This window comes from Manis pentadactyla, chromosome 13 (assembly GCF_030020395.1).
Source record: "Manis pentadactyla isolate mManPen7 chromosome 13, mManPen7.hap1, whole genome shotgun sequence".
In the NCBI taxonomy this organism is placed as follows: domain Eukaryota; kingdom Metazoa; phylum Chordata; class Mammalia; order Pholidota; family Manidae; genus Manis; species Manis pentadactyla.
Window position 1 is genome coordinate 29,883,402 of NC_080031.1, and position 60,948 is coordinate 29,944,349.

Consider the following 60,948-nt stretch of genomic DNA (forward strand, 5'->3'; position numbering starts at 1 on the left):
TCCCAAATCACCAGACTCTCAGCAGCAGAAAGGACCAGGTGGTTGCTACGGCTTCCGGGAAGGTGGGGATGCAGAGGTGCTGTTTAATGGCTACAGTTTCAGTCATTCAAGATGAAAGAGTTCTAGAGCTCTGCTGTACAGCAGTGTGGATATAGTTAATAATACTGTACTATACACTTAAAATTTGTTAAAAGGGTAGATTGCAAGTTATATGTTTTTTGCTGCAATAAAAAAAGGGGGGGAATTCCTCCAATTATAGGACATTCTTTTCTTTAGAAATGTTAATTGCCACAGTAATATTTTTTGCCTTTCTATATGAGACAGAATCAATCCATTCTATCCAGAGTATTTCAACTTCTCACTCCTCACATGAACTACAGTCCAAATCCTGATATCAAAACTTGATGTGACAGCCAAGCATTGCTTCAAAAGTCTGGGCCATATTGTCCTCTAATAAACATAATGGACTAGAAAAAAGACAGAAGCCATTTCCATTACCTCAAAAAGTTCCTTTGCTGTTTTGCATTAGTCCCCCTCTCCCACTCTCAGTCCCTGCAACCATCAATCAATCTGATTTTTTTGTGTGTGCTTTTGTCTTTTCTAGAATGTTATAGAAATGAGTCATGCAGAATGCCACATTTTGTATCTATCTGCCTTATTTCACTTTGTATTCTTAAGAGTTATCCATATTTTTCAAGTGTCAGAAGTGGTTTGGTTTTCTTTTTACTGCTGAGCATTATTCCAATTTGTTTTGAGTTTTTCAAAAATCTGGTTGCAATCCAACTCGAAACAGTGCGCCAAAGGGCCCTGGTATTGATTCTCTTCCAAAGAAAACTCAACCCTTGAGAAACACAGGGAGAGTTGGAGGGAAGTGAATATCTAAAGTCAGGTGGACTTCTGTTCTGGAAGATCATGCTCTGATCATTCTTCTCACATTTCTTTTAAGGTCTGCGGTGGACTGAGGATACTCTAGGAACCCAACTTTTCTCTTCCCAATGCAGGAATAGCACCATTTGTGCAGTCTATCATTTAGTGAAATGAAGCTCTTGCTTGTTGGTGGAGAGGGAAAGAAAAGCAAGTCGTAAACTCATCCAAATCTCTGGTTTTGATGCTTGAGCATTAAAACAACAATAAGAAACTTTAAACACATACAACATGCCGATCTCCACCCCTGGCCTCGACTAGACTTTGATTAGGATCTTCAGGTTGGTGCTAGAGTCTGAGCATTTTAAATGGTGATTAGTTTCAATAAATAAGCAGAGTTGAGAATCCCATGTGTGTATGTCTCCTAGATTCTGAGAACTGAATTCTATAGTACAGAAGAGACTGAAGTTTTATCTTTTCTCATCTGTGTTCTCCTCTTTTCCCAAGACGAGACAAAGACTTTGGGCTGGGTCACCTGAGGAGATGCCTGTGATGTGCACATTCACATTCTGGAGGACTGGGTGCAGGGAGCCTTGGGCCACGACACCGAAGGGTCCTGGGAGAGCCCCCTAGCCAACCCTGCTGCATCTGGCGGGAGCGAAGGCCAGGAGGCAGCCGTGGTCAGGCATGAAGAGAGACTCAGATCAACTTGCTGGTTTACTTCTAAGCGCAGCAGAACACTCAGAGCAGTGGGAGCCAGGGGACATCAGGAGGGGTGTTTGGGTCTATGTGAGCAAACCGCCCGACTGAACACTGGCCACCCGGGTGTTTGAGCCAGCTTACTGAGTGGACTGTGTAAGCTCTGTAACTAATCTCTTGTATAAATTATGTGAGAATAGTTACTAAAATTGCCCCACATTATTGTGTAAGGAAGAGGAATGCATTTGTTGTCTCTACATAGACATGCGGTTTTTTTCCCATTGTCTTAATTTCATGGTGTCTGTCACTGACCATTGTAGGGGAAGCGAAACCATTTCCAAACATATGAGGCCTTGCTGAAACCAGAATAAATTTATAGTGCAATAGCTGGCTACATTTCCTAAATAATCTGAAATGCCCTAAATTGTCCATTGAAGTTTGAAGAGTACTTATTTTCTCTTCCCCTTTGCAGAAGAGTCAGAATGATTTAACTTAGATTCTAACACTTTTTTTTTTTGGCTGGCGTGGTTAAGTGGGAAGGAGAATTGCAAAAATTACAAAAAAAAAAAGGATACGCAAGCAGACCTGGGTGGCAGTATGGGATGGGGAAAGAGTGTGTGCTGGGCATGGAGCTCTGAACTCTTGCTCTGTTTACAACCTCTTGAGAGCTGATGCCCAGAGGGGTTTTCTCAGCCAAAAGTCACCATGCTTCTGTGGACAGTATAGCCATTGTTTTGTGGCCACAGACGATCACCTCAGAGAAGGATGCCTCGCCCAAGGGCTGGCAGAGACATAGGCATGAAAGTCCTGCCTACTCCAGGGGCTCCCTGCTGAGCAGTGACTGGCCAGCCAATTGCATCCTTTCTCAGAGGGAGTTTGAAGGTGAGCAGGCCAGTTCAGCAGAGGCAGAGGTAGGATCAACGTAAGTGCACAATAAAGGTGAGTTACTCCTTGGATAGAAATTTCAAGTAGGGAGTGGCGATACCCACTTCCAAGGAGCCAGTTAGCACTGAGTCTTTGACTGTGATGCGGAAATGTGCAGGATTGCCCCCAAACAGTGGGGGGGGGGGCGGAATAAAGGATTAGAATCCAAGTGGAGACCCACTTAGCAGCCGATGCTCATGGCTCAGCTCCTGTTCCCTCCCAAACCCTGCAGCAGATGCGGCCCCCACACACTGGTGACTGGGGGAGGGGTGGACACCCACCTCTCGGCCCCCCCCACCTCCACCACCCACACCTCCCAGCAGCCTGTAAGCCTGAACCAGAGTGGGGATCTGCTAGGGAAGGGTGGAAGCATGGCTGGCCCTGTCCAAGGCTGAGATCAGGACTCACCAGGTTAAGCACCCTATATTGCATAGGTGATCTTCCCCATACCTCATTTTAATGGTTCAAGGTTTCTGGGTAGTTCTAAGCACCTCCCCAAACTACATGACACCAGCAGAGAGGAAGAAAGGAAAAAAATTGTCTGGGGAGCCTGGTCTGCAGAGACACCCACATCATGCAGTTCGGGGAAGACACGCTCCTTGTCTGACCCTCTCACTTCTCACACGCATGGCCACACCCTCTGCCTAGCCTCTGCTGCTTTGGAGAGCCAGTTCAACTTGCGCATTCTTCTCCCATAAAGCCATTCCCTTAATGGGGTAGCAGATTTTCAAAACACCTTCCTAAGATATTAATAGATAAGAGAGGCTTTGTATTTCTTTGTTTTTGATATGCAAGCCACTCTGAGTAGGGGACCCATCTCGCCCTGCTTCAGAGGCAGCACTGGTGGCACTGCCTGCAGAGCCCCGGCCTGTCTTCCCCCTGCCTGGAGGCGTCACAGCATGAGTCCCCACGAAGGGGTTTCCCAGAGTGTCCTGTGGCCAGTTCGGCCTGTCTTCCCCCTGCCTGGAGGCGTCACAGCATGAGTCCCCACGAAGGGGTTTCCCAGAGTGTCCTGTGGCCAGTTCGTGAAGGAACATGACTGCAGGGCACTGGATCATAAGAAGTGAGACAAGTCACTTTACCTTTTTCCTGCTCAATTTTTCTATACATAACAGATACATATGTGTGAGTGTGTGTGAGTGTGTGTGTGTGTGTGTGTGTGTGTGTGTGTGTGTGTGTGAGTAAGCTCAATAAGGCTTTCATTCCTCTGCCATACACCCATTGTGGAGCACACAGAACAGAAAACAGTCAGTGAGAAAGACACAAGGGAGTGACACATTGTTAAACAAGGGGGAAATGACCAAGCCCTTTTCTCCCCTCCCTGAATAAGTGTCTAAAATTGGGTGACTTTGGCCTCTGGTGAAGTTTGCAGTCTGGACTAATTTGGAACTAATTTGAAATTTGCTCTTCTATGAATTATTAATAAAAGAAAACAGTGGTTATGTCCTAACTATAGAGTGGAAGGGAGCAATATTTTGACCACTTTAGATAATTTTTCTAAGTAAAATTTACTGATTAAAAATACCTCTGAGAAAACAAAAAGGTTTTTAAATTCTGTATTCCTTTTTTTCCAAGTGCATTTTGACCCTTCTATATAAACTTGTACTGGAAAAACTTGTATATTTCTGATCTGATTGATTCTTTCAAGCTAGAAGATAATTCTTTCCTGTTTGAGAATAGCCTTGACATTTGCGCACTGGATGGCCATGGAAGAACAGTTTCTGCCAACTTCGATGGGTCAGCAACTCCATGTATATCGTAAACATGAGGTATACCTTCAAGGGTATTAGAGTAAGAAAAGATTCATCTTCTGACCTTAAAGGTTATGATCTAATCAAGGGGAAGACCAGATAAAAAAGGAATGAGAAGCTCAAGCCACGAGAACGACATTCAAGCAGGTGTGAAACAACATCTCAAACCAACTGAGAAAGGGAATTAGTATGTCTCAGTGGGTGGGCTGTCGGGATCTACCAAATCAGCATCTCCAGAGGCGTCACCTAAAATCGTCAGTTTTAAGAAGGACCCTGTGCAAGACACGAAATTTGAAAGCTGCTAATAAGTGTTGCAGGGAATGAAAAGAAAAGGATCAGGATTTTTCCTATCATTCAAAGAACAGCCCAAAGACCGCATGGAAGTTAAGGCAGGACATGGCTGGATGAGTCAACATGGAGGAAACCACTGGCTTCCACGGAACCCAATCCCTTCCTTCCGAATGTCAATTTTTCTTGACGTAGGTTACCCTGCCATGGCATCACCCTCAGCAAAGATACCCTCAGTGGGACACAGAAAGGGTAAGACCATGACTCTGTTGTGAAGCCCAGTGCACAGGACATGCCACCTGGATCCTCAGAAGTGTTTGAATTCCATTCATTTCAAATTGGTTTTGCCCGTGATGTCTTCCTGTCCCTCCCCAGACCTGCATTCTAGGAATACAGATGATTCACTTGAAGAACCCTTTAAGCAAACTTTTCCCTACAGTGGAAGCGACCAGCAGGAGCTTGAAAAGCCTGGTAGTTTCACTTCCGTGGAAAGGAGTCACCTTCTGAAAGTCTGAGGATTGCCCAGTGAAGGAGGTAGGCTCCAGTTCCCCCTTCAGCCCAGTCAGCAGGGTCAGGGGCAGGCGGGGAGAGCACCCCGACCTCAGCTGCAAGAGTCAGGCAGCCCCACAGGGCCTTGGCCTTCAACTGTAAATTTATCTAAAACTTGTTGGTTTTACATTTACATTTCTTACATTTGCATTTCAATCTATTCTATTTGTTAGAGTAAAAATAACCATGTCTTCTGTTTACACAGAACCTTACAGTCCATAGGAAGTCCTCACAGACAGGTTTTTCCCAGCCTAGGTTGTCCCTCGTCCATGGACACTGGGGTTGCCTGACTTGGCACTTTGGGGTCTTCACATGAGGGTAATCATTTTTTTCCAGACTTTCTTTTCTCAGAAGATTTTTTTCCTAACTTTCTGACTCTTGGGAGTTTTTCTCAAAGTCTTTCCCACCTCTCTTAAGTCTTAGCTGTTTTCAGGCCTGTAAAAATATTAAAATATATTTTATATAAGCATGGAAAATTACTTTTATTAAAATTATGTATCGATCATCTCAAACACTGTGGAGTCAATATATCAAAGTGGTTAAGTGCCAGAACTTTGGGGTTACACAAAGTTGAAGACCTGGTTCTTTCCCTTACTGACTTTTTTTTTAAAGAAAACCCTTAACCTGTTCAAGTTATGGTTTTCGTATCTGTAATGTTGTAAAGAAGTGCAAAGAGCATCAAAAGTCAGGAAAAAGAACTAATAAAACCTAGCTAAACCCTAGAGCAAGAGCCACCCAGTTTTCATAGAAACTACCCGAAGCTAACACGCCTGCCCTAAGTTAGATAACCAGAGGTGGGCAGTAGCCTCAGGACATAACCCGTGATAAGTCACGAAGACATGCTTGTGTGAGCTAGAGATTACGGGGAGCGGTTAGGTAACCGGGGCGTTCTCGTTTCAACTCCATTGGTTAAAATATAGAATGTGTTTTAAAATTATTGGTTGTAGAAATGCGCGGACTTTGGTGCAACGGCTGTGAAAACCCTATATAATCCCTACCTAAAATTGCCTGGGGGTCGGCAGCTTGGACTCGGCCTGCGTGTCAGGGGAAGTGCTGTCGGCCCCAGCTAGCTGGCTGAATAAAGACTTTGCTTGGATTTACATCTCCATGTCCATGTGGTTTGTTCTCTGGGGAAACCCCAGAGTCCTGGACCCTAACACTTTGGGGGCTCGTCCGGGATCCGAGCGGCTTCCCTGAGAACAAAGGACAGCTGGAGGCAAGGTCTAATTGTCCGGACAGGGCAGTGTAATTCGAGGGTCGCCCCCTCGTGTCTGCATAAATCCACTGTAAAGCGGGAGTCGCCATCCCGTGTCTGGTCTCAGGTTAGTGATCCCGAGTGAGGAAGTCCGGGTTGGTAGTCCCAGCCCCCAGGTTAGCGACCCTGGGTGAAGCCCAGGTAACCAATCCTGGCCTTAGGGTCCAAGCGACTCAGCCTTAGAAAGGCAAGTCTGATTGGCAGGAACCTGGTGCCCGAGGAGGAAAAGATTGAGCTCGTCACCCTGCGGCAGTCCGAGTGGACGCCTTTCAGGAGAGTCACGAGAGTTTTTGAGGATCTTGAAAGTGGTGGGTGTGGTGCGCACCAGAGTGAGAGAAGGACCGGTCCGAGCGAGTGCGATCTGATGTGGTGTGTGTGTTTAGTGTTATCATTGATTGTTTTATTGTGTTTTGGTTTCGGTTTATATTTCTTTCTGCGTTTTTCATTTTAAGTTTCCCCTATTCTGAGGTTCTCCTATTCTTTCCGTTCTTCCTTTCTGCCACTAAATCATTCCCCGCGGGCACGGGTCAGGCAACTAAGAGCCATTAGGGCGCCCGCCGCTAGAAGACTCCTGTGACAGTATAAGGGGGTCACAGCCGCGAATCCCAGATAAATTCGCGTCCCCTGGAGAAGAAAAAAACTGTGCAACGACAGGCACCCATTCACAAGCACATACACCAGTCATCTTGTTTTAAGTGGCATCTCTATCCTTCGCCTTTGTCTTCCTCATATTTTTCACTATGGGCCAGACTCAGGCTACTCCTAAAGGTCTGATCCTTTCCCATTTCCTGAAGGTCAAGGAACAGGCCATAAATATGGGCCTTGGCATCAAGAAAGGCAAGCTCGACACCTTTTGCTCGGCCAAGTGGCCTTCCTTTGGAGTAGGCTGGCCAACCCAGGGGTCTCTTTCCCTGGATCTTATCAGCAAAGTCAAGGCCATTATCTCCCAGCCAGACCCTGAGGGCCACCCTGACCAATTTCCCTATATCCTTGTCTGGAAAAACCTGGCTGAGAATCCTCCTCTCTGGCTGAGGCCCCTCATGGTGGGGAAACCTCACACCGACCCACTAAAGACCTCCGTCCTAGTTGCCCAGGAAGAATTAAAACCCTCTGATCGCAGGGCCATAAACCCTGTGTGCCCGAGTGCGACACCTGTTCTCCCTGACAGTTCTCCCCTCTACCCCCCTCTGTCGATTGAGCGACCACCCTTGTATGCGGCTCCATGGGAGGGAGGGGTGAAGCTGCTGAGGGGGTAGAATACGAGGTTGAGGAGCCCAGCAGGGACCAGGAGGCCACAGCTTCTCCAGATTCTTCAGCAAGAGAAGACAGGAGGCCAGGGAGAGCGGGAGGAATGGCCGCAGCTTTTCCAGGCTCTCCAGCAAGAGAGGGCAGGAGGCCAGGGATAGCAGGAGGAATGCAGTTAAGGCCTCGGGGGGCCAGGGAACAAGAAGGGGAGGCTCCCTCCTCCACCTCAGAAGGAGCAGTGCTGGTCCTGCCTGTGCATGCCATCAGTGCAGGCAGTCCGGACGGAGCTCAACAATATCAGTACTGGCCCTTTTCATCTAGTGACCTCTATAATTGGAGGACTCAGAACCCTCCCTTCTTGGAGGACCCCAAGTGTCTTATATGTCTGGTGGAGTCCATTACGTTTACCCATTGTCCCACATGGGTGACTGCCAGCAATTGCTCCGCACCCTCTTCACAACGGAAGAGCGAGAGCATATCCTCAATGAGGCCAGGAAAAATGTCCTCGGAGAAAATGGAAGACCCACTACCCTCCATCCCATTATCGACGAGGCGTTCCCACTTGCGTGCCCGAATTGGGACTTCAGGACTGCACAAGGTAGGGAGCGTCTCCGGGTCTACCGTCAGACTCTGATGACCAGTCTCCAGGCAGCCGCCAGGGGGCCCACTAACCTGACTAAGGTAAAAACTATTGTTCAGGGAGAAACGGAAAGCCCGGCCGCGTATCTGGAAAGACTGTTTGAAGCTTACAGGCAATATACCCCCATAAACCCAGAAGCAGAGGAACATAGATCAGCTGTAGTCCTCTCATTCATCAACCAGGCAGCCCCCGATATCCGGAGGAAACTCCACAAGCAGGATGACCTGGGGGAAATATCTATTAGAGAAATGCTGCAGCAAGCGGAGAAGGTCTTCAATGCTAGGGAAACTCCAGAAGACAGAGAGGAAAGGCTGAGGAAAAAGAAATGGGTAAGCAGGAGAAAAACAGGAAAGAAGACAGAGAATTTCAGAGTAGGGAGAATAAGAAGCAGAGGGAGGAGATGGCCAGGATATTCCTGGCTGGGGTGAAGGAGAGCCCTAGATCACCTCGAAGAACGGAGCCCCGCCAATCCCGACTAGGACGAGATCAATGCACCCTGTGTAAGAGATATGGGCATTGGAAGAGGGAGTGCCCCAAAAGGAGGGAACAAGGCGGAGGGAACCCCATTAAGACCTTACACCTAGGAGAGGAGAATTGACGGGGATGGGGCTCGGCACCCCTCCCCAAGTCCTGGGTAACTCTGTGCATGGAGGGGGCTCCCACTGGGTTCATGGTAGATACTGGGACACAATATTCAGTTCTCAACCAAGCCCACAGTCCCCTGAACCCAGGATACACAAGTATAGTCCAGGGAGCGACAGGGTCCAAAAGATGTGCCTGGACTACTACCCGAAAAGTGGAACTAGGAAGGCATCAGGTCACTCACTCATTTCTGGTTGTACCCGAGAGCCCCGCACCGTTGCTGGGCAAAGACTTACTAACCAAGGTCGGGGCGCGCATCCATTTTGAACCCGAGGGGATAAATATCATGGACAAAGAAGGGCAGCCCCTACAACCGGTACATGTGTTGACTCTATCCCTGGCTGATGAACATCGTCTGTTTCAAGCGGATCAAGAAGAGGGGGGCCAGGGAGAACAGGGAGAAATTGACTTTTATTTGCAGAGGTTCCCTTTCCGCATGGGCCGAAACTGGAGGAATCGGTCTCGCCAAACATCTGCCCCCGGCTGTTGTTCAACTCAAAGCCGCGGCCCTACCCATCCGGGTCCAGCAGTATCCAATACCGGAAGAGGCTAGGAAAGGGATAGCACCCCATATCCACAGACTGATGGAGACAGGAATTCTTAAGCCCTGCCGATCTGCATGGAATACGCCCCTGCTTCCAGTAAGAAAGCCTGGCAGTGGGGATTACAGACTGGTGCAGGACTTGCGAAAGGTCAATGAGAGAATAGAAGACATCCACCCTACAGTGCCCAACCCTTACACCCTACTCAGCCACCTGCCACCCTCACATGTGTGGTATACTACTCTGGACCTGAAAGATGCCTTCTTCAGTATCCCACTCTCTGAAGTTAGTCAGCCTTTGTTTGCCTTTGAGTGGCAGAAGCCAGGGGGAGGAAGAAATGGGCATCTTACCTGGACTAGACTGCCACAGGGCTTCAAGAAGTCTCCCACCTTATTCAATGAAGCCCTAAGCCAGGACCTGGAGCCCTTTCACATGAGCCACCCCGACGTGACACTGCTGCAGTATGTGGATGACCTGTTGCTGGCCATAGACACCCGTGAGGAGTGCAAAGAAGCCATGGGTAACTTGCTGGCTGAACTAGGTGAACTGGGATATCGAGCCAGCGCCAAGAAAGCCCACATCTGTCAGAGGTCAGTGGTCTACCTGGGGTACAAAATATCTAATGGAGCCAGGTGGCTCATGCAGACCATGAAACAAGCTATCCTGACTATCCCTGTCCCTTCCTCACCCCGGGAAGTGAGGGAATTTCTTGGCTCAGCCGGGTTCTGCAGGCTCTGGATTCCAGGGTACGCAGAAATAGCCCAACCGCTGTATGAGGCGACCAAAGAAGGGCCGGGCTGGCAGTGGAATCAGGAACAACAAGAGGATTTTGACAGGCTAAAAAAAGCCCTCCTCCAGGCCCCCGCCCTATCTCTGCCAGACCCAGAAAAACTCTTCATCCTGTTTGTAGATGAAAAGAAGGGAGTGGCTAAAGGAGTCCTGGCTCAGCAGCTGGGCTCGTGGAAAAGACCTGTGGCCTATTTGTCCAAGCGGCTAGACCCAGTGGCCTCTGGGTGGCCACCTTGTCTGCGTATCCTAGCAGCCATCGCTCTACTAGTAAAAGAGGCAGAGAAGCTGACTTTTGGCCAGAACCTGAGGGTAACAGCCCCACATACTGTAGAGGGGATCCTCAGGCACCCTCCAGGAAAATGGATGACGAATGCAAGACTCACCCACTACCAAGGGCTCCTACTAGATTCTCCACGAATTGCCTTCTCTGACCCGGTGGCCCTAAATCCTGCCACCCTTCTGCCGGACCCAGATCTATTGACCCCCATCCATGACTGTAGAAACATCCTTTCCAGAATTATCCAGGTGCGAGCAGACCTGAAAGACACACCGTTACCAAACTGTGAGCTAAATTGGTACACAGATGGGAGCAGCTTTGTGCAGGAAGGGGTCAGGAGAGCAGGGGCAGCGGTAGTGACCCACGAAGGGGAAGTTGTCTGGAGCGCAGCTCTGCCCCCTGGCACCTCAGCCCAGAAGGCGGAACTTATTGCTCTCGCTGAGGCCCTGGAAAGAGCAGAAGGCAAGCGGGCCAACATCTACACAGATAGCAGGTATGCCTTTGGATAACTGTCCATGTCCACGGTGCCATCTACCGAGAAAGAGGATTCCGTTGCGCGGAAGGAAAGGAACTGAGGAATCTACAAGAAGTCCAAAGACTACTAGCCGCTATCAAAAAACCAAAGGTGGTAGCAGTTATACATGTACCGGGCCACCAACCAAAGAAGACACCTGAAGCCATCGGCAACAACCATGCTGATGCAGAAGCTAGGAGGGCGGCCCTCTCGGACTCCCTTGTACTTGCAGCCCTCGAGATACCCATACCTGAACTGCCTGCCCCGTCACCCAAACCTGAGTATTCCCCTCAGGACCTCGAGTGGATTAGGAAACAAGTCTCGGGGAAAGTGTTTGGGGAAGGGAATTGGGGTAGGGACCAAGAAGGTAGATTGATTCTGCCAGAAGCATTAGGACAGTACATGCTTGCTAACCTGCATAAGTCCACCCATCTAGGCTGGAAAAAGCTGCTCAGCCTTTTCCAGTCTGCGCAGTTGGTGTTTCCCCACCAGAATGAGGCAGCTCGTCAGATCACGAAAGAATGTAGTAGCTGTGCAATGCTAAGACCAGCCCCAACAGGGCTGCACCCAGCAGGTACTCGGGAAAGGGGGAGGGCTCCAGGGAGGAATTGGGAAATAGACTTCACCGAAGTAAAACCAGGGAAGTATGGATATAAGTATTTGCTGGTTATGGTGGATACCTTCTCAGCGTGGGTGGAGGCTTTCCCAACCAAGCATGAGACCAGCCAGGTAGTAGCAAAAAAAATAATTGAAGAGATCGTCCCCAGATATGGGGTCCCTGAAGCCATAGGTTCCGATAACGGCCCGGCTTTCGTTAGCAAAGTCCTGCAGGGACTAGCCCTGGCTTTGGGGGTGGATTGGAAGTTACATTGTGCTTACAACCCACAAAGCTCTGGGCAGATAGAGAGAATGAATCGGACCTTGAAGGAGACCCTTTCTAAATTGGTATTGGCGACTGGCGGGACTGGATGACCCTCCTTCCCTTAGCCATCTTCCGCGCTCGGAACTCCCCCTATGTACATGGTTTAACTCCATTTGAGATAATGTATGGGGCCCCTCCACCCATAACTCGGCGAGTGCAGCTTCCCGGTGCAGAGGACCCGGCCCCTGACTATCTGAATGTGTTGCAAGCTCTTGCTAAAGTGCAGCAGAAAATCTGGCCCCTGATCAGAGCATATTACAAGGGGGAAGAATTCCGAGCCCGGAACATGGCATAGTCCCAGGGGATATGGTATGGGTCAAGAGACACTAAGTAAGGACTCTCAAACCCAGGTGGAAGGGACCTTATGTTGTATTGTTTACCACCCCCACTGCTCTCAAGGTTGATGGTATCGCTCCATGGGTGCACTACACCCACGTTCGGAAGGCTCTACCTCAGAGTACCTCAGAGTGGAAGGTGCAGCAGCATCCTGTGAATCCCCTAAAACTACACCTAAGCTGAAGATGAAGGGGATCCTGCTGATAAGTGCCTTAATGTGGACCTTCAAGGGAACCACATCTGTGGAGCTGGGGGCAGGCATCATTCCCCAGCTCGAAGGCACCAACCCCCATCAGCCATGGGACCTGACCTGGATGCTGGTTAATGGCGGAACAGGGGAGGTCATCAACACCAGAGAACACACTGCACCACTCGGAACCTGGTGGCCTGACCTGTTTTTCTGCCTTCGACAGATCAACCATGGTTACTGAACCGTCCCTCCAAACTTGGCTCGCTCCCACAGATTTTATGCTTGCCCAGAAACAGGTAAAGGAAAGTCATGTGGGTGGGAGAGAGACTTCTGGTGTGCCAAATGGGACTATGTAACCTCGAATGATGGGGATTGGAGATGGCCAGTTACAAAAAAGGATGCTGTCAAATTTTCTTATGTCAACCAGGGCATCCCTTGTCACGTGCCTATGGCCCTTTACAAGGAAAAGGCTTGTGACAGAAGGGACCAGGATTGGGTAAGAGTTCAATTCACCGAGACGGGCAAAAAGACTGAGGTATCACGCTGGGTAAATGGACTAACATGGGGGTTAGAGTACTATAAATATGGGGGGCATGAAGGCCCAACCCTCACCATCAAATTAGCCATGTCAACTCCCAGCAGTGTCTTCATAGGGCCCAACCTGGTTGTACGTCTCCAGCAACCAGTTATACATCCCCAGAAACCTTCAAATCAGAACAAGGACCTGGGCCAAAGGGACGAGAAAATGTCGACTGGACATACGCCTGCGCCTCACGCCCGGCTCAGCTCCCCGAGGGGTGCCCTGGCGGGCACCAACGACCACATCTGCCAGCCAACCGCCAGAACGCATGCCCCGGACCCACCTGTAGAGGTAGCCGGGGCCATAGCCATAATAGCCATGGGGCGAGCATCGGAGCCACCATAGCCTGGCCCGTAGCCCTGCTGGTAGCCGTAGCCCTGGTTCCAGTAGGTGCTGTAGCCCTGATTCCAGAGCCCACAAGAGGACCGGGTCTGGGTCCCTCCGGGTCAGATAACCCCATGTGGGAAATGGTGCAGGCAGTAGCAGAGACTCTTAACCACACCACTCCCTCCCTCACTGATCCCTGTTGGCTATGCTACCCAGGTTCACCCCCCTTCTATGAGGCAATCGAGATAAATGGCTCCTACACTATCAGCAACTCCCATCCCACTTACTGGGACGGGAAAACGTGGGGACTTATGATCGCTCAGGTTTCAGTCACTGGTACGTGTGTAGGCACAGTCTCGATGGCCCAGAGCCAGTTATGCTCTTCCTACACTTACACCACGTGGGAGCAGGAAAAGTGGATTATACCCTCCTCGGGCTGGTGGCTCTGCTCAAAGACAGGCCTCACTCTGCCCTATCCACCTCTGTGTTCAATGCTAACAGTGAGTTTTGTGTGCTGGTGGCCATTCTACCTCGCCTAATGTATCATTCTCATGAATCTCTCCTTTCTTATTGGGAAGAAAGGCCGAGCCCCCACTGGAGCAAGAGGGAGGTTGTTACCGCCCTGACCATTGGGACCCTCTTCTCCCTAGGGATAGCAGGGGCAGGCACTGGGGTGGCAGCCCTTGTAACTCGGGAAAAAGAGCTCACAGCCCTGAGGCTGGCAGTCAACAGGGACCTAGAACAACTCCGACAGTCAATATCAGACCTGGAGCAATCCCTCACCTCCTTGTCAGAGGTGGTCCTACAAAACTGAAGGGGTCTGGACCTCTTGTTCTTAAAGGAAGGTGGACTGTGTGCAGCCCTAAAGGAAGAGTGCTGTTTCTATGTAGATAAGACAGGTGCAGTCAGAGATTCCTTAGCCAAACTAAAAACGGATCTAGAGAAAAGGCGTAAAGAATATGAAAGTAACGAAAGCTGGTTTGAGTCTTGGTTCAAATACAAGCCTTGGTTCGCTACCCTCCTCTCCACCGTTGCGGGGCCATTAGTCATCCTGTTGTTGTTGCTTACAATCGGTCCGTGCATAATAAACAGGCTGCTTAGGTTTGTACGGGAGAGGGTTAACACCGTCCAACTTCTGGTCCTTCGTCAAAAGTATCAGGCCCTAAGTGCCGCTGTGGAAGATTCCTCAGTCTGATCAAGAAAAGGGGGGAATGTAAAGAAGTGCAAAGAGCATCAAAAGTCAGGAAAAAGAATTAATAAAACCTAGCTAAACCCTAGAGCAAGAGCCACCCAGTTTTCGTAGAAACTGCCCGAAGCTAACACGCCTGCCATAAGTTAGATAACCAGAGGTGGGCAGTAGCCTCGGGACATAACCCATGATAAGTCACATAGACACGCTTGTGTGAGCTAGAGATTACGGGGAGCGGTTAGGTAACCGGGCGTTCTCGTTTCAGCTCCATTGGTTAAAATATAGAATATATAGAATATGTTTTAAAATTATTGGTTGTAGAAATGCACGGACTTCGGTGCAACGGCTGTGAAAACCCTATATAATCCCTACCTAAAGTTGCCTAGGGGTCGGCAGCTCGGACTCGGCCTGCGTGTCAGGGGAGGTGCTGTTGGCCCCAGCTAGCTGGCTGAATAAAGACTTTGCTTGGATTTACATCTCCGTGTCCGTGTGGTTTGCTCTCTGGGGAAACCCCGGAGTCCTGGACCCTAACAGTCCTCACCATAGTCAGGGCTACAAGGACCACCACCCAGGGGACCACCACCTGGGGACCACCACCCTGGGGGACCACCACCCAGGGGGACCACCACCCAGGGACCACTTCCCATGGGACATTGAGGGCACACTGAGTTGTCCTTTGTTTCAGGTTAAGACTAAAACTGCTGAGTGCCACATAGATAAAATGAGCCCCTGTCTTCACATTTCTTAACTCAGTGGTTATCTGGGCATTATAATAGAACTGGTACTTTTTAGTTAAATTTCTTGCGTGGGTAGCTTGGCCTAGTTTCACATCTAAACTTGATTTCAGTTCCTCCCTAAGAAACATACCAACAACTCAATAAGCAGAATTAGTCTGCTGTATATACAGAATTACTATGTTCAGTGAAGAGGAAGCAATGAACAAGCACCAAAAGTTAAATTTTGTTCTAAGAGGTTTGGGAGACAATCTTGTCAATGGTAGCTTGCAAGTCCCTTTGAGAGCCTCAACTATGGGAATTTGTCTGGAGGGCACATTCCAAGAGCCATCTCAGGCTTGACTCAGTTCTGATTATCATGACTCCATGTTCAGTAACAGGCATTCAGCATATAAAACCTGCTTCCACAGGGTGTGTTTTTGCCCTCCAGGTCCAAAGTCTTAATTCATCTTCACTAAGCAAAGAATCACCAATGATTATACTGCCACAGGAAACACCTTAAACTATCTTCTTTCTTCTCCTAAGGAGGAGGAATTGGGGGTTGATAGCATCAGCTGGCATTTGGAGTTGGAGGTTGGCAAAGAGGTCAGCATATCCTTCAGATAGTGTGAGACACTTCTAATGCTGTAATCTAAAGGTGTGGCCATGTGTATGTACTGTCTATGGGATGACTACATGTACTCTGTATGGTTTTAAAACAATAGGTTTAGACTCAGAAGATTTGGTGTTTTCAGCTGTGATGTGCATGCTCAGAGCTGATTCAATTACTGGTGCAGAAATAAAGTCAGGCACATGGTTGGGAAATAGGACTGCCTTGTGCTTCAGCTGACTGGGTCATGTGGCATGGTTGTGTAAGTATGGAAAGAAAAGGATTTAGGAAAGGCTGGACATCAAACTTTCTGTCCGTGTCCACATTGAAGATCCAGCCAGATGTTAATCTCAGATGGGTTACACCCCAGAGTCCAGTGTCTCGTCAGCCCACCTAGTCCTTACCTTTCCTTGGGAAAACTCCCTGATGGCTGGTTCATCTTCCTTAGAATTTAGAGGCCACTGGGTCTTCCCTTAGAACTTGTGTATCTCAGAAAATATAGATAAAATGCAGAACTATACCTAGTAAAGAAAAACTATTTCCTCCATTAAGTCTTAAAATATATTCCATGGACAAATTATAATATCCTTATTAGGTACTCTTCCCTTTTTCTCAACTACTGTATTACCATGTAAATACCCACCATTAGTATGAACAGTGCAATAGTTGACTAGATGGTCTCCACTAAGGTCTAGAAGGCCTTTGATGCCACTATGGAGGAAGAACCCTCTGCAAAGAACCAAACAAAAGGGGGCAGGACTTATTAGCTGTAAAGAAGTAGACAATTGATGTCTTTATCTTTAATGTCTGAAAATTCATTCTTGGAATTTTTAAAACAGAATTGCATATCCTCAATAAGCACAGCAGATATACAAGCACTTAGTCATCTGACTAAACTGAAAAGAAGTAGCCTTTAGTTGTGTCAACAGAGGAAGTATTTAAGGATTACAGCTGTTAATCTGAAAGAATGACTTTAACCACTGGTTTTGAGGATGTGTTTGATGTCTGATTTAGTTACACCCACACCTCTCACTCCTACGATCTACCCTTACCACCGCCTTCGTTGTTGAAGTAGCAGCTGTTATTTATTGAGCACTTGAAATGTGCCCAGGAGTATACCAAGTGCTGCATGTACAGTTTCAGTTTAGAGCATAACTCCAGGGACAGAATATCTGGGTTCAAATCCTGTGTCTTTCACATACCAGTTTTGTGACTTAGACAAGGCTCTTAAGCTCTCCATACTCGGTTGTTCAATCATAAAACTGGGGAAAAAATAGGACTGTGGTGTGAAATTAATACATATGAAGCACTCAAATAGCTCTGGCACATAAATAAGGGTAAATGTCCTTTACCATTACCCTGAGCCTCTCTGAGGGTTTCACACCAGTATCCCAGAAGCAGGTTCAGTACTGTTTTGTAGATGGTTACTTGTCCATGTTATAATATCAGCTCTGATTTCTTCCCTACAGCCTCCCATTGTAGCCTCCCAAACTACTCCTGAGGGTAAAGAGCCACATATGCAGGTGGCTGTGTGGTTTCCATCAGTGGTCTCTCCATATTCTGCACCTTCAAAGGAAATAGAAAAGGCTTGGTAGGCTGGAGTGAAGAAAAGGCCAAAGGGCCAGGGAGCTGATGCTCTCAAGGGGTCTAGGTTAGATGTGGAATAATGTGCAGACGCAAGGAGGCTAACAGATGGAGGACAAGGGAGGGGATCCGATGACGCCCCTCGTCAGGGGTCCACTCTGCTCTCCTCAGGCTGAGGCCACCTGGTGGCCAGGGGATGCGCCCCGCCGGCTCCGGTGCTCGTTCTCTTCCTGCTTGGGCTCCTTCTGCAGCTGCCACAGGCCTCCGAGCACCGGAGGTGCGGCTGGTCAGACCTGAGGGTGTGCTGAACTATAAAGCTCTGGGTTCCGAAGACTTCGTAGGAGAGACAGAATGCAAAATACCACAACATTAATTTTTAGAAGTATTAATTATATTTGAGATACTGTTATGTGGGATATATTGAGTTAAATAAAATACATGATTAAAGTTTGTTTTACCTGTTTCTTGTAATTTTTTTAATGTGGCTACTAGAAAATAAAAAATTACATGTGTGGTAATTCTATGGGGCAAGTCTCTTTAGACCAGGGGTCTCCTGAATTCCTCACTACTGAGGCCTGATGGACGTCTTCCACTTGTCTGTCCTACCAAAGGTGGACGCCACAGTGGTGTCATACCACCTGGTGACGGCTGAGGGGCTACTGGATACAGGGGGTGTGCCTGGGCCTAAAGGCTGCGGTCCACACCCCTGGGTGTGAGGTCCCTCACGGTGCCGGACCGAGCCAGAGACAGGGAGAGAAGAAGACCCACTGGGAAAAGGGGCCTCCTGAGCATCAGGGGCAGGTCTAGGCTCCTGGTAAAGGAGATCGAGGGAGTCAGAGAACAGGTATAGTTCTAGCAGATAATAACTGGAAGGAGCAGAGGCTGACATTGGCTTTTGTGCCAATAATGGCCAGTCGGGCTGTTGGGCAGGTGCTCACATGCTGTGACTGCTGTTGTCTTTCGGATGAAGCCGATGTGATGGCTGACAGCAAGAGGGGGAGAAAAATTTAAGGTGTTTGGTATGGACTGAATAAAACTGAGATAGTTGTTTATATATATTTGCCTCAGTAGTTATGTTTTCACTGACGGAAGAAGCCAGCCACTCATTTATTTATTGCCAGTGGGATCCAGTGTCTGGGATGAGATAAGGACCAGAACTTGAGCCCCTCAGATCTGACAAAGAAAGCAGTACCTGCTGGGCACAGAGTATTAAAAAGCAGGGACTCCAGCCCAGGGGATGGTGGAGGGGTATGGTTTGTAGCAAAAGTATGGACTCAGTTTTGAGAAAAACACAGAAAATTGGTTGCCAAAACTGGATGCAAAGCCAAAGGTGTCCTGACATGGAAAATTTTCCCCTGAGTCCCAGTTTTACAGGAGCTCCCTCAATTTCCCCCTGGCTAAAGTCAGCCAGGGTCAAGTGACCTCAGCTGTGGGAAAAGGATGGCCAGCCATCGCTGCAAACCTGGTGGGGCCTGGCAATTATCCACTGACTCAGCACCCCTCACACTGTAAGTGGTATCCTCATGGTAGAATTGAATATATTTCATGACCCTATAAGGAATGGGTGTTAAACACATAGTGTCCTGGCCTGTGGAAGGGAGTAGAAAATTAACAAGTTGGAAGGAGAAAAGGGGGGTGATTTCTATGCTCCAGTCGCTAAGATTCTTGTATGATCTTGGAGAAATCATTTCCTGTCTCTTGGCCTCTATCTCTTATTTGTAAAATGAAAGACTTGATTCAGATGATCCAATTGGTTCCTGTAATTGTTTGCATCGTAAGTGAACAGAGTACATACAACGCTGTCATATCCCCCCACCCCCACATTTGTTCCACTGAAAGATTTCAGGAAATGTTTTCAACTTATGTGTAAATATCAAGGAGAAGCATGTATATGAAGTACATAATGAAATTCTAGTAAAACAGCTCTGAGTTCTTAAATCATCTCGCAGTTAATCCCACATAGTTCCTGAGTAAATTTTTGTTCAAATATTCTGCTTCCATTACCATGGCTGCAAAATATTGCCCATTATCACTTCCTCATTATCCTGCTTCCTTGACCTTTATTTTATTTGCTGTTTTTCAAAACCATAAATCAGGTTATATGTTTCCTGTGGAATTCGTGATATAACTCCTTCACAAGGATCTTATTTACTAAGGGATAAAGCCTGATAAGCGGATTCAGAAAAATGGGCATGGCTGGAGGCATAGCTGGTGCTGTGTCTCAACCCTTCGCTCAGCTCAAAATGATCCACACCCAAATTTTCCAGAAACAGAGCCAGCATAAGCACACATACAGTACTCCCTGTGCCCAGAGGTCTCAGAATCCTTTTTCCTTCATGCTGCTTTGGAAGCAAAGTCACAAGCCACTGGGCACTCTTTTTGCTGAGGCACAGGCTGGCTCAAGTACACAACCCAGAAAGAAACCCTTAACCACAGAAAGAAACACCCCTTTTCAGATAGAACGGGAAGGGTCACGCAAACTGCTTTGCCTCTGACCCGTCATACTATCTTTTAGCACCCAATCCGTTAAAGGAAAGGAAGGTTGTCAACAATAGGAAGGTTACCTGGATATGTGAATATTATAAAACAAATGAGCCAAAACACTTTAAGCTACGAATTTTTAATCTTTTTGGTGCAGCAGATGGGAGACATAGCTAAGGATGCTTGGATGATGTCTTTTAACCCAGCATAAAGCTAGAAAAATGAGAACAGCAATTTCTTTGCTTACAAAGAACTGCAAGATATAGCAGTGGATTTTGAATAATATGTGTCCAGTTCCACTACAACTGAGACTTTGTAGTCTCACAGATTTGCTCAGTATCGTGTACTTATAATTGTTTCCTGTTCAGCTTATGTGTGGCAACATTCTTGAATGAGTGATTCTGGAGTGGGTTATAATGAATTTTAAATATGTGGAAGATAAGTCTTCCTACTTTCAGTATCTAAATGTAAGGCATAATTTTGACCATTTAGGTCAAAAAAGACACCATCATAAACTCTTCCAAAAATGGCCAAGAATAAACCAAGGATATTTTTGATTTTCCAGAAGACCTTAGTAGTTATAGCCCATTTTGAGTGCCTTTTTAGCAGTGAGATACAGCAAAGCCAAGTTCTAAATCAGCATTTCATACTCTCTAGAATATCAGATATAGAAGTCCAAAAAAAATTTAGAAAAACTAAACCATGTAAGAAACAGATTTTGGAAACCATAATCATTCTCTTCCCCTCAACCTGACTTTGTCCCCAGGTAATAGGTCCAGTAATTTGGGGTTTTCTTCTTTTCTGTTGCTGGCTAGTTTGGTTTCTTTCTAGAGTGAAATTCCATTCTCTGTGTATGTTGTGCGTGTTGCGGTTCACGTCGAATTCTGCTACCCAGAGGCGTATGATGATTCACAAGCCCCAGATGCAAGGGGCACGCCAGAGGTCTTGGCGACTTGCCATGGCACCCCACTCTGGGTCTCACCTCCGTGAAGGAAGCTTTATAGTTGAAGAGGTAAGTGACAGGGACACATGTACAACCAAGGAAACTGGAACCAGCTGTTCTTGAATTCCTTAGCTATTAAACCTAATTTGAAAGTATGAGTATGGTATGAGATCAGGACTTAAACCATAGTGATTTGGCCAAGTTCCTCATCCCTACCTAAAAGAACAAAGCACTGGTTTTGTAACTTAATTTATCTGCCCACGTCTTCATTTCCAAAAGAGTGTTGCTAACGCCACCTACTGGAACTACAGTAAATCTCACAGCCTTGTGATGAATCCTTAAAATCAAGTTATTTTCTGCGACCCGAACTTAAATTTGGTAGCTATGTACGGTGGCTTTGTGTGAGGTTGTAATTCTGGGTGGAAAATCCCAGGGCAAAATATCTTTGAAACCTAAACCAGTGAAAGGGAGGACTAAAGTTGGAGAAACCTGTTTATTTCTTATAAGGAGTTGTCTACTCCTGCTCGCCCATGTCTCTTGACCCAGCTACAGAATAAGGGACCCCACCAACCTCCCTGGTCCAGATATGCCCTTGATTGCCCTTATAATTACCCATTAATATGGGGATGGACTACTTCTCTTCACTCCTTGGAAACACCTATTGATATGGAGATGTACTAAAGCCAGGTGAGAGATTCTGGAAATACTGCAATTTTACCGATAGCCCACCCCTCCAGAAGTCTCACCTCACAATCTGCTTATTCTGCATCTTCTGCAGTGGCCCTTGGGCAAGAAAACTGGAGCATTGTAACCAGACTAATAACATACAATAGCAACAACAATAAAATAATGGTAATTCTCAAGCAGGAGGATTCAACTCGGTTTAAAGTCCTCTGCAGATTTAATCCATAGCTTGCTCATTCCACAGGTGGTCAGTAGCTGAACGGGCAAGGAGTTCAGAGCAATCATCATGTGGCAGCTGCAGCCAGGGGATGGGTCTAGGTCACAGGGACTGCAGAAGAAAATAACCTTAAGGGAATAAGACACATATTTTAATTTCACCAGCATAGGTAAATCTTGTTCATCAGGTAGGATACATGCAAGAGAGTGGTCCTATGATAAGACAGTGGTAGGAATGGGATCTCATCCTGGTCTAGTATACCAGACTTTCACCCCCGTCCCTGTGGGAGTTACAGATGGGTCAATATATAGGGCTATGGGAGGTACATGCATTGGCCATAAAGATAAAACAAAAGTTCCCCATAAGATGCTCTTACCTCCTGGATGTTTTGGGTACACTACTGTGATCTTTGGGGGCCACTCTGCTGTTACTTCAGGAATACACAAGACCAGCTTCCAGGCCTTTTCCCCAAGGTGCCAGAAGAGCCAGCCATCACTGGTCCATGTGTTGAAATGTCCAGGCCCAGATCCACTCAACAGAGTCTCCAGGGTTTAATGCAGTTGGGGCTGGCAGCAGGATGTTGCTCTGATGGCCATATTCTGGCTTCAATAACTCCTTTTTGGTTTGCACATACAGTTGTACAGGAGAGGCAGCAAGGTGTGTTAGCATATCCACAGGGATCAAGGCTCTTTTTGGGGGCTTCTCCTTCAAATGCCATAGCACTGTCCATAAGCAAACTGACCAGCCCCGTAGACTATTGGTGCCCAACTTCAGGCAAGATTTCAACAAACCATTGTACCTCTTTATCATGCCTGTCCTGGTAGGGTTATATGGTACATGAAACTTCCACTTTTTTCCTAATTGCTGCAGCCATTCTTATAATACATGTCCAGTAAAGTGAGTGCCTGGATCACTCTCAATCACATGTGGCCGGCCATAGGCTGCAAAGAGATGTTCTAGGACCCTCTTGGTTGTTTGCTGATCTGCATGATGTGCAGGAAAAGCAACCAACAGGCCAGTAGCTGTGTTCACACAAGTCATGGCATACTGATATCCTTCTGATATGGGCAGAGGCTCGATATAGTCTATCTGCCACCTGACAAGGGGTATTGGCCCCCTTACTATTGTCCCATGTTGCTGCAGGACTCGGTGTAAGTCCCTCTTAGAGCGTACAAGGCACTCCTTCTGGGCTCTGCTGACTTCTTCATAGGTCAACGGCAAGCCCCACTGACAGGTTACAGCCCACATTGTGTTTTGCTCTGCGTGCAACAAAAGCTGATGTAACCTCTGGGCTACATCAGAGGGAGGCTTTCCTTCTAGCCAATGTGTCTGGGCCAATGTGTCTGCTTCATCATTCTCTGGGGATGCCAAAGGCAAATGGCCAGTCACGTGATATACATTAACTGTCATAGTCTGACCAGAGGCCCATAGGTCTTGCCACAACTCTTGCCCCCAAAGGGGCTGGCGACCAACCATCCAGTTGGCATGATACCATGTTGGTAGCCACAGGAATCAAGCCCCAATAGACAGCCCAGTTGTCAGCACAGACAACTATAGGGAAGAAGTCTCCTGGGTGATCACGAGCCATACTCCCCACAACTCAACTCATTAACTGCTCTTCCCCTCTCCATCCTCCATCTGTATTGTCTCAGTCTTAGGATGGAAAGCCACAGCCCTCCACTTTGGGGGCTGCCCATGACTGGAGCCATCTGTATACCAAGCATCTTCAGGTATAGGGGCTTTTTCCTCCTGATAAGGACTCTTGGCTACCAAGGGCTGAAAAGCAAGTTCTTCCTGCTTTCCACTGGTATAGGTCACTGGCCCCAACAAGTGTTGGTGTTCTCCACTTAAGAGTCTAGTAAAGAAGGTGCTGGGCTGCTGAAAATATGTGCCCCATTTGGCCAGTGTAGGCTTCTGTGCCATGCCACTCGATGGCCTTTTGGGTGCAGCCTTGCACCCATCCTGGGATGGGATAGGTGGTTACCTTGGTCAGAGCTCTTCCAGAGATGGGTTCTGTAACCAGATGGTGTGGTACACAGCAGCCAGGTGCTTCTCTATCAAGGTGTACCAGACCTCTGCTCCTTCCCATAGTTGTGACTAGAATCCAGTAGGTTTGCATGTCTGTTTAAGGCACTGCCAAAGGCCCCATCCATAACCATCTTCGGTTACATGAACATCTAGCTCACAGGACCTTGATGAGTCCATTACACACAAAGCCTGTACAGCCTTGACTGCTTGGGTAGCAGCAGTAAAAGCAGCTGCACATGTCTATCCCAGTCCCACCTGATGCCCTTTCATACCAACTGGGATAAGGGCTTCAGAATTTGTGCCAAGTGCAGGATAAACACTCTCCAGTAGCCCAAAAGACCCAAAAACTTTTGTAAGACTGCCACAGTGGTAGGGGTAGGGAAAGCCTGGACCTTGTCCATGACTGCTTCTGGGATAACTTTAGTCTTATCTGACCAGACAACCCTCAAGAATTTCACAGACAAACCAGGTCCCTGAACCTTGGTGCTGTTCACAGCCCATCCTTTCTCCTGTAGATGTTGCAGCAGTCTAGGAACTGCTCCTTCTAAATCTGAAAGAGAATCAGATGTGAGCATAATGTCATCAATGTAGTGATACAACTGCACTGTTTTCAGTTTCTTCCATGTGGGCAAGTCTATGACAGATGGTGGGACTGTGACGGTATCCCTGTGGAAGGACAGTGAATGTCCACTGCCAGCCTTCCCACATGAAGGCAAACTGTTCCTGGCTTTCCTGTACTATGTCAATAGAGAAGAAAGCATTAGCAAGGTCCACAGCATAATGATATGCCCCTAGTTCATGACTGAGGGTGTCCATAAGGGCTGCTACAGAGGAGACAGCAGCATGCAAAGGGGTTGTGACTTTATTCAATTCCCTGTAATCCATGGTCATGTACCAGGAGCCATCTGGCTCTTTCAATGGCCACACTGGGGAATTAAAAGGACTATGAGTAGGCTTTATGATGCCCACCTTCTCCAACTCCTGTAGAGTTTCTCCAATTTCATTGTGCCCACTCCTCAGGCAATTTATACTGCTTAGTATTCATCACTCACTGAGATACAGGTGGATGCTACAGGTGGGTACTGAGCATGTCCCCTCAGGACTGCCTTTACCACACATACCCTCAGTCTGAACTCACCTGCAGGGGTCTGTGACCACAGGCCCTGCAGGATGATGACCCCAAAAATATATTCAGGGATGGGAGAAATGTACGTATACTCCTTTGTGGGTAAATGCCTTATCCCCAGTGGGATTTGGGCTTTCTTCACTCTAATTGCCTTACCCCCATAGCCATCTATCATAGCAGGGGTCCCAGGAAAATGCTCAGGGTTGCCATAAATCAGAGAGGATTCAGCTCCTGTGTCCACCACTGCCAGAACACATTGTACAATTATGGGGGACCAATGAATTGCTAATTCTACATGTCCCCACTAAGTCCCCCAAGGTGGGGGCCTTGAGCACCCCCCTCAGTTGAACTGTGATGCCCAATTGTCCTCCTGTGGGGGTGAGGGTCCAGGCGGAATCTGAGTACTGTCCCCCAGGAAGTTTTGCAGGGACGCAGGCCAGACGTGGGGCTTTGCCTCCAGCTTCCATGTCCTGGACCTCAGCAGCTAGAACTGCTGCTCTGGCTGTAATTGGTGCCATAGTTCTAACAAGATCCTATTGGGCTGCCCATCGAGTTTCTTTTTCACTACCCTGGCCTTTATCAAATCAACCCACATCTGGGTGCTTGAGATCTTCACAGGCCCTTTGCACTTCTCCTTCCAATTGTAGTCCATACTTCCTTCTGTGCTCTTATCGTTTCAACCTCTCCCAGATCTGCTAAAGTACGATAACCTCACTTACGGGTTGCCATATATGGGGGAGAGGGGCAAGAATAGTCACTAGGGACCCAAGAGAGATGGGGGAGTTTAAGGAGCATCAGATTTGTCATTCCTACAGTGAACAACTGCTCCCTGGGGCCCTGGAGTCTATATTATGGATAGTATTTTTCATAACCAGCTGCTGTAACACCTGTTGGAGCTCTGCATGTTTTCCAGCTAGTGGGCAAGTATGGTAAATCACCCTGACTAGGCCAAAGTGCCCAGCTGGCTGCTGTCAGACAATCCAGAAGTGTCTGATTCCCTGAGGTGTAATGGGCACTCTGCAACCACTGCCAGTGGGAAGGGTGAGTTGTCAGGGAAGCCAGTCTACTCATTTCAGAACCCAGCATAACAACATTTTCCACCCCCATATCCCAGAGACGCAAAAGCCACATAGACAGAGATTCTGAGAGCTTCTGCCAATACCAGATGCTCATGTCCACCAGCCATCCTGAGTATAGGGGCAGAGCACAGAGGGCTCCACAAGCTGGGGAGTGGGAAGCTCCTCTCACTGAGGAGCCCATGGTTGTTGCATTTTTATTTCCTTACTTACAACCAGGTGGGCCTTTAATACGGGAGAAGCTGGTGCCTCAGATGGTGGCCTAGGTCACAGACTGGCCCTCTGCCCCACACCCTCACCCTCTCCCAACATCTCCTCTACCGTCTCCAGTGCTAAAGGCACTGCTTTTTTCTCCCCCTCCCTCATGGCCCCCTGCAATGCAGATTCTCCTGATGCTCCTCCCTTGCTGCTAACGTATCTTCCAGAAGCACAACCTGTCTTCTCAATAACTGTCTCTCTTTCTTAAGGGCATCCAATAAGTCATTGCTCGGCTCCTGCAAGTGATGCCGAATCATGTCTCTCTCCTGCCAAAGTCTCTCTCTCTTCTTGATAACGCTCTCTCTTCTTGACAAGAGTTTCCACTATCTCGAGGAAAAGATATCCCACAATGCCAGCTGTTACATGGCCACTCAGGGCCTCTAATCAGTCTTCTGTCTCATGGAGGGCTAATTCCACAGCATCTGGTGTCTCCACCCTTCTGCAATTCTGGGGAAGGCCCCACCCCTCTAGGAGGTGCTTTACCCTAGACCAATTCCCCCCTAGGGGCTCCCTAATTGGAAGCCCCACAGATAGGGGGCTCCCAAGTGAAGCTGAACCCTCTACCACTGCAGCCACTGGGGCCTCCCCACTACCCACAGAGGGGGTTCCGAGCATCTCCCCACCATCTCTAGGGGCAGCCTGTCCAAGGGTTGTACCTATGTAGACAGATTTTGGGATCAGAGTTTCTGCCAACTACCACCAGGTGTAACTCTGGGGAAAAATCCTGGGGCAAAATACCTTTGAAACTGAAACCAAAGGGAGAAATAAAGTGGGAGAAACCCGTCTATTGCCTACAAGCAGTTGTCCACTTCTGCTCTCCCAAGTGTCTCATGACCCAGCTGCAGAAGAAGGGACCCCACCCAAGCTCTCTGGTCCAGATATGCCCTTGATTGCCCTTGTAATTACCTATTGATATGGAGATGGACTAAAGCCAGGTGTGAGATCCTGGAAATATTGCTATTTACCCACAGATGTCTATATATGTGTTGGCATTTTTATTCTAACATGAGGATGTAGAGTTCCAGGACATTATTTTTAGTTTACCATAATCCAGGATAATTTCAGGGGCAAGGCCTGTTATACCAACATAGGATCTTGCGACTTTCATTTCAAGAAGATGTGAAACAGTTTGAGGGTTTTTCAAACTTTTTTCCATTATGTGATGAAGAGCCTATCCCTAGCTGCAATCCAGTTTGGGAGCAGTGCATTTGCTCAGACGTCAGCTCTGGGCAAATGTCTCCCGACTCTATGGACATAGTATTACTTCTCCTGACACATTTTTCCTGTCTCCTCACATTATTCTGGATTATCTGGGTGAATGGACTGTCTGTACTTTAACTGTAACATGTTTCCTAACAGATCTTATGAGGGCCAACTGCCTAACACAAAATGAATCATTTTTAAATACCACTCTTACCCCCAGTGGTAAGCTCCAAATAGACAGTTGACATAATTTGAATTTGATGTTCTGTCCACTGTGGAAGGACACTGATTCAGGTAACATCAATCATACTGAGAATCTGGAAATGAGACTTGGAACCTGGAGCAGAGATGGGAGTCAGGAAATAATCCTGACTATGTATCTTTATCCATCTATCTATCTATCTCTTTATCTATCTATCTATATCTATCTATCTATCTATCATCTATCAAGCATCTATATATTCATGAGAAACAGCATGCAAGCAAATAATAAAATAAATGAAGAAAACTTTTTTCAAATCATGTTAGACATCTTTTTTTTATATTTGGAGCACCTTGTTCAACAAAGTTAAACAGATTTTTTTGCCACAGGACTACTTGTAGCCTTTAACATACTAGTATGCACTACGCATCTTCTGGAACAGGGTGTAGAACACAGCGTTCCCTGAGATCTTACCAGGGAGCTTGAACCCAGTAGCACCATGCAGTCTCTCTCAGACAACGTGTTGCAAGGAGTGCTTTAGACATTTCCTGAGGGGCTGTGGGAGCTGCAGGACCTGAAGGGCTTGCTGAAGTTCAGATTTCTAGGTCCTATGCCCGAGTGTTCATGCAGTAGGTCTGGAATGGACAGAGCGTGAATTTTCAGCAAGTTTCAGGTGGTGCCAACGCTCCTGGTCTGCAGAATACACCTAGACAAGTACTGTTCTAAAGCAACTTTTCCTGTGTAGAAAGAAATAAAAAATTATGCACCTGTAATTTCCCTGACAACTAAGTCATCTGCTTGAGACTAGGTCTGGGGACAGTGAGTGGCCTTTTATCAAACCAGCACATTCTCTGGGCTCCACGCCAATCTAGAGGCTTCTGTGGGGAAGAGCTTCCCTCTCAGGACTCTTACAGAGACAGAGCAGTTCTATCAGAACAATGTTGAAAAACCATCCAAATGCTGAAAAAAGTGCATGCTTCCATCAGGTGACTCAATTACCAGGAAGTAGATGGTCACATGCCAATCCTTAAAATGACCCATGCTATCTTTTTTAAACTAACAGGCTTTAAAAAATCAACAAGCTTCTTTTGTTTGTTTATTATAGAGAGATTTATTGATTTATATTTGGCATTGTGAATGATAAGAACATGCTTGGATCTAAGGGGTTCCTTGGTACAGTTTACCTACACATACTCTCTGCAGATCATTAAAAAACACACCTGGAACTCTCCTGCGCCCAGTAAATACAGTCCCGTCCAGAGGGATGGGCCTGAACCCTTTCCCTGATTCCCTTCTCTGCTCCAGTTACACTCCTTTGGCTGGTAGCTTGGGTATCTCTTCCACTGGGTTCTTTGTTGAACCATCCTCCTGTGCCCCTCCTCCATCTACACTGTAGGTAAATTCCCTCTTATTAGAGGGTCTCAAAGCACAATGTTTCTTTTCTTTGCAGCATTTATCATAACTGTAATGTATACTTATTTGATTAATATCTGTCTCCCCAACTAGACTTGGAGCTCCAGTAAAGTAATGAGGTTTTGCTCTTCATTGTATCCCCAGCCCATCAACTTAAGCTTCTGATTCAGGATCATTGCTCAATTAATACTTATTGGATGGATGGATGGATGGATGGATGGGTGGATGGGTGGATGGATGTATAGGCAGACAGGCTATATTCTACTCCAATAGCAAACCTTAGAAATCAAGAATTCTATTAAATCATCAAGGAAGATTAAAAGTACATAGACAGGGGGATGTGCTGGGAGGAAGAAATCAGCAGTCCCTTTTGCACCTGCATCAAGTGGTCATTGATATCCTGTAAAGCATTTAACTTAATAAATTTTAGTTGTTTGTCTCCAAAATAGGATACACTCTTCTAAGGTAGAGATCAAGTTTTTCTGGTTCATCTCAACATCTTAGCTGCCTGACATTGAACAGACACTTATTAAATGCCGGGGACAGGCGGTGCCTAGGAAAACAGAAGGGACCTAATGTCTTAAGCTCAGTGGACCCTGATAAACAGTGGATTCCTACATAAACAGCATTTGCCTTCCTCATTAGAGTTCCCTGCCTCCCTATGTTTCCCCAGCTTCACCAATTTGTTAATACTCATTTTAAATATCAGGAAAGTAATACCCAAAGAGATTAAGGAACTGCCCAAAGTCACTGGCCAGAGTTCATGGCAGACTAAGCATTAGAGCTCAATCTTCCTAACTCTGATCTATTGCCCTTCCTGCTTCATCTCCAAATAACACTCTTAGGGACAGATTGAGGAGCTGTGGGCACCATCTGGGGAGCTGGCCCAGATGACACTCCTCAGCACCAGGCTGACCAAACTCCACCAGAACTTCTGTTAACATAGCCTGGTACAATAAATTCTAAACTCTGAATATAGTCTTCCCACAAAGACAAACAAACAAACAAAACAAAACAAAAACAGTGATTGAGCTACATTCACCAAGAAACGTGAGCAAGAAAAAAGAATAATTTAAACATACCCTGTTTGTGTGAGGAGAGCATAAAATTACACAGAAAGATATATACCACATAATAATGTTTGTGGAAAATACTTTTTATTATAAACAATATAAACACTTCTTAATACATTTTGCAAATAAAATTTTCTTTGCCTGAATTTTTTATGAACAAGATCTCTGAACAGAATTGTTCTTTTCTCAATGACCATTCATATATTTGATTAGTACCAAGTGCCAGGCACTGTAACAAGTGCTGAGGGGTTAAAAGAAGAGAGAGAGAAAAAGGTACAGTTCCATATCCTCAGAAGGACTAGAGGACTGCCATCTGGTAAACTGGTTTCTTTATTTTGGATGTCTCTGTTTTAACATAATACTTCCAATTTATAAGACATATTTTAGTCTATATCTCTATAAAATAGTCTACATATCCAATGTAAATTAGACATTAAAACAATTTTTAGATAAAATAAGATTAAAATACTGCTTTTAGTCTTAAATAATCAGATCATTTATAAAAAAGTGATGCTGTGGCGTTAGGTCATTTTGGTAACAATTTTAAGTATTTGATATTTTTGAAAGACCTGAAATAGTTGAATACAGTGATTGCCTCTATTTTTTATAAATATGCAGAGAAATATTTGTCTTCTCTGAGAGTAACCCTTGAGTCACTGTCTAAAGTGAAGATTAAACAGAATTCAAAGCCCATGTATACTGTCCTCAGCATTAGTCTCTGTCTCCTATTTTTAGTGACTTTGATATATCCTTCACATCTGTATGAAGTGGGGATGTAGATCCAAATAGTTTCAGTGCAAAATCCAAATTATTTCTTTGGAAAATTGTTCAGAATACATCTATTACAGACATTTCCCTTTGGTTTTTCTTTGTTCATGCTACCATATGCTCCCTGAAAATACCATTTTCATACTATTTTATACTTTTTAATAAAAATGATCCATTAATTGTATAAATGTGATTTACTTTTATGTCTTTCAAAGTTTCCTTATAAATATATTTTAAAATTACGGTAACTCTTTCACAGACCATGTGTCCCATTTTTAATGTGGGAAATATTATCAACTACTGCTTCTGTATAGCACACAGGAATTCGGTGATCCTTGCAGGACCTGAATTTCATTACTTTAAAATAAATGTGGTTCCAGCCACACACAGATGCACAGATACTACATATTCAAAGATAACTTACTGAAGCTTGTTCACAGAACGAAGCTTTCCCCTGGTAACTCTCCCCTGCCCAAATCACTGGAAGTATTATCCCAAATGCTCCCCAGGATTTAAATAACAATATTTTAAAAACACTTAACATAACAATAGGGAATTGGCTGGCATGACCCGTACAATACGGTTACTCCAGATGCTGTATTCAAACTGTATGGGCCCATTGAAGAAATATATATAACCTACAAGAAAGAAAATTTTAGAGTTTGAAAACAATAGGGGTAACATTAAAAGTCCAGTTTGTTAGATTGCACTTATTTTTTAACATCCCAACACTTATCTTTATAAACCCTACTTAATGCTTTAATATATTGCTTATACTTTAAGGTGTGGGGAGTAAAAAAGGTTCCCAGCTTTACTAAATTGTCACCTTGAATTAGTTGTTATCTTGCCTTGAGCTCAATTTGATGCTTGAATTATTGATATCAGTTGTTTATTATAAGTTAGAAATAGTATCCCTTTTGATAATTAAGGCAAAAATCATTATATAGTTATTGAAAGTTATAATATATATAATTGTATATATAATATATAATTATTATAATTATAATAACTATTGATCTTTAGATATAAATTACTCCCCACTCTACCCTGATTTGAATTATGGCAATACTCTTTGCATCTTGGCATAACTTAAGATAGTGCTTAAAGTTTAATATCTTTCCTTTGTAGAATTAGCAATCATTAATAAAATTCTCATTTATTCTAAATGCATTATTTTTTGGTTTCCTATCTTTGTAAGTAGTCACACAGGAATGACTAATTCCTTAACTGCCATACATTCATTAACACATCTAAGTCCTGTATAAAAATCCTCTAGGGGATTTTGAGAGGTTACAGAAGCCCTCCATTAAGATCAGTGCAATGGAACTACTTACCATTTTTCTCATAGACAGCATCTACCTTATCACCAATTCCTGGGAAATCCTCTTCAATTAGTCTGGGGTAGTCTTTATCCATAATATGGTTAGTGTCATCATAGCTATTTAATAAGAAAAAGAAACTCTTAAGTAGGCTATATTTCTTAGAAATTATCTTAGAAATGGTACAATCAGTATAACGGCACCTTTCAAAACTGACAAGAGTTTAAAATTTTTAAGTTAAAACATTTAAAACACCTGGTAGCTTTTTAAAATTAGAAGTTATGATATTGGATATATAGTGGATGCTTAGTGAGTATTTTTTGATTTGGCTAAAACCATTCTTTGAGAAGACAATTACAAGCTTATTTCACAATATTTACATATCTGTTATAAAAGTGTGTTTTTAGGAAAGTGTTCTTAGGATGAAGTAAATAAAGTTTATGCATTGAACAATCACCTATTGATCTCCCACAATATGTAAGACAACTTGCTAAGTTCAGTAATGGAGAAAAAAGTATTTAAGATTTAACTTCTATATTAAAAAGTTAGAAGGGCATACGGTGGTACTAAAACTGGAAAGGGGAATTTAGCATCCCCCTCCCATAATTTCATCCTCCGTACTCCTCCTCCCCTTGCATACCCACACCCTAGCCAATCAAACACATTCTGAAATTAACCAAGAACAGCTTACCACAGTGTACTGTTACCCCTACTCATGACAGGCATTTTTAGCCTTGAGATATGTTTCAATAGTAAAAGGAGGAACCACTGACTATCAAGAAAACTAAGGTAGGTACACCCATAACTGCAACACTCGTCAGTAGAAGCTAAGCGTCATGACAAGTAAACATCAAATGTCATGGGATACATGAGAAAGAAGATGACCCTGAATGGGGTGATCAAAAAAGGCTGCAGACTAAATGGTATTTCAAGTTAACTTTAAACAAAGGGTAGAATTTCAAGAGGGAGGGTTGCAGCAAAGAAAACTGCATTAGGTAAGGTAATGGGGACAGTGCATTTGAGATATAGTAAGTAATTAATCATGCATAGGGACTGGAACAGTAGTACCAGGCAGAACTCAGCAGTAATTTTAAGAGTTGTTAATGTCATTTTAGAGATAAAGAAGTTCAGGAGGCAAAGGTGATAAACACAGGAATGTGTGTTATCTGTGTATGTGTATTTGGATGATATAAAACTACTATTTTAGATATTTTGAGTATTGAGTACTTATGAGCTATTCACATCCCCAAATGTAGACATGGGTTTGGACCCTTGAATGTTCCCAATGCTAATGTGGAATTGATCTCTCCATGTTTTAAATATTCCAGCTCTGCTTGTCCTTTTAAAAGCATTGACTTTAAAACCTATGGGTCTAGCAGTTTCCTGGCCCATCTCTCCAGTGGATCAGGAGACACTGTAGAAATGGCAGTCTTCCCTCACTCTATCATTTCCTATACCTATTCTTGTGTCCTCTTGGGCTACAGAAGATAGAGCTACATGTAAACTAGGAGAGGATGACAAGAAAGAGAATCCTGGAAAAAGATTAGAAGGAATGAAGATGTCAAAGTAAAAGTGATGGTTTTAGCATGGTTGAGGTACAACAAATGGCTAAGAAAGAAAAGTGTGGCTCAAAATGGGTGAGAATGGTATATACGTATGTGTATTTTCAAGAGGCCTTGAGACTTTTTAATACCTACCTACCAAGGAACTGACATGAAACAGAAATTAATATGACTGGCCTGGCATCTTAAATAATGCATAAGGTCATAATTTAAAGTAGCGAGAGATGTTCGGGACTCACACTGCTTCTATGACATGAGACGGTGGATCAGTAAGTACGGCTCCCTTACCTCCAGACCTGGTTTCCTGAGAAGAATAGAGTCTTGCCTGTGCTCTCAAAGTGAACCGCTGCACTTAGCTTTTTAACCTCTTTTGGAAATCCCAGTTCGGATATTTTTTTAGGGTAACCTTCCAGAATGTCATAACCATTAAGAGCCCAAAATTTTCTGCCTAGAATAAGTGAAAGAATGGTTTTATTATCCAAGGGAATCTATTAAGACTCACATATATAGACATTTACTTTAACAAAGAAAGACTTACTTTATACATTTAGAAATAAATTAATCAGTGTTTGTGGTCACCATGTCTATGAAGTGTAGATATATGAGCATTCTTCTAACAGAAAATAGGATTTAAGATCCTAAAGTTCCTAACTGTGAGCACAGCCAACCAAACCATAATCAGTTTGGCACTTTATTATCTCTGAATATTAAGTTTTAAGCTAGGTGACAAATTTATAACATTTCTGCATGAATAAGCAGCACAGGAAGAAAAGTAAATTAGATTGAAAATTCAAATTTTATACCAGATAGAAAGTTATTTCCTTTTCTAAAATGGAACACCATTACAGCATTAATTATAGTAGTCAGTAAGAAATAATATCAGTAAATGTTATGTAGTCATTATAAGTTATAATCATGAAGATGGAATAGTAATTTGGAAAATGTTCCATGATTTTATGTCAAGGAAACAAGAAGAATATTTAAATGTATATATACTATGAATATAAATATTTAAAAATATGTATTATACATGACAAAGGACTATAAAAGAAAGTGAGAAAATGAAATAAATTGACTTTTCAGAAGGGAAAATTATGGAAATATTTTTTTCAATTGTTTCATAATGTACATTGTTACACTGTTTGCTCAGCAAATAATTTTTAGGAGGAAACAAGAGAAAAAAGGGGACATGATTGCTATGAAACAAAGAGTGGATATGATAAGTAATAAAGTAGCCTTTTACTTGTCAAATTTGGACATAGTTGGTAGAAAGGCTTCAGGTGCTTCCTGGTTTCCATTTTGTTAAAGTTGATTCTTAATCGATGTATATTTTTGAGGAGTGATCATTTACCAAGTCTCTAGTCACAGCAAGTTCATCATTGCCCTGGCATGTCGGGGGCCCCCCGTGGAAGGCTTACCTCTAAAGATGAAGATAAGGTCATGGGAAGGATGCTCATATGCAGCATCAACATGGTTGGGAAGTTCTGGCCAAAACGATTTTGTTAAAAACAGCTCCACATCAACCTGCTGAGGATGCAGGCGCCAGAAGAATCTAAAACAAAAGTAAAAATACAGAATTGGCTGCATTATTTTTTAAGTGCAATATTTCTATCTTGCTAACCACCTGTCTCCACATCAATACAGGTAAGTTAGACACAACTATTCCCTATCACCTGTGAAGAGGGAACTGTGTTGAGCTCTGGAAAGAAAACGTGAGTTATACAAACTATGTCTTCCAAGATCTCATGGCATGGAGAAACTGTATACATGAGAAAGTATCTGGGATGCAATGTAATTAGATGTGTAATTGAGGAGGTGGGAATGCTATTGAATCACAGAGGAGGAAGAAATTAATTGATGAATGAATAAATGGACAAATGAAAAAATAAGCATATTAGAACAATGTGGAAATTAAAAATTACTATTGCATTATTCACTTTAGGTTGTAAAGAACTCCCTCTCTCAAATTCCAACACGTGTTACCAGAACCAAAGTGTTTCTATAACAAAAGGAACTCATGCAGATATTATGAGCAACAGTTTACTAATATGGTAATTGATTTAATACTTGTGTGTCTTTCAGATAAATAAATTGGATTTCTATACTTACTTGGTTACCTTTATAAGAAAGACTACACAGCCAAAGATCCCAAAAGATGCTTCACAACAGCAAGATTATCCACTGATAAGTAACATGTTTATCCATCAATCATGTATTTCTTCTGAAATACATTTAAAAACTGCCCCAAAGTCTATTGTTTTCAACTGTTAATGTCACCTTGGGAAATCTAACTGGATGTTTTGGCAATTTGCAGACCCAACTTCACAAATGTTTGTTACATGCAGATTTTATAAAATAATATCAAGAGTACCTGTCTTTAAAGACCATCATTTCTCCTCGGAGACTGGTAATGGCATCAAGGGATAAGGAGGGATCACATTTGTCTGGTGTTTTAGGATGTTTAGGGTTGGGGTCTTCGTCTCCTGGACCTGCAGTCAGGAAATGATTGAGAGAAGTTACTGAGGATGACGTGACAATGACGAGACCCTGCTAATGGAGGGTAGGAGAGAGTTCCTCGGGGAGAGCAGAAAGCCCTGCTGCACCCACATGGTCTGAATCCCACACGATACTACTTCCTTCCTGCAGGGCTCCTAAGGTCCCACAGGTGGGACTGCCCCTTCTGCATTCATCCTTCTTGACCCCTTGAGATTCATCTCAATTGCAACTTTAGTTCCCTGGAAGCTGATGATAGAAATGGTGGGGACGGGGAGCAAAGACTTTGAGGAAATTTCCCCCAGGCTTTGCACAACCTACTGGAGATGGCTCTTGAGAAACATTTCTGGGGCACATCATTCCTGGGGAGATTTTCATTTCAGCTTTCTCTCGTCTCTTTTTCCAGCTGTCCACACTAGCTAAGGTTTTATCAGTTCACCACAGTTCAGCCACATCTCAGGGTCAAGTCAGGCCTTCAGCAACTCTGACGTGCCCTGCCACGTGTTTGTAACTTTTCCAGCAGCTCATATGAGTGCAAAAGGGGTACAAGACACAGCAGTTCTGAACTGTTTTTCTTTTACCTAGTTCATATTAGTTCTATCATCCAGTCACCCTTGGTCACAATAATGTAGAAATAATAAGAATTGCAAAATACTTGCCCAAACACACATTAGCTGCTATTGTAGATTTTTAAAAATGAGGGGAAATGAGTGAGATGGGGTGAGTGGTGTTTACATGGATGATTTTGCACTGTGGCTTTGACTCTATTTATGGCAAGTAAATTTGCTTGTTTGGGTTGCAGTTTAATTATTTTGTAAATATTATTGAAAATTTGGAAGAAAAAAAGGAAGAGGTTCTTACAATGGTCACTGTAGATGATGATTAAAAAATACCACAGGCCACTCGAGTGTGGCTAATTGGAATGATTGAAGGAATGCCCAGAATGTATAAAAGCTGGTCAAGATCTCATGTTCACCCTCAGCTGTGTTACTATAGATACACTACTTAAACTCTACAGGCCTTAGTTTCTTCATTGGCTAAATGGTGAATAAAATATTTTCCTTTCTTATGTCACAGGTGTTTTCAAATGTACCTTGTAATGTATAAAATAGAAATGTGAAGAGCTATACTCTGCAAAAATTTTGAAAAATGGAATATTTTCTCCTTGAGTAGATAGTTTGATATGGAAAAAAAATATGGGCATGCTTTCCTAGGTTTTAATAACAAACCAGGACAGCAAAATTGGTAAAGATAAATTCACTAACAATTTAGAAAATAAATGCATATTTCTATTCTGCTTTTAAGCTGATAAATTAAGGGTTACCGTAGAGAGACTGGATCCCCTGCACATCGTCGTCAGGGAGCATGAAGTGGCTCTTGCCCGTGTAGGTGTAGATGGGAAACATGAGAGCCCCTGGGTCCTTAGAGTGATCGAGACCTAAGGAATGACCGAACTCGTGGGCAGCCACGAGAAACAAGTTGTAGCCTGGAAGGAAGAAAAAAGAACCCATGAGAAAACAAGGTCCTCCAAAGACTAGTTAATGAAAGGAATGTCATTTTCCCCATCTACCTGGTTTGTTACCATTTCTCTTTCTTGGCTATTTTACTCACTCGTTAAAATTAATATTCAGTTGCCTGAAGGAAGAATAAAAATATTGATTTAATCCTCACCAATAATTTAGTACTCTCTTCGATTATAGCTGCCTACACAATTAGAATAGCAACAGACTGCTCTCAAATCATTACTAATCATGGATTCCTGGCGGAGACACTGGTAATCCTGATCTGCTCTTTGATTTGTCAGGTCAGGTGAGTATCGTGTACAGTGATAACCTTAAGTGAGGGGTCACAGGAAGTCATAGAAGGTGGTACGTGTCTAGGGTCCGCCTAGAACATCATCCAACAGGAGGCAGCATCCAAAGGGAGGATGGCCAACTATGCAAGATGCACTAAATATAGAGTCTCTGGGAATCTGCTTGGAAGCTACTTCTAACCAAATGATTCTTTCCAGGTATCTCTAGACTATAGAGTTTAAGGAAACAGAAACCCTGGATATGATTTGCCTATTTTCCTCTATTTTGGAAAACTGCTGTGTCACTGTATTTACATTATTTCCTCTAGTCATTCCTCCCACCAATATTTAAGCCTCTTACTACTGCTATTTTAAACTGATTAAAAGATAAAAGAGTAAAAGGAAAACAATGCATGAAAGTTGCAGCCAGTGGTTTCAGTTTCACCTTAACCTGCCCTTTGCGATCATAGTCTATGCACAAAGAAAATGTACAGCCAGCTCAGTAAATGGTGCAGACCAAAGTCACATAATGTGAGTGAAAGGTGATTACTGAAATGACTAGTAACGGATACCATTCGGGGCTTTCAGCTGAAAAATTAACCCTGATGTGTTGTGGATGCTTCCACTCATTTGAATGAATCATTTCAAACACAGAATGTATGCAGGAATTTAAAACTGAGGCTTACTGTGACCCCATCCTAATATTACTGGGTGTTACTCTTTCTTCCTAAAACCATTCTTACCTGTGAAATATTCAGAACATAAATATATAAATTCTTACCTTTCCTTCTAAAGACAGGTTTAGAGGTATTGGATTTGAGGTATTGATCATTCAAGATCCAGTTTTACAACTAGGAAAAATAATCCTTTTGTCTTAGAACAATCTGCCTTTTCTTCCTAAATTAACATTCCTAATTCTTCTGAGCCTTAAAGGTTCGACTACTGACTGAATTCATTCAACAGTTTCACTTTGCTCTTGTAAATACAACTTTCATCCGGTCTGTCTCCTGTCTGAAATAAGATGCTATCTTGATTTGTTGGAGTGATATTTATGAAATCAGTAATACAGACAAGTCTGAAACAAGTAAGTCATATAACAAAGAACAGAAATTTGACTGGACTTGTGTCTAATCTAACCTAGTAATCATGAATTGTATCTTTATCAGAAATATTACCTTTGGAACTACTTGTCCAAGTTTCATCATCATCAAAATGGGCATCCCCACCATAATTTGGCCCGGGAGGAAAAGCATGAGCCAGCAGACCAGAGGGTCCATCAAATGGGTAGAAGTCGCCGTGCTCTGCACATAAAAGCAAGAGTTAAGAATCTAATTAGACCCAGTGTGTCTGGCACAGGTGCTTGGTGAATTTTTGTTGAGTTCTGTGAAAAGTAATGAATGACTGAAAGGATGAAAAGAATGGAGCCAATTAAGGAGCAGAAATATAAAAATGTTTCAAAAAAATCCTGCATCATTACCTTTAATTCCAAAAGAGATCATGATATCTGCAGTGCCACTGTGAAGTCTGGTAAAGTTCAGAGGTGTCACATCGGACCAAACTTTGAAGGCTTTTTTGAATGCCTTTTCAACCTCAGAATGAGTCAGATCAGGGGTATAATTCACAATTCTATTCAACAGAGAAAGTTTTGATTAAGTTTTTGGAAGGCAAAGCTATTTTAGAATATTTTCTTGGAATACTGCTTTCCGGCTCAAAATGCGACTGCTTCTCAAAAAGCCCTACTAGAAGCCTATCATTTCAAGAACTGATGAATTATGATGCTGTCAAAGACTAAGAGATGAAGAATTCAATCAGACATTTGAGTATCTCCAAATATCTGACTGTCTGGCATCTTAAATTTAAAGTATTCAGATGTTTAATAACATACTGAATGCTAAAATAATTGTATCTGTATGGCCTACATAAATGAAATAGCTCTGTAAAGTTCCTAGAGAGAGCGGAATACCCCACTTTTGACACTGTTATAAGATGCCTGATTTACTACATTTTCAAATTTTATTGAACCTACTTTGACTTCTTTGATTTCATATCTAAAAGGAGAGCTTGAAATTTCTAATGAAAAATAATGCTGGGTTAACATAACAACGATAGCTGTTGTGAATTGAAACATTCTCATCAGCGGTACTAAAGTTATTTCTGGACCCAACTTCCAGTTAAACATTTAAGGCCTACCAAAAAAGAAAAATGGAGCCACACCTGTTTTGCCATTTGTCACTTGTACTAAAAATCAGACTTTTAATACTATGAAAAAGAACTAACAAATATTAGCAAAAGATAGTTTATAATTTACCTGTAGGTTAAATTCATTTTGGACCATTTGAGCGTTCGAGGGAAAACATTGTATTCTCCCACATCAGGGACCCCGCATCTTGCTTTTCTCATGATGTTTAAGGTGCTGTCGTCAAGCCTGCCCGTCACCTCTAAGCCGAAAAAAGACTGCATTTCTCGGAGCCGGTCCGCGTTGGAGCTTGCTGCATTCTTCTTCAGGATTCCAGCAAGACTCGGGGGATGGTAGTATGATTTCAGGTAGCGCTAGAAGAGAAAGCAAAATGACCTGTTTTTAAAGAAGAGGGGCACTTATGAGATGTATCACACCACTGGAACTGGCAAGACACTCTACCTCTGCAAACTGGAAGTCTTCCTCCGACAGGTCGTCGTCGTCATCACTGGGAAGCGGCAGAGACCGACAAGGAGTCCAGCCCAAGACGAGGAGCACAGCCAGGACAGTTGCGTGCATCTTGAATGGTTGTGCCTGGAGGCTGGTGCCTTTCCACAGACAAGTGTCTTTACTTTTATAGACCTATGATGGTGAGTCATCATTTATGGGAGAGTTTCGGCTTCCTAGTCATTTGAAGGTAAACATGCTGACGTGGCAACTTTTTTTCCTCGCAAGAAGTGTGGTTTGTGGTAGAATTTGAGAGAAATGTAAAATGAAGGCATCTCTCATTTTAGCAGGGTCTCAAAAACCATCTGGCAAAACAAACGGCCTCAGCATATTTACGGATACTGTGGGAAGAAGCAGAGTAGTACATTTTTCACTTTGCTTGGCAAAAATGTTTTTCCCTCGGTAGGAAAGCAGCTACTTTTACTTTTCAGGTAAGAAGTATCAAGACGGTGCACTTGCTAAGAGAAACCTAGTCCTGTTTGCAGAATGTTAATACCCTGTGAGTTCTAAACTTCATTTTCTCTAGAGCAGAAGGAAATATTGTGTCTACCTGAGGGAGTGGACCGAAAGCAAGCTTGGAGACTTGGAAGCACTATCAGCGCACCCAGGGGACTAAGCGCTGCAGTTGGGATTTAAAAGCACTGGTATGACCTCTCGGCAAACATGGAGCTCTGCACAAACTCCCAGTAGGTCCAGCCAGAGGTAGAAGAATATATGGGAATACAATATAATGGCTGACACATGTTGAGGGATCACTACGTACTAGGCTTAGAAAGTATAATCCTTACAACAGCCTTTTAAAATAGGAACTATCGGAAGGTTTATTTTCCTTCATATATATATGAATAATCTGAGACATAGAGAAGTTAAATACTTGTTTAAGGTCACAGAGTTAATAAATGGTACTACCAGCATTTGAATCCAGGCCAGTAGACTCAAGATTTCAGGTTCTTAACTACCATCCAATATGGTCTCTATTCCTTCCATTCTCAAGTATTTTCTCAAAAACTGAGCTGCTTGGTTCCCACACCTCTGGGAGTACTGGAAAACTAGGGCTCTGGTAAGCACGTGACCCACTGCAAGTTTCTCAATTTTTATTTTTAAGTTTAAGTATGTAGGTAAAATTGCAGTATTTCCAAAATCTTTCACCTGGCCTTAGTGCATCTCCACATCAATAGGTGTTTCCAAGGGGTGGAGAGAAGTAGTCCATCTCCATATCAATAGGTAATTACAAGGGCAATCAAGCGCATATCTGGACCAGGGAGGTTGGGTGGGGGCTCTTCTTCTGCAGCTCAGTAGAGGCACACACGGGAGAGCAGAAGTGGACGTTTGCTTGTAAGCAATAAATGGGTTTCTCCCACTTTAATTCTCCCTTTGACTGACTTTGGTTTCAAATGTATTTTGCCTCCGGATTTTCCCCCTGGAGTTACAAAATTACAGAAGTACCTTTGGTCTAACAACTCAGGAAAAGAGTCTTCTAGGGGCCTCTAGTCTATTTTTCCTTTCAGAGCTTCACATGCAATACCATGAAAATGCCATTTTTGGTGCCCTGTAGATGTAATTGGATAGAGCAATATGGCCCATGATCTTCAGACTGATTGAATTATTGTAAATGCAGGTTAATTTGAATGATCAAGAGTCAAAGGGAGAAGATCTTAAACCAAACAAGAGGAGCATGAATACAGACTTAGGGTGAGCAGGGAAGGGGCATCCCAATATGTTGGTAAAGATTATCATCTGGATTTGGCAATACTTCAGAGAAAGTCAGAAAAGCCTACGAAATGTCCGCAATCAGTAGAGGAAAATTTATTATGCTTTTATCAAAAATAGAGCCATACAAATCCTTACAATAACTTATTTTCCAATTAGTTCAAGATTAGATTTGGACTCACTCAATCAGCAATGCAAAATAATAACTTGTTTTAAGTCTCTTCTGTGTACAGCATTTAATTCTGAGATTAAGTGAAAATTACCCAAAAGTTTGATTGTTAAACTTACAGGAAATTAGTTCACTAGAAAGTATTTGTTTTTACCAACAAATTTTCATAATTTTTAAGAGTCTGTTTAGATAATAAAAAATAAATCCTTGGAGAAGTTTAACACCAAATGACATTTTGTTTCAAAGTGGGAGAAAAGAATCAAATAGGCTCACTATACTTACAGATTTTCATATATTTTTAGGAATGTTACCACTTTAAATTAGAATTTTTAAAATCCCTTTTATTTATTAATCAAATAATTGATTGGGCATCAACTATGAAGGATGCCGTACTAGTCACTATGAAGATGGAATGAAGGATAAGATGAGAACCTTTTTCTTAGAATAATTACAATACTATCTCCCCTCCAGAGGAACATTTTTAATGAGAAATTAAATGTTTCACTGATTTTCAACTTTAAAAATAATCACACTTTTAGGATTCTTTAATTTCTCAAGAACATAAACAGTGAAAGAAAAAATACAGAAAGGTGAATGACAACATGCTGTTACACGTTTTGTACTTTTCATAGTAAGGTAAATAAAAAGTCCTCAGAAGGTTAAAGTAGAAATTGATTCCTTAAGAAGATAATGAGGCTGCTTGCCTATAGGCTGTTGTTAACGGAGGAGTGATTTAGATGGTGATCAGGTTATGTCATCAAATGGAAAGGTGCTGGCAAACTGCTTATCAACCCAAGTCCTTATCTCAGGTGGTTAATTGTTAAAACGGAAGCCAAGCCTCTGGTGATTACTGGTGAGGGGTTTGTGGTTGCAAATGACACCTTTAACACAATGAGGCTGAGTCGGTGTTTACAGATGATTCTAACAAGCCAACATATGGAATCACTCAGAAATGTGAAAACCTGTAGAATGAGCAAACACAACTGGGGACTAAATTGGCAATGAGTAGTACATAGTGCTGATTCAGACATAAGCAATATGGGACTTTTTTAACGTAGGTCATCATCAGTTTCTAGGTTCAGAACATCACCCAGGAAAAAACCAAAAATGTCCATGAACAGCTCGTAAGTAAAACATGGGGGGTTCCAGATGAGGAAAATAGATAGAAACGATGGACTGTTTTAATTGGGTTAAATATATGAAAACTGTGAGTCAAAGGACCTTTAAAATAAAAATTTTGTTTTTACTTTAGAGTGTTATAAATTAGCACTCTTGACAATGACAGTAGGATCTGTACTTTTCTAGAGTGATTTGACTCTGTGCCACTACATAAAATAAAGATTTTTGTAAAACACTCTCTGATGGTTGCTTTGTTCTAGTTTCTGATTTTAATTCTTTTTTGCCCATTATCCCATGGAAGGGGTTTACATGCTCTTAAAATGGACAACTAAACCAGAATTTAAATTAATCATACTTATACCCTAGAATAAGGTGTAAGAGCACCCCAATATAACGTACTTATGCACAATCATGACATAATTGTTAGGAAAGAGTATAAAACCTAAATGTGATTTATTCCCACTAGGATGTTCAAACATTTTAACAGTAAGGTATTAACAAAGGGCCACGTGGTGGAAGCTGCTCAGGCTGAGGGTGGGGGTGGGCATGGGGGAATTGATAAGGGCCTGGCGATACCTGTTTGCGTTTTTTAAACCTACCAGTAAGATTAAGACAAATGTAAAGGAAAGATATAACTGGCATAGGCGACTTCCGGGAAAGAATGTGAACCCTGTGGTACTCAGCCAATGAGGAACGAGGGGAGGGACTCACGCACTAGGAGACAAATTACTGGCACCAAACTCTCCAGGTGTGCCTGCCCACCAGACACCAGATGTTGCAAGACAAGTCATTAAAGCCTCGCTCTGCTGTTCTCTTTGTCTCCGTGTCCACTTATTGAATTTGGACCAGTGAGTGTGTTTCTCACATAATCCACAGGTTGGATGCAGAGTACAGAGGAACTCATTTTAGATGTTGCAGATGTAAAGCAGAAGGTCACCAACTCCAGGGGTAAAATCCCAGGGCAAAATAGCTTTGAAACCAAACTAAGTCAAAGGGAGAAATAAAGTGGTAGAAACCCATTTACTGCTTACAATCAGTCATCCTTGTAATTGTCTCTTGCTTGCCTGTGTCTCTCACGACCTGGCTGTAGAAGAAGGGGACCCACCTAACCTCTCCAGTCCCGATATGCTCTCACTCCCACTTGTAATCACCTATTGATATGGAGATGTACTTCTCTGCACCCCTTGGAAACACCTATTGATATGGAGATGTACTAAGGCCAGGTGAGAGATTCTGAAAATGTTGCAGTTTTACCCACAGTCAGCAATTTAGGAAGTTAGGTCCTTTTAACATTTGAATCATGTATTCTTCAGAAATGCTGTGTTCATACTGGTTGATCCTCAAAGTAAATAGAATCTGCAAGAAAAAAGGAAGTTCTTTTTAGTTCTTAACTCAAGTATGATATCTGAAAGTCAGGACTTAATTCCCTGGGCTCACTTCCTAATGAATTTAAGTTTTTACTGTGTTTTGTTAAAAAGAGTAGTGACTGAATGTTCACCTCTGCCAGATTTAACCAAATACTGTAAAAGAAAATAACCAGGAATAGAACACACATTCTAGCCCAACCCTACCCAATGTCTTTGAAAAGGGAAAATCTGGATTGGTTGGCAGTGAATAATAGGAATGAAAACAAGCTAGAGAAATGGGGCCTTAGTGGTTTTAACAACAAGCAATTTCAGGATATTTAAAGATCCCTAATATTTAAACAATGAAACAAAACGTCTATTTTTAAAAGAGCCTAGACTTACCTTGTTACCTTAATTCACTAAAGTCGAATTTGTTACGTATTTTCAAACAACAAACTTTCTGATTTAAAAAGTAATACACAAAAAAGTAACAAACTAATTGCATAATGACTGGAAAATAGGGAGAAACCTAGGAGAAAAAAGTTATAGTAATACCTCAAGATTTTTTAGGTCACTCCCATAGATATATCCTTAAAGTTTATTTATTTACACAATTGTAAATTTTAAAGGTTTTTTAAAAAACATTTCCTTCTAGAATAGAAAAACTTGCCATGTTGTTGGTATGTTGCATTGACTTTATTTTCAATTATAGAAAGCCATGTTTAGTGAATTTAGGGTAGATATCTTCCATGGTTTGCTTTTCTTCATTTACTCTATCATAAAATTGAGAATGAACTCAAAATTGCACAAAGTATATCTTACTAAAGCTATGCATTAAAGAAGTTAATATTTAAGTTTTTTCTAAAGAAGATACTAGGCCCAAATTCTTCTTATGTGTCCTTGAAGATAATTTTTTCCTCTAGTAACTACATAATGTCATCAAGTGTGAGGTCTGGATCACATTTCTTTGGAGTATGGCCATTAAATGATCTCTTTCTTAGACTTAAAAGTAAAATAAATCCAATATGGTCCCTTGATTTGCTTAAAATTATCTCTGAATTATTTTCAAAAGCAGAATAATTATTAGCATTCTAGTTCTGATGTCTAGATTAAGATGTGGTAGGAAAAAGTCTTCAGATACTATAATGGCTTATTCCTAATTCTTACTCTCAAATACTGCCCTGTGCTTCTCTGTTTTAGGGAGGGGTCACTGGTTAGTTTTAAGGTGAAACTAACCAGTGACCCCTTAGCATCCCATCCCCCTAGCTCCCCATCCCCAGCCCTTCTGCTACTCACCACTTTTCCTGGGCCCACTTGCCAGCTGGCTTCTAGCAGTTTCAGCCCATGGCGGGCTCTGGAAAGCAGGAGGAAAAGGCTGGATTTCTTGCCCTCCCCCATCTCTTACTTGGGAAGTGTGACTGTACCCAGTCTCCTGACGACAGTCCTGTCCCTCTGTGGTTTTAACCCCCACTCCAGGCAGCACCCCAGGGCTCTAGCTCTCCCTCCTCCCAGACCACTCAGCCTCCTGGGCTGGGTACGTCAGCGGCTCCCTGGGTCCCTCCAGCCTCGGGCCTGGTAGGGGCTTTGGAGGTGCTGATTTCTGAGCTCTTTCACTCTTCTTTTACCTTCTTAGCTCTTCCATCACCTGTGGAACTTAATCCTCTATTTAATCCCAAAGTGGTTTCTAGTTCCTGGTCGGATCCTGACTGATACAGTTGACTATGTGATATGATTAAAATGGGAAAATGGTAATACTTTTTCCAGTCCCAATCAGCACTGTATCTTCTTGTATAATTTAATGTATATCTTCATGTATAAATTATATATTTATTTTTAGGTATAGAGATAATAATATTGCCCTGTTAAACTTCACGGATAGTGAGAAAATCAAATAGAAGTTTTATTTTGAAGGCAAACAAATAACAAATAACAATTATGTACCCTATCCCCAAGGCCAACAGGTAAGGAACACTTATCCTAGGTCTGGCCAAAGACTGATGCCATGTCCTTCATTAATTACTTTATGTAAGAATATAGTGATTTATTCTCCATTTGCCCCATGGTCCCAAGCACAGAAGCCCGTGAGAATTATGCCTGGGCTTGCCTGGGGCTTGCTGGGCTTACACCGCCTTATCTCTAAACATCCCGACCCTCCCCCAAGGCAACAGGCCCAGCGGATCCGCCACAATAAAAGGCACCACGCTACTGCCCCCTCTCTCTTTGTCTCTCTCTGCTGCGCCCTCTCTCTCTTTGTCTCTGTCTCTCTGTCCCCCTGCTCTCTCTCCCTCTCTCCCTCTCTCTCTCTCTGCTCTCTCTGTCCCGCTGCTCTCTCTGCTGCCCCCTCTCTCTCTCCCTGTCTCTCTCTGCCCTCTCTCCCTCTCTGTCTGTCTCTCTGCTGCTCCCTCTCTCTCTCTCTCTCCCCACCCCCCTCTGGGGCAGCCACTCTCTCCTTCAGATAATAAAATCTCTTGTGTGGGCCGGTGTCTCCTGAGCCATTCTGGGTAAGGAGGGTGGTGGCGAGATACCCTTTCACTTTATACATTGTTATGCATTAATTGGATTTTACATTTTAATTAATAAATTTCCCACCATTAATAGAAATTAATTTTTTCACATAAAATTTGGAGTTTAATATAAATTATGTGAATTTTAATAGGATGGATTTTACTAAATGGCACTCCATAGTCTGTACCAGCCATACATACATAGAGTGCAACATACAGCTACGAACCTTTCTTCTAAGATGGGAGAAAGATTTGGAGAATCTTAAACTAAAGGTACAGATGATTTAATTATTACAGAATACGGCCTTTGAGATAAGGTTAAAAGTTTGGATGAAAAGTAAATGGAGGCCAACCTGTAAGCCTGACTCCCTCAGATCCAGACTTCCACAAACTTGTGGGGAAAACACTCCTTACCGCTCTGTGCCTTAGTACTTCATTTTCCAGAGAGGCTGCTGTGAAACCCTGGTCCATGGGATGTCAGAGGTTTTCCACTTCTCAGAGCTACATGACATCATGAGAATCTAAGAGTGGGCTACAGCTTGGAGTGATGCCCTCAGTTATTTGAACTCAGAGCACTCTTCCTGCTTGCTTCTTGCAGTAACTAAATTCCACCATATGTTGGAAAAAGCCATATTGGGGATTAGCAAAGCAAATGAATACATCTAGAATGAGAAGAAAACCAAACTTCAACAAAGCACAGAGAGCTTAGATGCCTTTGACATCATCCTCAGAGAGGATCTTTCTCTTCCTAGGATGCATATACACCAGGGGGTACATCGGAGTGTCAGGGTCACGGGGTGATGGAGGCCCGAGACATGGCCAAATGCAGGTACAGCAGCAGGGAACAGGTTGAAGTCTATTCCAATGTCTTTATGAAGAAACACAGCGATGATGATTGGGGTAAATGTCAACAAAATCTGTTCTTCTAAGAGATTATCTGGACAGATTCTTCAACCTTATTAATTACATTCCTCCCCTGTTGCTTGTTTAGGGAAGATGGACAAAAGCGAAACCTGTAAGGCCCCTTCCTCAATGGTCTGGAGCAAGTAACCCCGACACAGCATAGCGCCCAAAGTGTGCACGTTGGAGCCGCTGATGTTCCATCACTGACTTTGCTGTGCCTTTGGATTCCTCACTTGTTAAGGAGTAAATGAATAGGAGAAAAATTTGGTCACTTTACTTTTAGTGAAAAAGTGTACTATATGGGTATTATACAAATGTACAATTATATCAAAAGCTTAATTAGTTTGGAATATGTAAAATAAATAGTGAATACTGTACTGGTAATGGATATGGGTCCTGAAGCCAGACAAACTAAAGCATGTTTCCTCGTCTGTGAATGGGGATAATAAAATCAGTCTTATAGGATTAGGGAGAATTTAATTGTAAAGCACATGGCACATAGAGTTCAATAACTGTAATAACAATTAGCTTTGTTCATATTATTAATATCCAAAGCACCTGGAAACAAGTAAATGCTTGGTGTATAGTAGCTACAAAAATTAAAATCTGAATTAACAATAATGGAGTTTATACAAAGTTTATTTTGGCACTATGAAACCATTGCTGAGCTGCAAGCAATAATGGACACATGAGGGAAATTCATATTTAAGGCTCAGGTCATTTTAAAGCAAGCAACATTTGCATAAAAAAACAATAAGCATGCCTATTACAATAATTATTGTTGATTCAGGTAAGCCTTCTGGCAGAAGAATTAGTATGCAGTTGATACAAACACACACCTTCTCCTAATTCCGCATTTGCCCAAGTTAGGGAAGATTTTATAGCAAGATTTTCTAATGCTCACTTGGTTACTAAGAGGAATGTATTTTCTATGCCAGCTTGGGGTCTGAGTGACACGTTCTTTTTCCAAGAAAAATGTAGAGATTGTGGATAGATATTTAATGCTTGTTTTGCCTACTTCTTAATATAATGTTGAAAATATTTGTTTATATTCTAAATATAGTATTTAGATGGATAGAAATATAAAGCAACAAAACATAATTGTTTTATATCTGACTACACGACAATATGCTTTATTTGTGAATCACTGCAAGTTATTTCCACCACACTGAAATTTAAATGATCAGCAGTTGGTAAACTCTCTTACACTTTCTTCAACCACAGGGAGAAAAACTGGGTCAGGTCAAACTTTATAGTGTTACCACAAAATCCCTGTGGGTGTCAGCTTAACCCTCCGAGACCTAAAAAAACATTTTGGTTGATTCTGTTTTATTGCCTTAATTGTTGTTTGGGGATATGAAATGCACAACTCAATGTTTTGACCACTTATGTACATAAAATGGATGAAGCAATTTTCTTCCAAATGGGAGATTTCTGTAACTTTGACCACTCTTCAAGGTCAGCGATTACACAAGTTTAATGATGAGGACAACACCAATCCTGACCGGAGAGTATTTACCTTAACCTTTTGTCCAGAGTTCACCATCATCAAAATTACACTCCCAGACACTCACCAAGAGGAAAGGCAGCAGCCAGCTGTCCAAAGGATCCATCAAATGGGGAGTAAATCTCCATGTTCCAAAAGGAAAACAACTCAGAAAAAACCTGTGGGAAAACTGTCCAAACAAGAAGAAAACTTATGACTTCCAGCAGAGTATATTTTAAAATAGAAAGTCTTCAATAAAGGCAGTCTTTTCATCATTATTACCTCTGGCTCCAAAGAAGAGTGTGATATCAGCAGTGTCCCAGAAAACTAATGAAACTGAGGGGGTCTCATTGCTCCAAACGTCGAATGTTGCTTGGACAGCATGGTCCACAGTTTCAGGGGAAAGATCTAGATTGTGATTCACTATACTAACACAAAGATACAGAGGCATTTCAGTAAGCCTCCAAATGTGACATTTTAAAGACTGTTATACTTTCAAAATCTGTACTTTTGATGATTCTTTTTATTTCCTTATAGAATTAGATTTCAAAGGTACATCCTGATATATTGAAGTTTCTTTTTGTGTTTACAAGTATTCCTGGTTAAAAGAAAATTTAAACTGCACTGTAACCCCAGATTTAAAAACTACTATAAGACATTAATAATGTTAAATAAGGGTATAAAATTCCACTTAATATATTTGAATTTTGTTTTAATTTCATTGAAGTTTGAGGCCAGAAATAATTGAGTACAACTAATATATTTAACACTCAACTTATGCCACATATAAGTGTTACATGAAAAGATTGAATTTGCGGCACAACATTGAAGAAACATTATTGTAAATAAAATTAAAGAATCATTAGGTTAATACGGTTTTGGAAAGAATTAGCTTCTGTACTCTAATTTGATTTGCCTTTCAAGTAAAACTAAACATTAGCACAGAAAGACAATATAGTGTTACCTTTCTCCAATATTTTGCTAAATGAAATTTGTGTACCCTATAAAATATTTAACTGTCAGCATAAATAAGGTTTTATTTTAAAGGAAATTCACTAGTTTAAAAATACCTTTCTGATGTACTTGAAATTGAATGCAAAAAATGTTTTTTAGATCTTTATATCCAGATCTTTATAGCCCTAGAGATTTCACTCATGTTTGCTATATATATTAGGTGCTCAATTAAAGTTGTTGAATAAATGAATGGATATAAATTAAAGACAGGCTCAAGGTGATTATCTACAGATTTCTTACTGGAATTATTTCATGTCTCAATCATTTGCTTCCATTCGGTTGTAATTTAGAATATCACTTGAGAAAGAAATAGTTCTATCCAATGACATGGGTTCAATATTTGTTGTTTTTGAACTTTCTAAGTTTGCAGGAAAATAACCTGTTGTATCATGCTACAATGTTAAGAGACAACTGATTTTAACTATCCCTTACAAATCAATTCTCACTGAAAATTACTACACAAGGCAAAAAATGAAACCATTAGTTCTCCATATTTTTAAATTAAAATTTTTTTCTGGGATATTTTAAGCCATCTAGAGAAGATTTACTAACTCAAGGCTCAAGTAACAGAGAGAAAGCTTGGTTTGGAGGACATAAAAAAGTGATTTGGGGATAGCATAGATTTACAGACCCCAAAGGACCTTCAGATATCATCTAGGGTAATACCTATATATTACATTGGAAAACAAGTTCAAAGACACTGAGAAACCTCCTCAAAAACACACAGAGATAAAGTTAATGCTAGGATTAGAATCTCAGTCTCCTAGCTACGATATTATGTATCATCCCCAAACTACTTCTTAACACATAAATATATGATTTGCCAAAATTGTTTCTGCCAACTAAAGGAACAATACATTGTACAATTGAAAAATTATGAGCCATCTTTTCTCCAGTAAGTCAAGTGATTCATTTTCTTAGACAAAAAGGTATGCTCCATTTTATCAGGGACCCTATACTTAAGCTGTTTCATAAGGCTTTATGTTTCAGTATCCAGTTGGCCATTTGCTTGTAAACCAAAGAAAGCTTGAATATGCTGAGCTCTATTTCCCAGGAGCTCAGATTCCCCTTCTGCCCACATGTTGATCTCAAGGGAAGTTGATAAAAGTCTTTCAAACGGTGCTGGAAAGAAAGCACATAATTATGTCCATTAAATGGGAAAAGTACATGCTAAATTAGGCAAATAGCAAGAAAAGGTTACCTCTGCAAAAAGCAATTCTGCCTTGGTGAAGGAATCTTATCCTCTAGAAGTAGATGAGGGTGCTGTAGGGGCCAGCAGACAGTGCGATTCCAGAACAGAAAGGCCAGCAGCACAAGAACGGTTGCCTCTGCTGCTTGAGAGTCTGCAGAGACCTTCATTTGGGGATGGGAGTTTGGAGGGAGAGAATTTGAATCCCTCCCTCACTGAGCCACTTTTGTAGGGTCAAAATGTTGACACATGATTCATTTCTTGTCCCTATTTTGTTGCACTACTTTCTCTTCAAGGACAGAGCAAGTGCACATTCTTTTGTGCAAAGTAAAAGCTTACGTATAAAAACAAAGGTTTCACCCCTTGTTTAATGACTTTAAGTGAAGAATGTATGTTTTACTTCTTTTGAGTACTTTATCTCTAAAACTGGATGAACAACAGGGAACTTGTAATTTGCTCTCTGAAATAGGATGGAAGAAGAGGAGGAATGAAGGAAGGAAGAGAAAAGAAGGAAAGAAAGGGGCAAGGGAATAGAAAAAAGGAGAAAAGGTGAGGAGGGAGGAAGGTGGGCTAGACAGGAAATGGCATTTCTTTTAAACAAGAAAGTGCCAAGCACTGTCCTTTTGCTATCACTCTTCTTTACTAGACAGTGGCCAAGACTCTGTGACTCTGTCCCAGACACCTTGATGAAGGTATGAACAGAAGTAGACAGGACTGCAGAGCTAACAAGAGTTTTCCCAGTAAGTCACGACCAAGGACCTCACTACTAGTTTCTCTCAATTTGGAACCCATTTAATCACCTTGCTGCCAGGACCACTTTATCCATGAGTCCAACCCAAAGTGGGATAATACAATCCAGATGTAGGAAATGAGCTATTTGCCCAGGAAAGGTTGTGTCAGTTTTTTCCAAAACCAAAATTCTTTCCAAAATTTCCAAAACATTTACAAACACAAATGATTAATCAGATCTGATTCCTTCTTGTACAAATTTGCAAGCTGATGAAACTGGTCAAGCAAGAGGTTAAATACAGACTTTGATCTAGTCTTCCTCCAATGATACACACTTTACACATTCTGGAAAGTCCTCCACCTGATAGTTTCTGTCCGACTTCAGAATGCTTTCAGCTTGAAAGGCGAGTACATTACATAACCAGCTAAAATTTGAAACATTCAACCTAGTATTTCATCTGCTCCCAGGGTATTTTGCTATATCCAGATTAAATGAATGATTTTGAACCAGTTTGCTCCACCGCTATTCATTATTTTATAGAAACTAGTTAGTTGATGGGGATGGAGGCAGGTCACAATCCCCAAAATTAAGATGAGCCATCCCCTAAATCAAAAAGCGGTTCTCAGAAACAAGTGATGGTTGAAGATGGCTAGGTGAACTCATCCATTCTCAGCTTACTTTCTGATGTTCCAAGTGGTGGATGACATTCATATGCATAGCATACTTCCTTGAATTGCACAAGGAACCACCTGTAATTGCACGTCTTTCTTTCCAATTTGAAAAAACAAACTAGAAAGCAATGAGTGGATTCATAACAAATAATCCAGAAAATTATGTAACAAATTTTAAAAATGTAAATCATTTAAAAAATTTAGCACTTCAATATTCCTCATGACTGTTACACAATTAATGGAAATAAATTATTGAATTATGACAGAAAGTGAAGTATTTCCCACAAATATAGGCTTTGAACATAAGACTATTGAAATTAATATAGGAAATTCTGGATAGGAAATCCTCATTTATAAATGATGAACTAAAGATGGTAAAAATAATTTGTTTTTTAATATACCTCATTTTCATAATTTATTTTGGTGATTTGTTTTAGAAAGATATATGACAAATGTTAAATTTTATGTTCTATAATATGTTTATAATTTTTAATATTTAAAATGAAATACTTGATTTCAATGATGTATGAAATGTTATAAATTCTTAAGTTGTTTTAAAAAATAAAATATGAGAATTAAACACAGAATTTTATGAAAGAAGTTCTGAAACACCAGTATTTTCATTTTGTTCACTTCAGGAATTTATTGAAGTCTCTTAAATGCTAATGTACCCTCTCATTCTCTTGGTTTTTGTAGGGTTTTACAATTTTATTTGTTTTGTATATTTTTATCAGGTAAGGATTTACACATAGGCAAATTCGTCTGTGGAAATATCTAGCATGATCTGCCTGAGGTATCTGGTCTGTGACGGAGAAAACAGTAACAGACCCAATCAGAAGGTACTCTCCTTTAAGATCACCCAGGGCCCTTTACTCTGTCTCCAAATAAACTAAAAAAAAACTTTGCTCTCAATTATATTTCTCATATAGATATATCTTGGTAGAAAAAGAATACATAAATTATTAGATATGATTCTCCAATAAGAATATTTTTACTTAGCAGTTGTGTTCCTTGGTCCAAATTAACACTGGAACCCTGATTTGTCATTTCTTATGAATAGCTCTGGTCTGTATTGAATTGCCATGATTTGAAGATGATTTTTAGACTAAAGGATATTCAAGCAGTAGAGATAAAAGAAGACAAGTGGTAGTAACCTACTTAAGCTATGTAACTACTCTTTCATCGCAGACTAGTCTTACCCAGATTGCCTGTTGTAAAGTATATTTGCTCTTTGTTCTGCAACAGAAATGCTCTTGTCTTTTTAGTACACACACATTTGAGTCTCATGGAAAAAAAATACAACAAAATATGACACAGGCAATTCCCTAACCAGGATATAATCAAAAAGGAGGAGGTTTAGAGACCTCTTTTTAGTTGTCTGCAAAGGGTTCTCTGTGAACCTGACCTCTCTATAACTCTTATGCTTTCCTGTGAGCCGCATGCTGTTTGTAATTATATTTTGGTTCTTGAATTTACAAAGTCAGTGCTCAATAACTACTTGGGTGATGGATCAAACACAAAATCACCTAGGCCCAGTTTCAGTTTAAGTTGTAAGTATTCTTATTCAATAAGAATGTTAGTGATATAAATATTATTATTGTACTATTAACATTAATGCATACATTTTAAAGAAGCTTTTTACAATCTCTTGGAAGCTGATAAGTTGAAAAGGTCATTAAATAATGTGAGTCATGCATGCTGTTTGACTTCAACCCTAGACAGTATTTGTGGCTTACATTAGATGATATGAAGAGTCTGTGAACTACGCCCTTGGGACAGGAAGGAAGGTGCTGCACATCTTTTGTTAAAACTCTGAAATTGATTTTGTACGTATGAATCACCACTGGGTTTTCCAAAACCACAAAAAAAAAAAAAAAGAAAAGAGAGAGAGAGAAAACTATAGATAACAAATAAATGAATTTTGTTTCCTTAAAAGCTATTTAAGGAAGAAAAATCTTAGTTCAGAAATGCATAGTACTTTCAAAATCAAACAGACAATTGTAAAAACTCACATTTCAGGCGATAAGCAGCAGTAGCACTTGAAACTAGGGTCCCCTCAGTATAACACCTGGAAGTGTGACCATCCACGCATGGTGGAAACGGGCACGGAGTTTAATCTCCATGGTGTGATTTACAAGCTGAGTGACTTCTTTCACGGTTTCTGTTTTCTTATGGCGTCAGACTATCTACTTACTATCTTTTGAGTTGCAAGCTTTTCAACAATCTGTCCCTCTCTTCTGTCTCTCTGTCTCTCTCATTGTGAGTGATACACTTTAAGACAGAAAAAAAATTCATTCATTTAAATACTCTCCAATGCTCTTCTGGCAAGCCTGTAAATGGCTACATTCAGTTCAAGGGTCCTGGTTAAATTAGCCAGCCCAGCTGATGTAATGGTTGGTATAAAGCACTGAATGTGTAGGGAGTTCCTCTTGGATGGAGGACCATGGGCATGTGTCACAAATCCCCCTAAAACGCTGCAGCTATTTCACAGTCTTCACTAGGGCTGGCCAGTCCTTCTGTTAGTATATGAAAGATGGCACAGGATGGGCAAAGAGGGAAAAGCAGGAGTCAAAGTTAACAATTCCCAAAAGAATATCCCTTAAATCAATCACTTTTATACTGAGGAATTTTCTTGTTGGCTAATTTGTCCCTGTACAATTGTGCTGTGTTATACCCACAGATGCAGAAGTTAAATGAGAAGAATAATGCTTGTAATAGCTAATATTTATTTAGTAGTTAGGCTAAGTAATCTCATTTTACTCATATATTAATCCATAACTACCCTTTATTATTATCATTCCCTTCTTATAGATAAGAAAACTGAATTTCAGAGAAGGTAAGTTACACTTCTTAAAGCCAATAAATGGTAGGCACAGGGTGTAGCCTAGCTTCTTCTGGCATTACCCCTATCCATTAGTGTTTCTCAGCTATAAAGAATTCAGGGAGGAAGAAAAGAAGCATATCTTGCAGAAGAAACCTGAGACTAGAGGTCAAAGGGGGAAAATGTCAAGAGGTAAATACTCAAGACTGAGAAACTCTAAAGAGTTCTATGTAACACATGGTTAGTGCCATCGATGCAGCAAGGAACAGAAACTGGCCAAATCACTTTCTGCTTTTTGTTAAAGATATATACTGGTGACTCGATAACTTGTTTGCTTTGAGGGTCCCAAGCCGGCGAAGCAAGCTGGGAGAAAAGGAGAGGTGTTCCGGACTCATGATTTCCTAAGTAAGGTGTGACTCTACTACTTTTCTGATAATGTGCACTAGTGACCTGCTGATAGACACTAAACATTTTATAGTAATTACCGAGGAGGCATCTTAAAAACAAGGTGTACAATTATTTATACTGCATAATCCTGAACTTAATCATGGTGAGACAGGGAAAGACAGACGGGTGGGGGGCTCGGGGGGCGGCCTCTGCCTAGTTAGAGCAGAATGAGAGTCTCGGAGAGGGAAAAACAGCTGCCTAGAACGTCCTTGGGTTTTTTGCTAGCAGTTAAGAGTGGCGCGAGCAGCCAAATTTAGAAATATGGACAACTTTCGATGAGATTAGTTGAAACAATGACCAGCATACCAGCGGGAACCGATAGAAATTAGACAAATCAGCTAAGCAACTCATCCAAGCTGGAGATACAGACCCCCCCTAGCGCAGCGTGGTCACCGGCGCTCTTGTCCCCTCGGGACAGTTCAGCGCTTTTGTTTTCTCTGAATAAAAAGAGGCCTTTTTCTCCTGCTTGCCCACCCTCAGCATTTGCCAAATTCATTATTCAACTCCGTGAACACGAACCCAGTATCAGTGGCTTTACTACTACAGATTCTGTCCTATAGAAAACCGAATTTGTTCAGATCACAAATAACATCTGAAGTGGGTACTGACTTCTGTTTGACATGTGCTACTTCCATACAGCACTCCTCATTAGCCTTTGGGTAAACCTGTCCTAAATAATTACTGAGGCAGACAGAGTTCTTCAATTTGGGGGAAGAAAAAAAAAATTCCAAGTCAAAATAAAGAGGGCTTGTCACTCAGATCCCATTCTCTATAAAAACACTGCTAACAAACTAACAGGAAGAAAGACAACAGAATAAAAAGAAGCAAAAATAAAGGTTCGTCAAGATCCCATTGTAAGATCTAGAACGTTGAGTCAAATGCTTCCTTCACTCTTTCTGTTTTGAAGAAAGTGTCACATTAGGAAAACAGTTTAACATAATATTTTTCTTTAGGTTCCTGGAAGCCCGTGTGGTGCCTGGCCCTGCTCTGCTGTGGGATGAAATGCCCTCCACTTACAGGCATACACATCCACCACAGTATAATTTTGACCATATTGACATTGAGCAATGCATTGGGTCTGTGTTTGTCTGCTAGGAAACCTGATGAAATTTCTGTATTGGCCAAACTGTTGGAGGGTTTCCCCAAACTCCTAATTCCAGAGAACTCATGACTTTAATGGAAATTGGGATGTCCCCTATCTTGGAGTTCTAGCTGACAGGCCAACTCCTGTCCCAGCCCTGGTGAAACTACATTTCTTGGGCATTTTTTTTTTTTTAAGCTCATAGGGTAAGAATTCAATACAGACACTAAAATGATCCCCTGACCTCACCCTAGTCCTGCTGGTTGCAGTAAATAAAACACTCCTGACCTGAATCTTCACCCTTTTGACCCAGGTCAGGTTAGTGGTCATCCTGTCTCATTACTGGACAAAGCCACAGGGACCCATCCAGCCACTGGGTCAGAGAGTCACCTAGAGGAGAAGTCAAGACCTGAACCATTAAATAGGAGACAAACCTGGGGGTGGCAAGTCATTCCCAGGAGACTGACTGTGGGGGTGGCGAATGGATACAACATTGCTCATTGCAAGCCTGAAAAGCTGAAAAACAACTTAATGGTGTGTGTCTCAGAGTGGGCCCATTCCACTGTGATAGCATAGAAAAGCCAATGAGCAACATATTATGACTCACATCCTGGCATCAACATTAGACAACACCTCAGGGTTAATTAAGGAAATAAAAAATAAATATCAAGGCAATATCAAGGTATATTTTTAATTTGCCTTGGAAAGTTGGGCACATTATATTTTTTAGCTCACAAATTACCTGTTTTTGAAGAGTTGATGTTGATACAGCATCTATATGCCAAAATGGGGCTAGTGCCTAGTCCATCTCTCCTGTGCTTTGTCTTAAACACGTATCAGGGACAGACACGGGTCTACTACTCCACTTGTTTGTTCTCTCTCCTCTCGCTGTAGCATCTGTACATTATATTGGATCAGGTACCTTCCATCATGTCGAAATACAGACGTGTCTTTAGCCCAGACAGGTCATCCTTACTCTGTTGCCACTGCCCATAATTCTTTATATATATTAGACGAAATCATATGAAATTGCCATTTTTGTAGGTAAAAAATGGTCAGTTCTGGCAGTCTCAAATGGCTCAACCTTATATTTGTGTGTATGTGTTTGTATTATATAATGTGTGTGTGCGGGGGCGGGGGCTCAGGCAGAAGCATTTTTCATATTTTACATCCATTAATTTTTGCAATATCCTATTAAGTAGGACACTTTATTCAAGGTAGACATGTGAAAACAAGAGCTAAGAAAATGTCTATCTATGGTCTTCCAGGATTCAAATTTAGATTTCTTTCCCTGTGCGACATACACTGCCTGGGCTCCCCATTACTGAGATTATTTGATTGGCTGAATCATCTCGACTTCAAGTCATCTTGGGAAGAGACCCAACTGAGTGCTCCCAAGCTCTCAGACATCTCTTCTCTCATCCTGTCCCAGGATGTGGCGTTGAACAAAACAGTAGGTCAGCATGTTCCATGCCTGCTTATCCCATTAGTAAACATTGGTAAAATTAATTTAGGATATTTCAATGATTGTGACACTTCTACAGGAAACTTTGAATAAATGTTTTAATCTATTTTTGAGGGGCCCAGGTCTGGGCAAAATCTTGCATTTATTTTAGAGTTACACTAGTTTTCCCAGAAATTGGAAGAAAAAAAATGTGCTTATAGTTATACAAAGGTGTCCAAAGACTGTGAGATCTAGTTCTCTCCTCTTCCAAATTATAGAGCGTGAGAAGTGGTTTGCTGGCTTTCCGGTTCCTTCTCTGGACATTTTGGGAAGTAAGACCACAGCAGTCTAGATTTACATTGTTGGGATTTTTTTTTTTTCAGCAAATGTTTATGCAAATCCATCTTTTCCTGTTGATCTTTGACTGGTTTGTTTTCAGTTTACATTCTTGGCTGAACAGAAGTTCCTGTTGTTCTTTTTTTTTTAATCCTTTGCACTAGATCATGAGAACGTTGCATTAAACCCCATTCACAGCTCATATTCTTAGTGGTGAGAGGTGGCAAGAAAGCTGGTCTTAGATGAGCAATCCAGCACTTTCAGGATTCTCTGAAGGAGCAGAACATGAAGTCAACATAGCATAGAAAAGTAAAGAAGAGAAAGGTCACCAGGAAAATAACCTCTGTCCCAGTGATCTAGTTTATTAACTGTAAAGGAAGAGTAGGGAGAATCATTCCCAATGCAAACCTTACCAGACAGGAGGATCCTGAAGAATTAAACTTTTCTCAAACTGAATTATTTGCATACTTGGAAGTTGGCACATGTGTTCTTAGGGGGGTCTGCAAGGCTCCCGTGAGAAGTTTTTCTTTTGTGTTTTCATTTTAATGGTCATCTAAGAGTAATTAGCATATGCATATCCTGGGTTATTTCAGTAACCACCTTGTAACCAAGAACTAGGGCATGATTTCTGGCCCAAGTTTGCAGTTGTGTTGATGAATTATTGTGAAGTACTGAGAAAAAAGCAGGGAAAACTGAACAGGCCAAGTGAAAACTACACAATATCATGAGCATTGTATGAAGGAAGATTCTGGAGTAGAGAAAGGGTGGGAGAAGTGCATTCCACCAACACATTAATGAAGGCAGTCAGAATATATTCATACTGGGAGGTAAGATACAGCTGACACAAAATTATACCAATTGTCACATTAACTTAATGTAGTTCATTTAAAACTTGTTGGGCTTACAATTTTAAATGTATGCCTTTTGTAATTTTCTTTTTTGCTCTGATAGCTACAAAAGAGCTGCAGGCTTGTGAAATGTATAACTAGTGTTAGTTTGTACAAACATGAATGCATTGGCTTGCTAGAGCAGCCATAACAAAGGACCACAGGCAGGGTGGCTTAAACAACAGAAATTTAATATCTCACAGTCTGGAGGCTAGAACTCCGAAATGAAGAGGTCAGCAGGTCCACATTTTCCCTGAAGGCCTTAGGGAAGGCTGTTCTAGGTCTCTTTCCCAGTTTCTGGTAGTTCTTCGGCTTCTGGCAGCGTGACTGCAGTGGTGTT

The 60,948-nt window shown here is 42.2% G+C and overlaps 1 protein-coding gene and 1 long non-coding RNA gene across 2 annotated transcripts; both read right to left on the reverse strand.

Annotated features, from left to right (window-relative positions):
- Positions 1–31,003: 31,003 nt before the first annotated feature.
- LOC118921102 (collagenase 3) lies at positions 31,004–41,200 on the reverse strand. The gene is made up of 10 exons (XM_036902701.2): positions 40,707–41,200; positions 40,377–40,618; positions 39,546–39,694; positions 39,244–39,369; positions 37,601–37,762; positions 36,155–36,272; positions 35,202–35,335; positions 34,072–34,231; positions 32,237–32,340; positions 31,004–31,540 (listed from the first exon to the last, which is right to left on the reverse strand). The coding sequence occupies exons 1-10, from the start codon at positions 40,821–40,823 to the stop codon at positions 31,440–31,442; spliced, it is 1,413 nt and encodes a 470-aa protein (XP_036758596.1). The 5' UTR covers positions 40,824–41,200; the 3' UTR covers positions 31,004–31,439.
- Positions 41,201–47,810: 6,610 nt separating this feature from the next.
- Positions 47,811–50,617, reverse strand: LOC130680154 (uncharacterized). Its single transcript, XR_008993202.1, has 3 exons — positions 50,271–50,617; positions 50,077–50,178; positions 47,811–48,734 (listed from the first exon to the last, which is right to left on the reverse strand). It is a non-coding gene; the product is annotated as an uncharacterized LOC130680154 (long non-coding RNA).
- Positions 50,618–60,948: the final 10,331 nt, after the last annotated feature.

Coding starts and splice junctions, on each gene's coding strand:
- LOC118921102 (XM_036902701.2), bottom strand. CDS start 40,823: ATGCACGCAACTGTCCTGGCTGTGCTCCTCGTCTTGGGCTGGACTCCT. Junction 37,763..39,243: donor TTGGACAAGTAGTTCCAAAG/GTAATATTTCTG, acceptor TCTTCCTTCCAG/GCTACAACTTGTTTCTCGTG. Junction 32,341..34,071: donor TCAGGAAACCAGGTCTGGAG/GTAAGGGAGCCG, acceptor CTTATTAAATAG/CTATGATGACACTAACCATA.